At 37.2% G+C, this 57,715-nt stretch overlaps 2 protein-coding genes and 3 pseudogenes across 6 annotated transcripts; all 5 read left to right on the top strand.

Annotated features, from left to right (window-relative positions):
* The first annotated feature begins 733 nt into the window (after positions 1–733).
* Positions 734–3,864, top strand: LOC137729673 (F-box/LRR-repeat protein 10-like; annotated as a pseudogene). Its single transcript, XR_015952776.1, has 4 exons — positions 734–1,017; positions 1,124–1,323; positions 1,463–1,556; positions 2,263–3,864. The product of XR_015952776.1 is annotated as an F-box/LRR-repeat protein 10-like (transcript).
* A 10,271-nt stretch (positions 3,865–14,135) lies between these two features.
* On the top strand, positions 14,136–21,457 carry LOC137730102 (serine/threonine-protein kinase STY46-like). Of its 2 annotated transcripts, XM_088678753.1 has the most exons (16): positions 14,136–14,474; positions 14,869–14,983; positions 15,730–15,806; positions 15,967–16,086; positions 16,535–16,592; positions 17,645–17,755; positions 17,966–18,016; positions 18,226–18,401; positions 18,520–18,627; positions 19,020–19,093; positions 19,193–19,368; positions 19,498–19,593; positions 20,391–20,471; positions 20,553–20,606; positions 20,838–20,972; positions 21,060–21,457. In XM_088678753.1, the coding sequence occupies exons 1-16, from the start codon at positions 14,269–14,271 to the stop codon at positions 21,129–21,131; spliced, it is 1,710 nt and encodes a 569-aa protein (XP_088534879.1). In that variant the 5' UTR covers positions 14,136–14,268; the 3' UTR covers positions 21,132–21,457. The 2 variants fall into 2 exon arrangements, with proteins under 2 accessions (XP_088534879.1, XP_088534880.1); XM_088678754.1 differs by lacking the exon at positions 17,966–18,016.
* A 1,119-nt stretch (positions 21,458–22,576) lies between these two features.
* On the top strand, positions 22,577–24,508 carry LOC137728261 (F-box/LRR-repeat protein 10 pseudogene; annotated as a pseudogene).
* Positions 24,509–34,117: 9,609 nt separating this feature from the next.
* LOC137730299 (serine/threonine-protein kinase STY46-like) lies at positions 34,118–41,596 on the top strand. 3 transcript variants are annotated; one of them, XM_088678612.1, is made up of 16 exons: positions 34,118–34,474; positions 34,869–34,983; positions 35,731–35,807; positions 35,968–36,087; positions 36,528–36,585; positions 37,440–37,550; positions 37,761–37,811; positions 38,015–38,190; positions 38,309–38,416; positions 38,809–38,882; positions 38,982–39,157; positions 39,287–39,382; positions 40,477–40,557; positions 40,639–40,692; positions 40,920–41,054; positions 41,142–41,596. In XM_088678612.1, the coding sequence occupies exons 1-16, from the start codon at positions 34,269–34,271 to the stop codon at positions 41,211–41,213; spliced, it is 1,710 nt and encodes a 569-aa protein (XP_088534738.1). In that variant the 5' UTR covers positions 34,118–34,268; the 3' UTR covers positions 41,214–41,596. The 3 variants fall into 3 exon arrangements, with proteins under 3 accessions (XP_088534738.1, XP_088534739.1, XP_088534740.1); XM_088678614.1 differs by having other exon boundaries at positions 34,277–34,474; positions 35,747–35,807; XM_088678613.1 differs by lacking the exon at positions 37,761–37,811 and having other exon boundaries at positions 34,122–34,474.
* A 1,693-nt stretch (positions 41,597–43,289) lies between these two features.
* On the top strand, positions 43,290–44,382 carry LOC137728260 (F-box/LRR-repeat protein 10 pseudogene; annotated as a pseudogene).
* Positions 44,383–57,715: the final 13,333 nt, after the last annotated feature.

The raw sequence follows: 57,715 nt of genomic DNA, 5'->3' as shown, positions 1-57,715 counted from the left end.
CTTCCAAATACATCAAAATTCACCATATTAGTAGCTAAGAGCATTTTCAATCTTGCTCTCTATTTTTAAGTCAAATTTTAACTAAAAATAATAAAAAAATTATTTTAAAAGCTCCCCAAAAAATTCAAGTCCAATCACACTCTCAAAATTAGGGAGTCGTGTAATTGTGACCAATAGAAAGAATTTTTTTATTTAATATTGTATTAAAATTATAATAATTAATATTAGGAGCTTGTTTCTCGTCCTCTAAATTCCGGTGCTCCTACAGGTTTGTTATCCTAGCAGCATAATTGGAATGTAATTGGAGATGAATTTTTCCAATTTCTCCTTATATTTTGGTTAGGAGCTAATTTAGAGAGATCGTCACCGATTCTTTAACGCTTGATAAAGGTTGCATATTAGCCATATCTAAATTGACTACATGAGTGAGTTCCCTTTCTTGCATCCATGTTCGAACTTCTTTGCCTGCAATTTAAATTAATTTAAGTAGAATATCGTGTATCAAAACTCTTATAAAAGAAAGAGTTTTGTAGCTCAATTAGTTAATACATTTTCTTTTGCGGCTGATATCGTGAGTTCAAATCTCTCATCCTCTGATATCGCTTGTATAATTAACAAATAATTAACACTCCATTAAGGGCTTGGACTTTGGGCTTTGTATTTATTTTGGGGCAAGTAAAAACCAAAACCCAAATTCCAAATTACCTCGTGATTTGATCTAAAGTAATAATAGCGCCGGTCGATTGGCATCAAAATGCAGACTTTGCAGTTGCGGTGTCGTCAAACGGTAAACAACCAAAACAGTGATCTCATAAAATTGACGAAGAAGAAGACTCGGAAGAAGCAAAAATGGCGGGGGAGACGAGCAGCTCAATCGGGAGCCTACCCTCGGCCCTACTGGCCACCATCATGACAAAGCTCGACGTCACCTCTTTCTGCTCCGTCGCATCCACCTCCACGGCCTTCAAAGCCTGCGCCTCCCACATCCTCTCCTTCATCCCCTCCTTTCACATCCTCGTAATTCCTCCAACTTTTCACTTCTGGGTTTCCTCAAAATTTGAAATTTGGTAACTTTTTGCAATTTTTTCTAAAATTTTTGGTACTTTTTTATTTGGGTTTTCAGGAAATCGCGCCTTCCATGGAGTTGCTGAGGCCCCTGCTACTCCCGAACCCGTGGCTGAAGAGCGTGAAGGTCAACTGCGGCCGGCTTGATACCATTCAGGTTCTGCTTCGACCGTCGCTAGAGGAGCTCTGTATGCTCAATTGCACGGATTTTAGCGGCAAATTGCTCTCGGAAATTGGAGGTCGGTGCAAGGATCTGAGGTTGGTTTGTTTTCGACTTCTGTTAAGATGTGCTGCTTATTAACTCAAAAGTATTGATTGCTGGTGATTTTTTGAATTATGGAATGTGAAAAGGGTGTTGTTGTTATTGGATTTTGGGGATTATGAAATTTCCCTTCAGGTCTCTGTGCTTGGGGTCAGTTGCCGAAAGGAGAGGGCGGGCTATTCATATTTCCGATTTAGAAGAGTTGCTCACTGGTTGCACTCACTTAGAAGTAAGACGCAATTAAATGATGATTACATAACAAGCAAATGTTTAATGAGAAGTATTTGAGGAAAGATGTTGCCTTTTGAATCTACAAAAGACGCCAACTTTATAACTGATGGGTTATCGAAAAGGGTAATGCTAGGGAGATTAAATTTTTTTAACCAAATGATGTGGTTGTAGATGATTGGATGATTAATTAAGTGTCGATTAATGTGCTTGTTTATTATTGGTGACACATCATTTGGTTTAAAAAATTTGGTCTCCCTAGCATTATCCTATCAAAATGTTGAGTTTGTTAATCGGTTAGGTTCCTCCTCAGCCATCTGGCTGAATAATTAAATGTTCAGTAGCAGTCTTGTTTGCATCTTGACTCTTGACATTAGATGCTTAATATTTATGTTTACTTAATAAGAAAATGTTTAACAACAAGGATTTGAGTAAACATTTTGCCATTTGAATCTCTGTGGAAGATGCTAACTTCATAACTGATTGGTTGTTCCGAATGGCGAGTTTGTTAGTACGGATAGATTCCTCTTCAGTCATCTGACTGATGATTAACTGGTTGGTAGCAGTCTTGTTTGCATTTTGACATTAGATGCTTTAGTTCCATTAATTGCAATGTACCGATAAAGCACATTTGTGTTATTGCCGTACTGGTACATCATAATTGTTTAGGTTTATTTGTCTAATCTCTGTTTGATTATATTTGGTAGGCACTGATCTTGATGCTTGATGTATCATCAATCTATCTCTGTCGTAACTTCACTCAAGTTTGGGCTTTGGTGTCGGATAACTCACATCTCTCAAGATTGGCTACATTTCATCATTAATGGTGACTGAACTACTTTGCCCAAATTTTGAATCCCATCAGTCATCAAACCGTATTCAGCCTTAAATATTGCCAAACATTCACAAATTGTACCTTTCAGTTGACTATATAACTGATGCTATGTTTGGAACGATTTCTAAAGGTCTCCTGTCCCTCACCCATTTGGATCTTAGAGATGCACCCCTCATAGAACCAAGAGTTTCATTTGACCTTACAAACTCTGCCCTTCAACAGATTAATCAGCATGGGAAGTTGAAGCATCTCTCATTGGTTAGGAGGCAGGAGTATGTAATTACCTATTTTAGAAGAGTAGATGATCTTGGGCTCCTCTTATTGGTCGACAAGTGTAAAAACATGGAAAGCATATTTCTCAGTGGCTTCTGTCGTGTTACAGACACAGGTTTCAAAACGATCCTGCATTCTTGCTCCAAATTATATAAGCTTAGGGTGTCTCATGGGACTCAGTTAACCGATTTGGTTTTTCGTGACATTTCTGCAACTTCCCTTTCTTTAACGCATGTTAGCTTGAGGCGATGCACTCTTTTAACCAACTATGCAGCGACTAGTTCGGCGTCTAACAAGGATCTGGAAGTTTTGGATTTGAGAGATTGCAGAAACCTCGGGGATGAATCCCTCTGAGCCATAAGCACTCTTCCAAAAGTAAAGACATTGTTGCTAGATGGCTCTGATATTAGTGATGTGGGATTATCATATTTGAGACCAGTGGTTATAAGTTCACTAATTTCATTGTCTGTTAGAGGATGCAAGAAACTTACGGATAAATGTATCTCTGCTCTATTTGATGGCTCTTCCAAGTTGGAGTTGCAAGAATTAGACTTGTCCAATCTTCCTTATCTCCGATAATGCAGTTTTATTACCGGCAAAGAGTAGGATTCCGCTACTTGAACTGCGCATGCGGCAATGTCCACTCATAGGTGACACTTCAGTAATGGCATTAGCATCTATGCAAGTTGACCAGGAGAGGTGGCATGGTAACTGCTTAAGGTTGTTGGATCTGTTTAATTGTGGTGGGATTACCCCGCTTTCGTTTCAGTGGTTGAAGAAACCATATTTTCCAAGGCTGAGATGGTTGGGAGTTACGGGTAGTGTAATTAGAGATATGGTAGATGCTTTGGCTCCAAGTAGACCGTTCTTGCATGTATCGTGCCATGGTGAGGAGCTGGGAGTTGAGCAAGGGGATACTGCCGATGATGTTTACGTGCATGACTTTGATGAGATGGACGAGCTTGAACAGTGGCTTGCAGAAGATGATTATGTTGATGAAGATATGGTGAGCGCAGAGGCAGTGGAGTGATCGGACACTTAGTTCCATCATGTTATTGTTTATAATGGTAGTTCTGTTGAAACTATAGAATGTATCATCGTTTTTCATGACAAACGATTTAGTACTCTAAACTCAATTAAGGGGAGTGGTGAGGATTTGAACTTGAAACGCAGTGGGATGAAGAGGAATTCATCGGGACAATACACCATTTCCAAAATGTATCATGGTTTATTGATTAGTGTTTTACTAGGTGCTGTATGATCTACACCAAAGTTTAAACTTTAGAGCTTGTTTGATAATTATTTTTATTTTTGTTTTTACAATTGTGCTTTAGATATGAAGAAAGCATATGAAGGAAATGAGGGATGAAGAAAGATGGTTCGAGGGAGGGAGGGAAACAATAAAGAAGAATGAACGAAGACATAATCTTGAAAGTGAAATAATGTAAACTATTTATATTTTTCATTATTTGTACTGATACATTTCTTTTATACCTCTCCCACAATCCTTCTTGCACTCTTCTATATTCTTTCTCCCAGGTGTAGTTTTGTCTCTTAACACAAAATTTAAAACTAAAAGTAAAAATAAAATAGTTATCAAATGACCCGATAATTTTTGTGGCATATAAAACCAAGAAACATGTGTGTAACATGTTCTCCTACTATTAGTAAAGTAGCTTCTTTAATTTACGAAAAAAAGTGAGTGTACATTTTGTGTGGGAAAATGTTGTGTAAAAGGTACATCGGACAAGAGTTGTGCAGACATTTCAAACTTTTCGGATCCCTTTTCTTCCCTTCTCAGTAACAAGTCTCACTGCCTACAAATTCTTCTAACTGATTGTGTTTTGAGCTACATAAATGCATGGGAATAACACTTGTGAATCTTAGGGTTTTTCTTTGAGATACTTTGATCTTTTCCAGGGTTTTTTTTTTTCTTTTTTCCTACCATGAGCTTGTGCTAGTAGAGCCGAACTAGTTGCCACCGAGCTGGTGGATTTGAGAGCATGACAGGCCCAAGAATAAGAAAAGAATGCATCCAAGTCTTGAAATCATCCACAATCAAATACAGAGATCTGAGAATCTGAGATGACACTCTAAAGATGTAAGAACATCATTATTGATGAAAAATTCAAACATTTCTACACTAAGGGGGAGGAGGTGAGCCTAGCCTCATAATGAGCTTGCACTAATGTGATTCAAATTTGTTTTTGATGAGAATCGAACCTAATTAAGATCTTTCAATTACAAGTGAAGAGCAATACCATTAGACTGTAGTACCAAGTGGCAATATTTCTTGATTTAACACATAAGAAATTCTACACACAATAATTATATATAATAAACAGGACGACACTCTTTGATGCTTATTTTAGCATCAAATAAAATATATTACACATTTCCCTTAATAACATATCAAATCGTAGAACTAGGGGATAATTATATCCATTCATAACGTAGGTAGTCTAGCCTTAAGATTAGGGAACTTAAAAATAAAAATAAAATAAAAAAAATTAGGGAAAATTAAAAAGAATAATCTTCTATATATAAAGCCGGAGGCTCAATTTGGTGTTACCGACTTCGACAAAAATAATTGGATCAAGCTGCCCCTCATCCAAAAAAATTCCAAACCTGCCCAAAATAATATATCAAATCATGCAAGGTTAAGTTGGCAATTTGGTCATCATAAAATATAATATAAAGTGCTTTGACAAAAAAAATTGGATCAAACTGCCCCTTAGCCAAAAAAAAATAAAAACATGCCCAAAATAATATATCAAATCATGCAAGGGTAAGTTGGTAATTTGGTTATCATAAAATATAATATAAATATAAATGGGGAGAGAGAAAAGAATAAACAAATGACAAAGTTGATGGTGCCCGAAGAAAAATATAATAAAAAAAAGAAAAATCATGAATGTTCTATTCAAAACATCTTAAGAGGCGCATAGCACCAATGATAAAAAAGGAAAATAATGAAATAAAAAAAAATTAAGCAATTCATGCACATAAATACATTTAAAATGTCTAAGTGGCGCGTAGTACGCTGTGATTCAAAAAATGCCTTTTGCACTGGTTGTTTATTAAATATTATTTCTCAAATTTTAAACACTTAAGAGGTGCGTAGTGCCAGTTATAAGAGTCTCTCGCATGCTCATAATAATGTGATTCAATTAGTTGTCAAATGATCGTTTTTTTAATAAACGATGTTATGTACCCTAAGGGGACGAAATGGGTTTAGCCTCACAATGGGCTAGCAATCAGTTGTTTCTTAAATATTATTTTTTCTAATCTTAATGTAAATTCAATAAAATGTAGATGAAAATTGAAAGATCGTTTTTATTTATATGGATTTAGTTGCTTTGATTAGTTAAAAGACCGCTTTTATGGAATGTATTTATTATTCATTTCCATCTATATTAATAAATACATTTAAAATATTTAAATCGCGCATAGTACGTCGTGATTCAAAAAATGTTTTATGCATCCATGTGAGCGCGTACATGGAGGTTAGTAAGGATAAATCGATCATCACCGATGGAAGCGTTTGCTACCAAGAGGAAATATGTCCTCATTCAATGAACAATGAAAAAGTTGTCTAGGTTGATTGAACGTGCCAGCCCTTTTAATTTAGTTCTGTAACAATATAATAAGAATATTCACAGAATTATCTTTGAGTCTTTGTTATGTTTTATCTAGCTTCTCTTTTGTTTAATATAAATGTATTATCTTTGGGAGCTTACACAATTAAATATATCATGGAGTAAGTGGTGAATTGTTCTGATTCTTTTTCAACCTATTGCGTTTTGGGTTCAAACGCTTCATCATTTTCATGATTTAGTTCAGAATAGTAATAATAATTTTATTAATATACATATAGATAAATATAAGTACTTACCTTACTAGAATATTTGATGAGGAGTACTCTAAAACATCTGATGAAATACCATACCTAAAAATGGGACAGTTTAGATGGACATGTAAAGAGGAATAGAAATGCCGAAAATTGAAATCGAAACACAAATCAAATTGACCCACGCCGTACAGTTCAGTTTTTATAATTTTGAAAACGGTTTATGTTTGAAACTAAACTTCAACATGGAAAAACAGTTTGGTTTTAGTTTTGAATATCTAAAACAGTACCAAAACGAATTGCAGAGCAAAAATTAAATTAATATATAATTTAATACCAATATTAGGTAATTTATATTTGAGGCTTTATGACACATCCCGACCAAAATCAAAGTGTGCTGGCCAACACGCCTCGATCTAAGTTGGGGTGTGACAGTTTTTTTTTTTTTTTTTTTTGGTAGGCTTTTTAAATTTTATAACAACTAATGTAATTTTTATTGTTTATGTATTCTTATTCTGTAGAGTTAGGCCAATTTGAATTTAAGTATGGCTTCTCTTACTCTTAATCCACAACCATAACATCAAGCTCCAAGGCAACCTCAGGCTTCTAGTTCACAAGGTTCAATAGCTTCTAGTCCACCGGTTAGGTCCAAGGTCTTTCCAAGTATCACCTTCTCAAGCTAGTCACAAGCTTGAAGGCCTCCTCAACCTTTGAAGAGTAAGCATCCAAAAGAAAAGGGATAGATAAAGGACTGAACGCTGCAAAGTAGTAACTTGAAGCACCAAAACTTTTTTGTTGAATCAGGTGAACAATTTTTTTTTTTTTTCCGATTGTACTACTAGTGCCATAAGGCATTTGATGTTGATGTTTGTATGAACTTTAGTTTTAGTATGGTAGACTTAGTTTTTCCAATTGGTTTGTACTAAACTAATACCATAAGGCACTTTGATGTTAAACTCTATTTCATGTTGAATGACGGCATTGTGATAATGAATTTTTTTTATTGTGTTGTATAAATGGCATAAAACATTTAGTTTGCAAATGGAAAACTAAAACCAAAACCGTTTGAAACCGAACCGAACCACAACCAAATAGTTTGGTTCCATTTCGGTCAAAGCTTCAAAACCATGAGAGCCTTTTTGGTGTGATTGGAACATGAGGTTGTACACCACGTGTCACTATACAAATGGTGGGATATGTGTGTTAAAATGTTAATAACTTAAAAAATACAATTTTCCACTACTTGTATAAAAACACGTGGTATACCACCCGTATTCCAGTCACAAGTAAAAATCTCTCCAAAACCTATCGAACCGCACCGTAAAAAAAATCGGTTTCAGTTTTGGTTTCATTCAAAATCGAACAAAACCAAATCGTGCCTATCCCTACCTGATAAACGATAGATTTGAATGTACTATCTGAATTCTCATGGATACCAATTTTAGTGTGCATACTAGAAAAACCCTAGAAATGCACTCATACTTTGAATACGAGTCAAGATGTCTCAGTGAGGTACAATGGTTGTTTTGATCATATCTTTTAACTCGTTAGCTAGGTTAACTCTGGACAGCTCCTTCAAGGACATTTTTGGAACCACCAACCAACCCCTTTTTATTTTTTTGTTCCTGATTTATTCAACCCTTTTGTATGGAGAAAACACTCCGCCAAGAAAAAGAGAGAAATGGTTACAGAGAAATAGTAACTTTTGGTTGTTGTTGGAGTAACAATAATATTATTAATGAGAGAAAAGTGGTAAAATGCAAAAACTGTGTATCATTGACACCGCATTTTATCACTTTATTTTCTTATTATGACACTATTGTTACTCTAGCAATAGCAGTCAAGAGTTACTATGTTTTTGTGATTATTGCTCGCTTTTCCTGTAGTGCTCTCTTAGTTACTCGCTCAACACTTTAATGGTTTCCTTCGATGCTCGACTCCAGTAAAAATTCGAATGTCGGATAGCACGGGTGCTTGGATTGTTAATGTATATGTTGATGTACAAAATTGGGTTGATATTGGACCAACATAAATCTGACCATAAATCACACAAACGCACAAGAACATGAAGATATATCGTGGTTCATCTTAAGTTGGGGCTACGTCCACACTGGTATTGATTCGGTTTCACTATGTCAATGAAGGTTACAATGTACATGGAGGCTATAGAGGCTAGGGTTTGCTCTCTTGCCATATTTGTCATCCTTTGCCCCCTTTAAAGTAAGGGTGAATGATCCCTTTTATAGAATAAGAGTTTTCCTCCTATATACATCATGGGTTAGGTCGTGAGCCTCAAATACTAAGACCCAATATATAGGACAACAGTATGTACCGTGAAGTAGTGGTTTATCGCACTCGAGGTTTTGTATTTAATGTGGTAATGTGGGTGCTTCGAGTGGTAATGTTACTAATGTACTCGTTTGGAAACAAAACTTTGTATTCTGTGGGCTCAATATTCTAAGCTAGTTGGACGATGTGAAACACTAGATTTGAAGAATAACCATCGCTTGATTAGGGAATATCCTCTTTACATAGTAATGTGTCTTATTAATGAGTTTAGTTTATAAATTATATTAACATCGGTAGTGCATAATTGCGTTACACTATCATAGTCATTGATAGACACTAGGGAAATATTCTGAAGATATAGAAGTATATGCCTTTTTCCTTTGAATGTTGTTGCTTGCTCATTGATGAGTCTAGTTAGTTTATAAGCTAGACTATCAGTCGTGATCATTTTACCTATTCTATTATATTTGTTTTTTAATTTTTTGTCGAAGCCTAAGGTACCCTATCTATTATATTCTACCACATTTTCACCAGGTCGTTTACCGTGATTTATTATAACCGTTGATATACATGTGACCTGATCAATATAATCTTATTCTTAACAGTTTATAGTTCATCCATGACTGACACTAAATGTGACCTGATCAATATAATCTTATTTTTTTAACAGTTTATAGTTCATCCTTGACCGACACTATATGTAATTTGGTCAATAAAATCTTATTCTTAATAGTTTGTAGCTCATTCACAACCGACACTAGCAGTAATTTATTATTATTTGAAACAAAGAAAGCACATTTACATTTCGTTTCCCATTCTGCCCTCCACATCAAACCTTCCAAATCAACCAAAATATTATAGACAACCACCAAACTTGCAAAAAAAAAAAAAAAAAAAAAAAAAAAGCTGAAAATCTGGATAAGATTTTATATATATTTATCCTATAAAACATGGCTTGGAGTGTTGGACTTTGGACTCGGAGAAGTCTCGCACCGTTACTTGTTCCCAGTTCCCACCTTCTATTCCCTCGCCGACCGCTTGCTGCTTCGCTGGCACTCCACTCGATCCTCATCCAAAATTTCCCTCCTTTTTGCCCTTTCGTTGCACTCAAGGGCCACTTTTCCACTTTGCCCAACTCTCCCTCCACGTGGCTCCACATTGTTAGTACACTTCACATTCCACGCTGTTGGATCTACCAAATCCGAACTCTCGAGGGCAGTTTATTCCCATGGAGGATGCGAATCCTCTGTCTGGTCGTGCAGGTCAACAACTTGTACGTGTCTTTCCCAGACGCCACCTGGTTGTACGATGCCTGTTTTCCTCATCCAACGTGATTGTTTAATCTTGAACTAATCCTACTTAGGCTGGATAATATTTTTAATTTTTCAGTATTATCTTGATTTAAAAACGTAATTATTTTTTTATTCTAATCATCAAGTCATGTTACATGTATTTCCATGCAACAGCTACTGACAACACTGAAATTATCAACATGTTGGTGCCATAATATCATGATATATAGCAAACAATTACATTATTTTCCTTGTCATTTGATTGAATTAATATTCTATTTCAACTCTAATTAATCCACGATTTGCATGCTTATCAACTTGGATTGTTAAAATAACCACCCTTAACTTGATCAACGTGCTCCTAAACCAAAGACTTGTACTACACACGGTGTTTTTGTCTTTTACAGACAATAGTAGCCCAACCTCCATGTACTTCACAAATATTTCATTTCACGGTTTAAATTTTATTCTACACGTTCGACGCACACATGTATTACACTGTCATAAAATATGTACGCAAAATTCATTACAAATGGTGGATCAAACATTATATATTAATATATAATGCAAGCTGTTGAGCACTATATAGTTATGTACATAATCGATGATAGGGGAATTTACTCGCCGAAGATAAATGAGTAATGGTAAATAAATTACATTCTTTCTCTTCACCAAACTTTCTTCCTTACTATGTAAAAAATACAATCGATGGTGGCATCATGTTGTCTAGTCGATGGGAAAAAAAAAAAAAAAAAAAACCTTGGCTAGTAATCATGTACACGTCAACAAGTTGAACTTTAGATTTTAATTCCGAACTTTGGGCTAGCCTACTTGTTGCAAAATTATCATGAAAACTCATTGTTGGTTGGTATGCATCGTCTAGCTTTGCAAATCACAATTTGTCACCCGATCAGTCGTGTGTCTAGACATTTATACTAAGAAGGCGATAAATTATATATATCGAAGGGAACAGAAAGACGGACATGGTGTCAAATCGTTGATCAAGCGGCCCATCTTAAGCCCAGTGGCAATGATCCCAAAAAAAAAAACCGTTGATGATGGTGACTTAGATTCTTGGTATAAAGTAAGAGATGGAGTCACCTCTGCGGCTATGCCCCTCACGTTCTTCTTATGAATTCTTTAAGTTTAAACCCAACTGCTTTCTAATTTTCAACGCGAAATTACACTTATAACCCTCAGTGCATGTCTTGTGGTCCACCCTTGCTCCAAACAATTTGGAGACAATACTTAGGCCGTCTCTCTTCTTGATGGGCCATGTTTATTGTACAGAAGGGACCAATATGAAAAACTAAAAAGTGAATGAGGGGTAGAATTGTCTTTGTGCCACAAGCTTATCAAAGTCAGTGGGCGCCTCCGAATATGCTACTTTGTGTCTTCCTTTTGGACCTTTGGTAATTGTGAGAAAATGTGAGTGGAGAGGGAGGGAATTTGGAGACGTCTCATTGGCTAAGGAGAAGGTGGCTTTGGCGTCACGGATACATAGAATTAATTAGGGGGAGAAATGCTAAGCAACTCTCACAAAAGTGGGGCTCTCCATTTACTATCTGTCAACTTATGTTTTTTACAATAATGTTGACACATAATTAACGTCAAATTGTGAGGTGCCGGGTAATTCATGGAGACTCTCACTTTGAGAGAGTCTCCTTAGCATTTTTCTATTATATATGGAGTTTGATGAACTTTGTTTGGTTTTAAATTCAAGTGTATTCAATATAGATCTTTAAGAAGTTAACAAAAGTCACCATGCATTGAATGAAGACTTTTAAGAAGTTAACAAAAGTCAATTATGACTTTTTGAGAGTCTACACAAGTCGTATAATGCAATGACTATCATTAACACCACTTCCACCAGCATGTCTTCACCACCACCTTACCGTGACTCTTCTTCATCCCCACCGACACCACCACAACCACCATTGTTGTCATGGGCATTATCACCAACCCTACTCGATCTAACCACCACCACCACCAACACAACCATCACCATGACCGCCACCTTTATCACCATCATTACCACCCCATCCTTAGTTCTCCACCACCCGAACATCACCCCGCTATCACAATCACCACCCCTGCTATTATCACAACACCAGAAACACCAACTTTACTACCATTATCTCAACAATCACCACGTGAAACTTTCACCACTATTGTTGCCACAACCAACTTACTTTGTCATGGTTATGATTACCAGTTCAATAATGAAAAGTAAAAAATTAATAATGCTTATTAATAGATTGGTAATTAAAAATCCATGACAAATCCACATAATTATAAAATATTCCATCATTGAACTCTTTAGAATTCTGCAAAAGTCATTTAACACCCTTCTTTTCCACAAAATTATATAATTAAAAGTCTACGGAATTTTATGAAAACTCATCCATAAAAATAGAAGTCTACTAAATCCATACAAGTATCACTTTAAAAACTCAATAGGGTCCATGTACAAATCTTAAACATTGCAACCCATAAATTTAGACATGCCCCACAGTTAATCAACACTGGTAGTCAAGATAGAAATCGTAGTAACAATTTCTTTCCATACCTGATATGTTATCAAATTGTGAATCACAATCGTTTATTCAAATATACTATTATACCATAAGGCTAGTGTCTTTACCGTAAAAAATTCAAATTTGGAGCGTATATAGCTTAAAAGAGAAGTGCCAATTTGCTACCCTAATGTATACGAAATTAGTTTTTTGTGAGATTGGTACTTTTATTTTTGGAAAGCACAATATACAAAATTACATGTTCAAGCAATTACAATATGCAAAAACACAGAGTACTTCATTCCAATGGAAAGAAACGTCAAAATAAAATACAAACAAGACACGAGTATGTATGGGTAAAACCTTCACCAGTTACTAGTCTCATCGTCACTTTCGTATTGTAACGAATCCAAACCATAATCTAATCTAATCCGTTATGAACTTATGCTGGTTGAAGGCACACTGCAATTGATGGAGTGACATCTCATGAAATCTTTTCTCATGTTAATTAATCAATGGAAATTTTTTTTACGCCACAAGTACTTATACACTTTTTACAATTTATCATATGAACTAAAATATTAAGCGTTTTGTCATAACAATTTTTCGAAATAATTAATTAATTTATCATGTCACTCTAGCTCCGTTATGTTTTCCATTCAAAATAAGTCATGACTTTGTTTAGGGTTGTTTTGGGCATTTCAACACCTCAATATCCGTTAATATGTCATATCACCCTAACTCTGTTAAGTTTTCATTGAAAACTGTAAAATTTGAAGGAAATCAATTGTAAATGTTGTGAACTGAAAGTAATATTTTCTCATTTCTTATATAGTGCTTTGATTTTGAACATGATTAGACAATGGACTAATATTTTTGATATGTAGCAATGAAATGAAAGGGATGGCCATGATTAATAACCACGTTTGGACATGATTGACCATGTTGATTTCTCAAAGCTTGCAACTAACAAATCATGTTTTTTAACTAACCAAAATTTAAATATTTGTACAAAAGAGAAATGAAGAACTTATGAAAAGGAGGTCAAAAGTTTGAAATAACCCAGAGCTCAAGTCATGTGTGAGACGCATGACTTATTTTGGATGAAAAACTTAACGGTGTTAGTATGAGATGACGAATTAATAATTTTAAAAAGTTGATATGACAAAATTGCTTAAAATTTTCAATGATATGACAAATTGAAAAAAAAAAAAAAGTGTGTAACTTCACGTGACATTTCAAGATTAATCTTGTTAATTAATCAATTTCACACGCCAACGGTGCGCAGTGCGCCGTACAAAAAATTATTTTTAATTTCATTGTTGTTGTAATTCATTTATGAGGTTTTTTGAAATGGGTCCAAAGTAACTAAAAATTGGACTTATTTCAAAAGTTAAAAGTCACTAAAAATTGGACCTATTTCAAAAGGTAGTCTATAAAATTGGACCTATTTCAAAATTTTCCTTTATTTTTATTTATTTATATTATTATTTAAGTTTTCAGTTTGGACCCTCACTTTGAAATCCTCCGCATATAAACCCAGCTGTTCGTCGTTTCACGTAAAAAGAAAAAAACCAACCGACGATCCTCCCTCTCACTTTCTCTCTCCGCCATTTTTTTCTTCCTCCGTTTACTCATTTCCGTCGCGCTCGCCGCCAATGGTGATGGAGGACAACAGCAAGAGCTGCAGGAGTAGAGCGCTGAACAACTCGTCATCTTCTCCGGCTCAGTCTCGCCAGCAGAGGCAGAAGCTCGGGGTTTACAATGAGGTCCTCCGCCGCCTCAAGGACTCCAAAAACGGCGAAGCTATTTGCCCTGGCTTCGACGACGAGCTTTGGGCTCACTTCAATCGCCTCCCCACTCGGTACCTTTTACTCCCAATATTTGTCTTGATTTGTTTCTTGAATTATTTATTTGTATATATTATATATGCATGTATATATATTACTCTTACTAGCATTAATTTCTTATCATTATTTTTATTAAGATTTTTTTGCTGATTTGGAATCTGCTTTTTGAAAATTTGTTTCTGAATCTTGCATATGGAAATTTGTATCTGGAATTTTCCTTTCATTTTCTGCTACGTTATTACGTATTTTTCTATTGATCCAAACAGTACAAAATAAAGCAGATTTAGCAATCCTCAAACACATTATTCTACTGGTAATCGCTTCACTACTCGCGGTTTACTATTTTGTAGAATCACAAACAGCTTTTTGATGAGTTGAGGCATTTGATTGTACTCGCGTATTTTATAGGTATGCGTTGGATGTGAATGTGGAGAGGGCAGAAGATGTGCTTATGCACAAAAGATTACTGCATTTGGCTCATGATCCTGCTCATAGACCAGCGATCGAAGTCCGCCTTGTACAGGTTAGATGATCGACTACATATCTGACCTACTGCTGCGTCGATTGTAAAAGATTTTGTTGCCATTGATGCTTGAGTGCTAGCCTGTTTATCTTGTCATTTCTGTGGCCGGTGCATCGTTAATGTCACCGCAGATTTTGTGAGATCTTTTCTTGATTAAGCTTAGAAATCGGATTTGGACCAGGCCCCACTTGTGACTACACTACCTAACTCATGGAATGTTCATCATGTCACATTCGAAGTTGTTAGTGTTGTGCTAAGGAGTGCTCGTTTAACGACCTTAATTCCTTAAGAATGATTTCTCCTTGAAGGGTTCTATTTGGAATTGGTTTCTCCGTGCAGCTTAGTTTCTTAGTGGCTATCCTTGAGTAAGATTAGATCTGTTGATCTTACTAGCTTAGGGTCTCATTAATTGTTGGTCGTGTTGTGAGAGTCTAGTAGCTTTCCGTTAAAACTAGGTTATTTATCTCATAGCTACATGCTTTCTTTACGTGGTGGGGGGAGGGGGAATTTGGCACCCCTAGAAGCATAAAATTTTAAGAATACAAATGATTAAATGAACAGTTGAAAAATCCAAATTCAAACAAAGTCTTAAGTTTCATCTCCTGATGGAACTTCCCTAATAATTTCTTCCTTTTTTCTTCTAGTTCTTTATATAAATTAGTTGTACAGACATTTATGCCCATTCATCATCTTCCTAAACTTTGCTGCATGACCTCATACATTCTGGGAATCACAATATCGTGTAGGTTCATTCTATCGCAGATATGAATACAGATCCGGGTAAAGATGCTGCCCAAAGTTCAAACATATATAACAGACAAAGGTAATTTTATTTAGTTTCCTAAAAGTGTATCCAAATTTTTAATGTAGCTTCAATATTTAACGCATATAGTCTGTGAATAAAAGGTGTTTACCTTCTTTTCTGTCATCCTACTGCACTGTCAAACATTACTGACAACTCCAGCTGGTTTTTCAAATATCAGTATACATCCCCCTCCAGCGTTTGGCTCATCTCCTAACCTCGAAGCCCTTGCACTTGAGGCAAATAAATCTGAAGATCATGATGCTGAACATGCTGTACATGCCAGAACTCAGTTTACTTGGTAAATAGCTATTTGTCTCGAGTAAATATGTTTTTACTGCATCTCTCTTTCTGAAAGACTTTAGTTTGGCTCATGAGTTTTGACTACAATATTTTCACTTTCCCATTTAAACTTGGTTTATGAAAGGGTCTGGGAATTATTTCCTTTAAATTGGTTGGCCAGTTTGATCTTAGCCATGGACTTATTTGCTATTGGGTTCTGTTAATGGAGTTTTTTGCATGCTTGATGCGCTGCATGTTACCAGTGACCCATGCTAGCTATATTAACTGTACTTATCGATGCTTAAATTTTTATTTTCATTTTTCATAACTGAAACTTTAAGTGAACCTGACCATTGGTAAATCAACTATATTTTATGCTCATGCTTTCTAATTACACTAGTGAAGCAAAGTGACTGCACTTGCAGATGAATATTAATGTGTTTTATTCATGATGGACAATGATGTAGGCCCATAACGCATGAAATCACTTTCTCAACAGACGATAAGCCAAAACTACTCAGTCAGGTATTTGACAATTTCTTAGTTGACATTAAAACCAAGTCATCATCATAAGATTTTTTGAACCTCTACGTGTGTGTGTGGACTTATGTGAGCTAAGCTTATGGCGACAAGCACACTTTGAGCTTGGAAATGTCGCAAATTACTAATGTAAAAACCGATATTTTAAAAGGCTAAGGCGTAGGCGAGGAGTTTCATGAATAGCTCCACCTAGGCGAAAGCCTTGAGGCTTGAGGCAAAGCCTCACATGACCAAAGTTTTTAATATTATAAAAATATAATACTTTGATAAACAAATTAATCAACAATCAAACAAGCAATCAAAGACCAAATTGAGATTAGAATACCAAAAAACTCACTTGAATTTTGAACAAATTTTGGTGGTGTGGAGAATTTTGAAACAAATTGAATTATGAGATTGGGGTAAAATTGAAATATGGGATTGGGATTGATAATTTAGGGTTCGAGGAATTGGGGAATTGGTGAATTGGGGATTGGGGATTGGGTGAACTGTGAATATGGTTATGGGAGAATCGGGCATTGGGATGGGGAAGAAGGGGGATCTGTTGGGGGTTATAGACCTAGCCAAAATGGTGCCAAGTCATTAAAAAAGAAAAACTCTTCTTCTTTGTGAAGATGGCGCCGCCTCACCTCTTTTACAGAGGCAATGGGCAAAGCCCAATCTTCGACTTAGAGGGGTCCCCAGGAAATTTCAAGCAAGATTTTTAACTGTTGAAGGGTCCTGGGAACACCCAATCAAGCACCTCGGCCACCTAGGCTTGCCTCCAACACGTCTAGGTAAGTTCAAGCCTACTCCTGCTGGCAGAGGCATTTTCATCCCCGCTCTGCCTCCAAAGCCACCTAGGCACGCCTCAAGGCTCTTTTTTTTTTTTTTTTTCAAACACTGGTAAAAACATAAATTCACATATTTTCAACTTGATTTTGCCTCTATATGAGGGTCACGCACATGAAATACATAGTTTTTCTTTGAATATTATATCTTCACACACCAGTACCTCTTATACTTCCTGGTCATCACTCTCATGATAAATTTGGCAGTTAACTTCCTTGCTTGCGGAGGTTGGGCTGAACATCCAAGAAGCACATGCTTTTTCCACATTAGATGGTTACTCCTTGGATGTCTTTGTTGTTGATGGATGGCGTTACGAGGTACATACACATAATTTTAGACAATTCAATTCAATTGCTTGGTTTTTAATAAAGCATTTGTTTGCCTAAGACGGTAAACATGATTTTGATTCAATAGTGTTTTACCGAAGAAGTATTACAACTTCAGGCTTTTCCAAACAGTCTGCAAGCAGCAGTTTTTTATTTTATTTACAATAAGAAACTACGTTGGCCAACTTGTTCTTGAAACAGGAAACAGAGAAGCTTAAGATTGCAATACAAAAGGAAGTTTTAAAGATTGAGGTGATTCTATTCTACTAGTTAATTTCTTTTTCGATTGAGTAGGGAGGATTACAACGAGTGATGTCCCATCTGTATAATGTTTCTTTCATTTTATTTTAATTGAGGTGCATCCGTATCTTTTCCTTATACTGTAACCTTTACCTTCCCATGATCTACGTGCAATTTCATGAGGAATGCATCACTCATTTGAACTTTGTATTTATGTGCAGAGGCTGTGGCCGCGAACTCATCGATCATCATCTTTTGGCAGCGAGCACAATCAAGTAGTGATCAAAACTGAACCTGATCATCTGGAAATACCTAATGATGGGACTGATGTATGGGAACTTGATCCTAGACAGTTGAAGTTTGGGAATAAAGTTGCATCTGGGTCCTGTGGAGATTTGTAAGTTTTGAATTATAAGATAATTGTACTGTTTGAATCGGTTTTTTCCTTTTTTTTTTGTTCCCTCCCAGCCAAGCATGCACTTTTGAGTGGCGGTTGACTTTGGATCTTTTATCAGATATAAAGGTACATATTGTACTCAAGAAGTTGCCATTAAAGTCCTCAAGCCCGAGTGTGTAAATCCAGATATGCTGAAAGATTTTGCCCAGGAAGTCTACATTATGAGGTATATCAATTTATATTAACCTACTTGTGCACCATTTACATTGAACTTGACTTTGCCCTGAATCAATAGCCATGCGAGCTATATATAGCGCTTTGAATCCCGGAGAGATACTAGGCTGGTATGTTTTAGGGACATGAATAGGTGTGGTCTCTACAACTGTTGGGAATCATAAGAAATGCATGCTCACTTGATCTTCTAAATATTTTTAATTTGATTTGTATCCTTTTAAATGTTTGTGTTTGTCATGTAACATTCTTTTAAATGTTGGTTGTCCTCTTAACAGTTTTCTTTTCTTGTTTAAGGAAACGAGGAAGTGGTTGAAATCTACTATAATTTCTTTCCACAATATGTTTTTCTCTTTTAATTTGACAAAAGATTTCTGAAACTTGTAGGAAAGTTCGACACAAGAATGTTGTACAATTCATTGGTGCGTGTACCAAGCATCCAAGTTTGTGCATTGTAACAGGTAAGTTACAATGACTCTGTAACTTTGATGACTTGATATTTTCAAATAATGGTAGTTATTAGTTCCCTTTTTTTAAGATTTATTCTCGTCGTATGGCAGAATATATGTCCGGTGGAAGTGTGTATGACTACTTGCATAAGCAAAAGGGAGTTTTTAAGCTTCCATCCTTGCTCAAGGTCGCAATTGATGTTTCCAAAGGAATGACCTATTTGCATCAAAATAACATAATCCACAGGGATTTAAAAGCCGCCAATCTCTTGATGGATGAAAATGAAGTAAGAGACCCTCATGATACTTTAATTAAAGTTAGAAAAGTAATTCTTTGTCTAGTTTAGCTGCTAATACTTTAATGATCATTAACCTACCATTTCTAAAGCTTTTTTGATATATGCATCACTTTACAGGTTGTTAAGGTTGCTGATTTCGGGGTTGCTAGAGTAAAATCTCAATCTGGAGTAATGACAGCAGAAACTGGGACTTATAGGTGGATGGCTCCAGAGGTCTGTACTTCCACTTGAAAGTTCTGGAATTGTTTTCGTTCATTTCATCATTTAAGTTTTATATCTGTGTGTGAATATATATACAGACTAGCACAAATGCACGAAGAGAAGGATGGTGTTAGGGTTTAGGGTATACATATATTATAGGGAGCTGTTATGTTGACCAATCAGAAATCAAGTTTAAATTTTTGGTCCTAATTGATAGTCTAACAATAGAGAGAGAGAGAGAGAGAGAGAGAGAGAGAGAGAGAGAGAGAGAGAGAGAGAGAGAGAGAGAGAGAGAGAGAGAGAGATTATTAGGCTACATAGTTTCAATTTTCCCTAATATTAAATAGAAATAAAGTACTCCATCAGCATTTAGTGTATACATATACATATCTTATAGGCGCTGTTGTGTTCGCCAATTAGAAATCAAGTTTGAAATTCTGGAATTGGTGCCCCATCGGCATCTGTGCGGGTAAACCTTAATGATGAGCAATTGGCAACCTTTATCATCAATTAAGTAGTCAGCATGGAGTATTAGACTAATCTGGGTTGTACCCTAGGGTTTCTCATGCGCACAGCTCTCTTTCTAACTTCGGATGTCCTTCCTACGTATCACATTTTATTATATCATAACATTATTATTATTATTATCATTTTTTTAAGTTTCTATTGAAGAATGCGCTTGAAAATGAAAGCAAAGTTTAAGAACACATTTTATTAGTCACTCAAATTTCCGCCATGAGTCTGTCTGTGTTTTCCTATTACATGAATTCTAGTTGGCATTTCCTTACAACAGTTGTTTTCCATTGAAGGTTATAGAACACAAGGCATATGATCACAAGGCGGATATTTTTAGCTTTGGAGTTGTGTTATGGGAGTTACTGACTGGAAAGGTATTGCTTGTCGATAGCATTTATTTTATCATTTCTTTTACTATTGCTCTTGTTTATGATTTCTTCTGTTTAAATCGGCAGCTTCCATATGAATACTTGACCCCGTTACAAGCAGCCGTCGGAGTTTCCCAAAAGGTACACTATCATTCTACAATTTTGTTTAGTTAGTGACCAGAGACATATTCTTCTACCCCTGTTGAGCTACGATTAGTTTTCTTGATCACTAATTAATCGTTGGGAGTTGAAACCACTTGTGTAACTAACTGGCTTAGTGCCCGCTCAGGGAGAAAAATGATAAACCCTTTGAGTGGTACATCTTTTATTCAAACGATGGACTGTGTATAAGTTTCCCTACCGTCTTTCCAGGGCTTACGGCCGACCATCCCAAAGAATACTCCTCCCAAGCTTGCCGAGCTGCTCGAAAAATGCTGGCAGCAAGATCCAGCATCAAGACCTGATTTCTTAGAAATCATAGAGATTCTGCAGGCATTAGCCGAACAGGTATACATCCTGGTTGCAGTTACTTGGCAAAACATGTATTAAAATAATATGAGCATAGGTGACTACTAAACCAAGTTTATTGAACAGGTTGGTGATGGAGTGGAACGACACAAATTATCGGGAGGATTTCTGTCCGTCCTGAGACGGGGTCATCACTAACCAAGGCAAGCAGATGTGTATTACTCTACTTATCAAAAGGAATTACTGCAGTGCGGGGAATTCCCCAACCATTTCACATACCATGTACAGTGCTACGTCCAACCATTAAAATGTTAGAGCCATTCTGCCTTTTTATTTATTTATTTATTTTGCGTTTTCATATCGTAGCAGCAGTTCCGAATATAATGGTAATGGGTTGGATGAACATGTTGTTGTGATGTGTAACGACAACAATGTTGTCGTGAGTTTCTTTCGATGCAAAAGTGGACAATAATGACAATATCTATGACTTCATTACTTTAATACGATTTAGATTTTCACTTGTACTTAATACGATTTAGAATCTATTTGGGAATATTTAACTAAAAGCTCTTTTGGCATAAACTGTTAACTTAAAGCTCTTTTGGCAGGAAAATTTAGTACTTTTTAGTTAGAAGTGCTTTTTAGAATATATTTATAATTGTATGTACTATGATTTAAATTTTCACTCGTATGTAATGTGATTTAGTATCTATTTGGGACTGCGTCTCAAACAATCAACAACTAAAAGCTTGTTGGAGTGGAAAAATTCAGATCCTCCAATTTTCCAACAAGTAAATCCTGTAACCGTGATGAGAAGTCCATGATACCATCTTTGCTCGCCATCAATGAGAGAGGAGGGGACCTACAAAAAAACACTCCGACGCTCAAGTTAGTCTTTATTCAAAATAATTGCAAGACATTGTAAATCTATCTGATACTTCCTTTTTTAACTTCGCTGTTCTCATGGGATTCTAGTTGCTTTAAAGACATAAAATACTTGGGCTCCAAGTTCCACTTTCCCCTTATTTCTCCATGTTCCATATTCCATGGAAGTGTTTGATCATGCTCTTTTATTCTTGCTACACTCCCAAATTAATATAGTGGCTCATTGCTTAAGCCTTAATATTTGCACCCACAAATGCCCCTTTTTTTTCTCTACAAACACATATCATCTGAATCTGTACAGGAAAAATATTTCTTTTGCAAAAATTCATGTGACATCGTTGGTATGATACAACCAAACATGTAAGATTTTATGTGGATGATCTTCGAACATGAGTTTAGCCCTTGGCTACGATTGTAGTTTAGTCTTTGGCTACTATCACACACACTAGTACAAAAAACAGTTTGCACGACGTAGGTACCTTCATCGCGCAAAGTAAAAAAACATTGCATGAAAATTAGCCCAACGAAACTTTTGTCGTGCAAAGGCAATGAAAGCAGGGTTTACGCGATGAAGGGACAACCTGCGTCGCGCAAAAGATCTTTGCACGACGACAACACCTGCATGGTGCAAAATGTCTTTGCATGACCACCTCACCTTCGCGCGACGATAAAACATGCGTCGCACAAAGAAACACTTGTAGTAAAAGTGCTTAATAGCAATCCAAACGGACCTTTTAAGGTTTAATACAGACTGTAAAATGGACCCGGGTGCCAAAGGCAACCCAATTTACAGCTCAATCTCCCCCTATGTAAGACTAAATTAGTTCGAAATGGGAGCATCACGGTTAGGGGCTAGTATTGGGTTAAGCCTCCAAAGTGTTAATTTCTGATACTAACGACATCCATTTTTCTTTTTCTCTTAACAAACAATATTATTTACATTAAGGGAGAAGGGAGCAGACTTAGTCTCATAATAGACTTCCAATAATGTGGTTCAAATTCGCCTTTGGAGAGAATCATACCTAAAACTTCTCATTTTGAAGTGAAGAGGAATACCACTAGACCGTGATACTAAGTGGTGAACAAATGATATTATCTACACTAAGGGGTGTGAGAGTGAGATAAGCCTCGCAATGGGCTAATACTAATGTTCAAATTCATCTTTGGCGAGAACCGAACCTAAGGTCTCTCACTTATAAATGAAGAAAAATATCACTAAACTCTAGAATTCGGTGGCCAACAAAATTCTATTTTAAACTAATGTAAGTTATAAAATGAGTATCGAACTCTCGTGCATAAAGAAAGTACACCGGCATAGTAACACATAATTTAGGAAGTAAAAAAAGATGATGCTAGGCATAGTAACCTATAATTCTTTTCTGGCGTTCAACAGATTAATCAGCATGGGAAGTTGAAGCATCTCTCGTTGGTTAGGAGCCAGGAGCATGTCATTACCCATTTTAGAAGAGTAAATGATCCTGGCTCCTCTTATTGGCTGACAAGTGCAAAAACATGGAAATCATATTTCTAAGTCGCTTCTGTTGTGTTACAGACAGGTTTCAAAACGATCCTGCGTTCTTGCTCCAAGTTATATAAACTTAGGGTCTCTCATGGGACTCAGTTAATCGATTTGGTTTTTCATGACATTTCTGCAACTTCCCTTTCTTTAACACATGTTAGCTTGAGACGGTGCACTCTTTTAACCAGCCATGCAGTGACTAGGTTGGTGTCTAACAAGGATCTGGAAGTTTTGGATTTGAGAGATTGCAGAAACCTCGGGGATGAATCCCTCCGAGCCACAAGCACTCTTCCAAAAGTAAAGACATTGTTGCTAGATTGCTCTGATATTAGTGATGTGGGATTATTGTATTTGAGACCAGTGGTTATAAGTTCACTAATTTCATTGTCTGTTAGAGGATGCAAGAAACTTACGGTTAAATGTATCACTGCTCTATTTGATGGCTCTTCCAAGTTGGAGTTGCAAAAATTAGACTTATCCAATCTTCCTAATCTCTCCGATAATGCAGTTTTATTACTGGCAAAGAGTAGGATTCCGCTACTTGAACTGCGCATGCGGCAATGCCCACTCATAGGTGACACTGCAGTAATGGCATTAGCATCTATGCAAGTTGACGAGGAGAGGTGGCATGGTAACTGCTTAAGGTTGTTGGATCTGTTTAATTGTGGGGGGATTACCCCGCTTTCGTTTCGGTGGTTGAAGAAACCATATTTTCCAAGGCTGAGATGGTTGGGAGTTACGGGTAGTGTAAATAGAGATATGGTAGATGCTTTGGCTCCAAGTAGACCGTTCTTGCATGTATCGTGCCATGGTGAGGACCTGGGAGTTGAGCAAGGTGATACTCCCGATGATGTTTACATGCACGATTTTGATGAGATGGACGAGCTTGAACAGTGGCTTGCAGAAGATGACTATGCTGATGAAGGTATGGTGAACGCAGAGGCAGTGGAGTGATCGGACACTTAGTTCCATCATGTTATTGTTTATAATGGTATTTCTGTTGAAACTATAGAATGTATCATGGTTTTTCATGGCGAACGATATAAGTACTCTAAACTCGATTAAGAGGAGTGGTGAGGATTTGAACCTGAAACGCAGTGGGATGAAGAGGAATTCATCGGGACAATACACCATTTCCAAAATGTATCATGGTTTATTGATTAGTGTTTTACTTGGTGTTGTATGATCTACACCAAGGTTTAAACTTTAGAGCTTGTTTGATAATTATTTTTATTTTTGTTTTTACAATTGTGCTTTAGATATGAAGAAAGCATATGAAGGAAATGAGGGATGAAGAAAGGTGGTTTGAGTGAGGGAGAGAAACAATAAAGAAGAATGAACGAAGACAAAATCTTGAAAGTGAAATAACATAAACTATTTGTAGTTATCATTATTTGTACTGATACATTTATTTTATACCTCTCCCACAATCCTTCTTGCACTCTTCTATATTCTTATTCTTTCCCAGGTGTAGTTTTGTCTCTTTAACACAAACATTAAAACTAAAAGTAAAAATAAAATAGATATCAAATGACCCGTTAATTTTTGTGGCATATAAAACCAAAAAAATTGAGTGGCATATAAAACCAAGAAACATGAGTGTAACATGTTCTTCTACTAGTAGTAAAGTAGCTTCTTTAATAAAAAAGTGAGTGTAGATTTTGTGTGGGAAAATGTTGTGTAAAAGGTACATTGGACAAGAGTTGTGTAGATATTTCAAACTTTTCGGATCCCTTTTCTTCCCTTCTCGGTAACAAGTCTCACTACCTACAAATTCTTCTAACTGATTGTGTTTTGAGCTACATAAATGCATGGGAATAACACTTGTGAATCTTAGGGTTTTTCTTTGAGATACTTTGATCTTTTCCAGGGGTTTTTTTTTTTTTTTTCTTTTTATTCCTACCATGAGCTTGTGCTAGTAGAGCCAAACTAGTTGCCACGCAGCTGGTAGATTTGAGAGCATGATAGGCCCAAGAATAAGCAAAAGAATGCGTCCAAGTCTTGAAATCATCTACAATCAAACACAAAGATATGAGAATCTGAGATGGCACTTCAAAGCTGTAAGAATACCATTACTGATGAAAAATTCAAACATTTCTACACTAAGGGGCGTAGCACGCTGTGATTCAAAAAATGCCTTTTGCACCGTTTGTTTATTAAATATTATTTCTAAATTTTTAAACACTTAAGAGGTGCATAGTGCCAGTTATAAAAGTCTCTCGCATGCGCATAATAATGTGATTCAATTAGTTGTCAAATGATCATTTTTTTAACAAACGATGTTATCTACCCTAAGGGGACGAAGTGGGCTTAGCCTCACAATGGGCTAGCAATCAGTTGTTTATTAAATATTATTTTTTCTAATCTTAATGTAAATTCAATAAAATATAGATGAAAATTGAAAGATCGCTTTTATTAATATGGATTTAGCTGCTTTGATTAGTTAAAAGACCGCTTTTATTAAATGTATTTATTATTTATTTCCATCTATATTAATAAATGCATTTAAAACATGTAAATCGTGCGTAATACGCCATGATTCAAAAAATGTTTTATGCACCCATGTGAGTGCGTGCATTGAGGGTAGCAAGGATAAATTGATCATCATTGATGGAAGCGTTTGCTACCAAGAGTAAATATGTCCTCATTCAATGAAAAAGTTGTACATCACATGTTACGATACAAATGATGAGATATATGTGTTAAAATGTTAATAACTTAAAAAATACAATTTTCCACCACTTGTATAAAAACACGTGGTATACCATCCGTGTTCCAGTCACAAGTAAAAATCTCTCCAAAACCCATCGAACCGCACCGTAAAAAAAATTCGGTTTCATTCAAAATCGAACAAAACCAAATCGTGCCTATCCCTAGCTGATAAACAATAGATTTGAATATACTATTTGAATTCTCCCGAATACCAATTTTAGCGTGCATACTAGAAAAGCCCTAGAAATGCACTCATACTTTGAATACGAGTCAAGATGTCTCAGTGAGGTACAATGGTTGTTTTGATCATATCTTTTAACTCGTTAGCTAGGTTAACGCTGGACAGCTCCTTCAGGGACATTTTTGGAACCACCAACCAACCCCTTTTTATTTTTTTGTTCCTGATTTATTCAACCCTTTTGTATGGAGAAAACACTCTACCAAGAAAAAGAGAGAAATGGCTACAGAGAAATAGTAACTTTTGGTTGTTGTTGGAGTAACAATAATATTATTAACGAGAGAAAAGTGGTAAAATGCAAAAACTGTGTATCATTGACACCGCATTTTATCACTTTATTTTCTTATTATGACACTATTGTTACTCCAGCAATAGCAATCAAGAGTTACTAAGTTTTTGTGATTATTGCTCGCTTTTCCTGTAGTGCTCTCTTAGTTACTCACTCAACACTTTAATGGTTTCCTTCAATGCTCGACTCTAGTAAAAATTCGAATGTCAGATAGCATGGGTGCTTGGATTGTTAATGTATATGTTGATGTACAAAATTAGGTTGATTTTGGACCAACATAAATCTGACCATAAATCACATAAACGCACAAGAACACGAAGATACATTGTTGTTCACCTTAAGTTGGGACTACGTCCATACTGGTGTTGATCGGTTTCATTATGTCAATGAAGGTTACAATGTACATGAAGGCTATAGAGGCTAGGGTTTGCTCTCTTGCCATATTTGTCATCCTTTGCCCCCCATTAAATGAGGGTGAAGGATCCCCTTTATAAAATAAGAGTTTTCCTCCTCTATGTATCATGGGTTAGGTCATGAGCCTCAAATACTAAGATCCAATATATAGGACAACAATATGTACCGTGAAGTAGTAGTTTATTGCACTCGAGGTTTTGTATTTAATGTGGTAATGTGGGTGCTTCGAGTGGTAATGTTACTAATGTACTCGTTTGGAAACAAAACTTTGTATTTTGCTGGCTCAATATTCTAAGCTAGTTGGACGATGTGAAACACTAAATTTGAAGAATAACCATCACTTGATTAGGGAATATCCTCATTACATAGTAATGTGTCTTATTAATGAGTTTAGTTTATAAATTATATTAACATTGATAGTGCATAATTGCGTTACACTATCATAGTCATTGATAGACACTAGGGAAATATTCTCAAGATATAGAAGTATATGCCTTTTTCCTTTGAATGTTGTTGCTTTCTCATTGATGAGTCTAGTTAGTTTATAAGCTAGACGAGTATCAGTCGTGCATGATCGTTTTACCTACTCTATTATATTTGTTTTTTAATTTTTTTGTCGAAGCCTAAGGTACTCTATCTATTATATTCTACCACATTTTCACCAGGCCGTTTACCGTGATTTATTATAACCGTTGATATACATGTGACATGATCAATATAATCTTATTCTTAACAGTTTATAGTTCATCCATGACCGACACAATATGTGACCTGATCAATAAAATCTTATTCTTAATAGTTTGTAGCTCATTTACAACCGACTCTAGTAGTAATTTATTATTATTTGAAACAAAGAAAGCACATTTACATTTCGTTTCCCATTCTGCCCTCCACATCAAACCTTCCAAAACAACCAAAATATTATAGACAACCACCAAACTTGCAAAAAAAAAAAAAAAAAGGGCTGTAAATCTGGATAAGATTTTATATATATTTATCCTATAAAACATGGCTTGGAGTGTTGGACTTTGGACTCGGAGAAGTCTCGCACCGTTACTTGTTCCCAGTTCCCACCTTCTATTCCCTCGCCGACCGCTTGCCGCTTCGCTGGCACTCCACTCGATCCTCATCCAAAATTTCCCTCCTTTTTGCCCTTTCGTTGCACTGAAGGGCCACTTTTCCACTTTGCCCAACTCTCCCTCCACGTGGCTTCACGTCCTTAGTACACTTCACATTCCACGCTGCTGGATCTACCAAATCCGAACTTCCGAGGGCGCTTTATTTCCATGAAGGATGCAAATCTCCTGTCCGGTCCTGCAGGTTAGCAGCTTGTACGTGTCTTCCCCAGACGCCACCTGGTTGTACGATGCATGTTTTCCTCCTCCAACGTGATTGTTTAATCTCGGACTAATCCTACTTAGGCTAGATAATATTTTTAATTTTTCAATATTATCTTGATTTAAAAACGTAATTAATTTTTTATTCTAATCATCAAATCATGTTACATGTATTTCCATGCAACAGCTACTGAAAACACTGAAATTATAAACATGTTGGCGCCATAATATTATGATATATAGCAAACAATTACATCATTTTCCTTGTCATTTGATTGAATTAATATTCTATTTCAACTCTAATTAATCCACGATTTGCATGCTTATCAACTTGGATTATTAAAATAACCACCCTTAACTTGATCAACGTGCTCCTAAACCAAAGACTTGTACTACACACGGTGTTTTTGTCTTTTACAGACAATAATAGGCCAACCTCCATGTACTTCACAAATATTTCATTTCACGGTTAAAATTTTATTCTACACGTCCGACGCATACTGTATTAAACTGTCATAAAATATGTACATAAAATTCATTACAAATGGTGGATCAAACATTATATATTAATATATAATGCAAGCTGTTGAGCACTATATAGTTATGTACATAATCAATGATCGGGAAATTTACTCGCCAAACATAAATGAGTAATGGTAAATAAATTACATTCTTTCTCTTCACCAAACTTTATTTCCTTGCTATGTAAAAGATACAATCAGTGGTGACATCATGTTGTCTAGTCGATAGGAGAAAAAAAAAAAAAATCCTTGCCTAGTAATCATGTACACGTCAACAAGTTGAACTTTAGATTTTAATTCCGAACTTTGGGCTAACCTACTTGTTGCAAAATTATCATGAAAACTCATTGTTGGCTGTATGCATCGTCTTGCTTTGCAAATCACAATTTGTCACCCGATCAGTCGTGTGTCTAGACGTTTATACTAAGAAAGTGATAAATTATATATATCAAAGGGAACAGAAAGACGGACATGGTGTCAAATCGTTGATCAAGTGGCCCATCTTAAGCCCAGTGGCAATGATCCCAAAAGCAAACCGTTGATGATGGTGACTTAGATTCTTGGTATAAAGTAAGAGATGGAGTCACCTCTGCGGCTATGCCCCTCACGTTCTTCTTATGAATTCTTTAAGTTTAAACCCAAGGGATGTGATATCCACATATCTCTTTTTACTTCTCACACACCTTTCTAATTTTCAGTCGTCGGATCAGATGAATTGAAGATGATTAACGGACAAAAATTAACAAGGAACGTGTGAGAAGTAAAAAAAAGTGTGAATAGCACACCCCTAAGCCTAACTGCTTTCTAATTTTCAACATGAAATTACATTTATAACCCTCAGTGCATGTCTTGTGGTCCACCCTTCCTCCAAACAATTTGGAGACAATACTTAAGCCGTCTCTCTTCTTGATGGGGCATGTTTATTGTACAGGAGGGACCAATATGAAAAACTAAAAAGTGATTGAGGGGTAGAATTGTCTTTGTGCCACAAGCTTATCAAAATCAGTGGTCGCCTCCGAATATGCTACTTTGTGTCTTCCTTTTGGACCCTTGGTAATTGTGAGAAAATGTGAGTGGAGAGGGATGGAATTCGAAGACGTCTCATTGGCTAAGGAGAAGGTGGCTTTGGCGTCACGGATACATAGAACTAATCAGGGGGAGAAATGCTGAGCAACTTTCTCAAAAGTGGGGTTCTCCATTTACTATCTGTCAACTTATGTTTTTTACAATAATATTGACACATAATTAACGTTAAACTGTGAGGTGACAAATAGTTCATGGAGACTCCCACTTTGAGAGAGTCTCCTTAGCATTTCTCTATTGTATATGGAGTTTGATGAACTTTGTTTGGTTTTAAATTCAAGTGTATTCAATATAGATCTTTAAGAAGTTAACAAAAGTCACCATGCATTGAATGAAGACTTTTATGACTTATAGAAAGTCTATGAATATCTTGGTGTATGATCAATTATGACTTTTTGAGAACCTACACAAGTCGTATAATGCAATGACTATCATTAACACCACTTCCACCACCATGTCTTCACCACCACCTTACCGTGACTCTTCTTCATCCTTACCGACACCACCACAACCACAATTGTTGTCATGGGCATTATCACCAACCCTACTCGATCTAACCACCACCATCACCACCATCACCATGACCGCCACCTTTATCACCATCATTACCACCCCATCCTTAGTTCTCCACCACCCGAACATCACCCCGCTATCACAATCACCACCCCTGCTATTATCACAACACCAGAAACACCAACTTTACTACCATTATCTCGACAATCACCACGTGAAACTTTCACCACTATTGTTGCCACAACCACCTTACTTTGTCATGGTTATGATTACCAATTCAATAATGAGAAGTAAAAAAAATAATAATGCTCATTAATAGATTGGTAATTAAAAATCCATGACAAATCCACATAATTATAAAATATTTCGTCATTGAACTCTTTAGAATTCTGCAAAAGTCATTTAACACCCTTCTTTTCCACAAAATTATATAATTAAAAGTCTACGGAATTTTATGAAAACTCATCCATAAAAATAGAAGTCTACTAAATCCATAAAAGTATCACTTTAAAAACTCAATCGGGTCCATGTACAAATCTTAAAAATTACAACCCATAAATTTAGACATGCCCCACGGTTAATCAACATCGGTAGTCAAGATAGAAATCGTAGTAACAATTTCTTTCCTTACCTGATATGTTATCAAATTGTGAATCACAATCGTTTATTCAAATATACTATTATACCATAAGACTACCTCCAATGGTGACCTAAAACCTAAAAATATTTAGCCCAGAAAGTTTAGGTTTTAGCCCAGAAACAGTTTTTCTACTCCAACCATTTTGGCCATAAATTATCAAAGAATGAATTAAGGCTAATTTTTTTTAAATTAACTTTTTTTTTTTTAAAAAAAAAATTATGTAGACTATCTTAAATTAATTTTATGAACATTTTAACCTAAAAATATTTAAATTCCGATAAATTTTGAAAAATCACTGAATCAATCTTCCTCTCTGGAGTGTATTTGTCGAGGTCCTCCATTATCAAATTAGTTTCGTACCTTTCTTACTCCCTATCCCCTTCTTCCTTCATGACCAAAAACATTTGGGCCGATTCTTCTTGCCGACGGCACTGGTTTTTGTTCATTCTTGCCATTTCACTAGCAAATTGTGCACGTATCGGATCTTGGGACTTCCCTTTTCTCTTTGCTTCCTTTTGCTTATCTCTACCTGGGGGCCTTGGAAAAGAAGAAGTTGGGCTCATTTGGTCGACACCTTCATTGTCGGCAAAATTCACACCTTCATTGACATCATTTGGGGGTGGGGCTTCATTATGAAATAATCTTCCACATTGTTGATTTGCATCGGTTCCCCATCTCGGACAATCCTTGAGGATGTTCCAAGCATGATGCAACTTAAAAGCTTGATTTTTTGGTGTAGTTCTTGTCTTATAAATTGCCATTGCTTTGTCACCCTATGCAACAAATACATAAAAACAATTAGTTGCAAAATACTATTATGTACATGACAATGAAAATATCAACAAAGAAACTCACAATTTCTGAGGCGCCCCTTCCATTAGGCATGTCAACCATGGCTCTCTCCAAGCTTCCCTTCCACAAAGTGCACGCTTTGTTGATAATCTTCTATCGATCATAAACACCACCAACTTCCCTTCGACCGGCGTTGGAGTTTTCACGGAACTTATCAACAATTTTACCCCACAAAACCTTTCTATTTTGATTGGTGCCGACGGCACCATCTTCGCTAACAGAAATCCATGCCAAACATAAAGCAATATCTTCGTCAAAGGTCCAATTACGACCTCTAACATGCTCTTTTACCATCTCAAAATTTTTGGAAATGAGAAGAAATGGTAGAAAGAAAAATTGGAAGAATTGTAGGAGAAAAGTGAGTTTTGTGTGGATGTTTGAACAAATACATAGGTATTTATAGAGTTTTTGGTTCAATTTTAAGTTAAATTATTTTTTAAAATTATTTTAGCCGTTGGATTTAAATTTGGACCGTTAGATCTTTTTTTACCGTTAGATTTGATTATATTCGATCTAAGCCGTTGGATTCAATAAATATATAAATATAAAACTTAAAACAAATAATTTGAACCTAGACCGTTGGATTAACCAACGGCCCATTTAAATGGAGCCGTTGGATGAAGAAAAGTAGCCGTTGGACTACAGTAAAACTAATAGCAGATGGGACAATCTATGTGGGTGGGCTTTCAGCTGCACTGTTCATGCGCGTGAGGGAGATTGGGTTTTGGGGTGTGGGCTTCACAGGCCACTTTTCACTCTCATCCGTGGGTCCCACTTCAATTTGTGGGCTAAATTTGTGACTGGTATTTGGGTTCATTTTAAGTTTTAGGTTTTAGGTTTGGTTTAGGTTTTGGGTTGGAGTGGATTTTTTTTTTTGGGGGGGGGGGGGGAAGGGAAAATTTAGGTTATAAGCCACCATTGGAGATGGGCTAGTGTCTTTACCGTAAAAAATTCAAGTTTGGAGCGCATATAGCTTAAAAGAGAAGTGCCAATTCGCTACCCTAATGTATACGAAATTAGTTTTCTGTGAGATTGGTAATTTTATTTTTGGAATGCGCAATATACAAAATTACATGTTCAAGCAATTACAATATGCAAAAACACAGAGTACTTCATTCCAATGGAAAGAAACGTCAAAATAAAATACAAATAAGACACGAGTATGTATAGGTAAAACCTTCACCAGTTACTAGTCTCATCGTCACTTTCGTATTGTAACGAATCCAAACCATAATCTAATCTAATCCGTTATTAACTTATGCTGGTTGATGGCACACTACAATTGATGGAGTGACATCTCATGAAATCTTTTCTCATGTTAATAAATCATTGGGAAATTTTTTTATGCCACAAGTACTTATACACTTTTTACAATTTATCATATGAACTAAAATATCAAGCGTTTTGTCATAACAATTTTTCGAAATAATTAATTTATTTATCATGTCACTCTAGGTCCGTTATGTTTTCCATTCAAAATAAGTCATGACTTTGTTCAGGGTTGTTTTGGGCATTTCAACACCTCATTATCCGTTAATCTGTCATATCATCCTAACTCTGTTAAGTTTTCTCTGAAAACCATTAAATTTGAAGGAAATCAGTTGTAAATGTTGTGAACTGAAAGTAATATTTTCTCATTTCTTATGTAGTGCTTTGATTTTGAACATGATTAGACAATGGACTAATATTTTTGATATGTAGCAATGAAATGAAAGGGATGGCCATGATTAATAACCACGTTTGGACATGATTGACCATGTTGATTTCTCAAAGCTTACAACTACCACGCTATGTTTTTTAACTAACCAAAATTTAAAGATTTGTACAAAAGAGAAATGAAGAACTTGTGAAAAAAAGGTCAAAAGTCTGAAATAACCCAGAGCACAAGTAATGTGTGAGACACATGATTTATTTTGGATGAAAAACTTAACGATATTAGTGTAAGATAACGAATTAATAATTTTGAAAAGTTGATATAACAAAATGGCTTAAAATTTTCGATGATATGACAAACTGAAAGAAAAAAAGTGTGTAACTTCACATGACATTTCAAGATTAATTAAATTGTTAATTAATCAATTTCACACGCCAACGGTGCGCACTACGCCGTACAAAAATTTAATTTTAATTTCATTGTTGTTGTAATTTATTTATTTATATTATTATTTAAGTTTTCGGTTTCGACCCTCACTCTGAAATCCTCCGCATATAAACCCGGCTGTTCGTCGTTTCACGTAAAAAGAAAAAAACCAACCGACGATCCTCCCTCTCACTTTCTCTCTCCGCCATTTTTTCTTCCTCCGTTTTCTCAATTCCGTCGCGCTCGCCGCCAATGGTGATGGAGGACAACAGCGAGAGCTGCAGGAGTAGAGCTCTGAACAACGCGTCATCTTCTCCGGCTCAGTCTCGCCAGCAGAGGCAGAAGGTCGGGGTTTACAATGAGGTCCTCCGCCGCCTCAAGGACTCCAAAAACGACGAGGCTATTTGCCCGGGCTTCGACGACGAGCTTTGGGCTCACTTCAATCGCCTTCCCACTCGGTACCTTTTACTCCCAATATTTGTCTTGATTTTTTTCTTGAATTATTTATTTGTATATATTATCTATGCATGTATATATATTACTCTTACTAGCATTAATTTCTTATCATTATTTTTACTAAGATTTTTTTGCTGATTTCGAATCTGCTTTTTGAAAATTTGTTTCTGAATCTTGCATATGGAAATTTGTATCTGGAATTTTCCTTTCATTTTCTGCTACGTTATTACGTATTTTTCTATTGATCCAAACAGTACAAAATAAAGCAGATTTAGCAATCCTCAAACATATTATTCTACTGGTAATCGCTTCACTACTCGCGGTTTACTATTTTGTAGAATCACAAACAGCTTTTTGATGAGTTGAGGCATTTGATTGTACTCGCGTATTTTATAGGTATGCGTTGGATGTGAATGTGGAGAGGGCAGAAGATGTGCTTATGCACAAAAGATTACTGCATTTGGCTCATGATCCTGCTCATAGACCAGCGATCGAAGTCCGCCTTGTACAGGTTAGATGATCGACTACATATCTGACCTACTGCTGCGTCGATTGTAAAAGATTTTGTTGCCATTGATGCTTGAGTGCTAGCCTGTTTATCTTGTCATTTCTGTGGCCGGTGCATCGTTAATGTCACCGCAGATTTTGTGAGATCTTTTCTTGATTAAGCTTAGAAATCGGATTTGGACCAGGCCCCACTTGTGACTACACTACCTAACTCATGGAATGTTCATCATGTCACATTCGAAGTTGTTAGTGTTGTGCTAAGGAGTGCTCGTTTAACGACCTTAAATCCTTAAGAATGATTTCTCCTTGAACGGTTCCATTTGGAATTGGTTTCTCCGTGCAGCTTAGTTTCTTAGTGGCTATCCTTGTGTAAGATTAGATCTGTTGATCTTACTAGCTTAGGGTCTCTTTAATTGTTGGTCGTGTTGTGAGAGTCTAGTAGCTTTCCGTTAAAACTAGGTTATTTATCTCATAGCTACATGCTTTCTTTACGTGGTGGGGGGGGAGGGGGAATTTGGCACCCCTAGAAGCATAAAATTTTAAGAATACAAATGATTAAATGAACAGTTGAAAAATCCAATTTCAAACAAAGTCTTAAGTTTCATCTCCTGATGGAACTTCCCTAATAATTTCTTCTTTTTTCTTCTAGTTCTTTATATAAATTAGTTGTACAGACATTTATGCCCATTCATCATCTTCCTAAACTTTGCTGCATGACCTCATACCTTCTGGGAATCACAATATCGTGTAGGTTCATTCTATCGCAGATATGAATACAGATCCGGGTAAAGATGCTGCCCAAAGTTCAAACATATATAACAGACAAAGGTAATCTTATTTAGTTTCCTAAAAGTGTATCCAAATTTTTAATGTAGCTTCAAGATTTAACGCATATAGTCTGTGAATAAAAGGTGTTTACCTTCTTTTCTGTCATCCTACTGCACTGTCAAACATTACTAACAACTCCAGCTGGTTTTTCAAATATCAGTATACATCCCCCTCCAGCGTTTGGCTCATCTCCTAACCTCGAAGCCCCTGCACTTGAGGCAAATAAATCTGAAGATCATGATGCTGAACATGCTGTACATGCCAGAACTCAGTTTACTTGGTAAATAGCTATTTGTCTCGAGTAAATATGTTTTTACTGCATCTCTCTTTCTGAAAGACTTTATTTTGGCTCATGAGTTTTGACTACACTATTTTCACTTTCCCATTTAAACTTGGTTTATGAAAGGGTCTGGGAATTATTTCCTTTAAATTGGTTTGATCTTAGCCATGGACTTATTTGCTATTGGGTTCTGTTAATGGAGTTTTTTGCATGCTTATTGCGCTGCATGTTACCAGTGATCCATGCTAGCTATATTAACTGTACTTATCGATGCATAAACTTTTATTTTCATTTTTCATAACTGAAATTTTAAGTGAACCTGACCATTGGTAAATCAACTATATTTTATGCTCATGCTTTCTAATTACACTAGTGAAGCAAAGTGACTGCACTTGCAGATGAATATTAATGTGTTTTATTCATGATGGACAATGATGTAGGCCCATAGCGCATGAAATCGCTTTCTCAACAGACGATAAGCCAAAACTACTCAGTCAGGTATTTGACAATTTCTTAGTTGACATTAAAACTAAGTCATCATCATAAGATTTTTTGAACCTCTACGTGTGTGTGTGGACTTATGTGAGCTAAGCTTATGGCGACAAGCACACTTTGAGCTTGGAAATGTCGCAAATTACTAATGTAAAAACCAATGTTTTAAAAGGCTAAGGCGTAGGTGAGGAGTTTCATGAATAGCTCCACCTAGGCGAAAGCCTTGAGGCTTGAGGCAAAGCCTCACATGACCAAAGTTTTTAATATTATAAAAATATAATACTTTGATAAACAAATTAATCAACAATCAAACAAGCAATCAAAGACCAAATTGAGATTAGAATACCAAAAAACTCACTTGAATTTTGAACAAATTTTGGTGGTGTGGAGAATTTTGAAACAAATTGAATTATGAAAAACTCTTCTTCTTTGTGAAGACGCCGCCTCACCTCTTTTACAAAGGCAATGGGCAAAGCCCAATCTTCGACTTAGAGGGGTCCCCAGGAAATTTCAAGCAAGATTTTTAACTGTTGAAGGGTCCTGGGAACACCCAGTCAAGCACCTCAGCCACCTAGGCTTGCCTCAAACACGTCTAGGTAAGTTCAAGCCTACTCCTGCTGGCAGAGGCGTTTTCATCGCCGCCCTGCCTCCAAAGCCACCGTGGCACGCCTCAAGGCTCTTTTTTTTTTTTTCCTTTTTCAAACACTGGTAAAAACATAAATTCACATATTTTCAACTTGATTTTGCCTCTATATGAGGGTCACGCACATGAAATACATAGTTTTTCTTTGAATATTATATCTTCACACACCAGTACCTCTTATACTTCCTGGTCATCACTCTCATGATAAATTTGGCAGTTAACTTCCTTGCTTGCGGAGGTTGGGCTGAACATCCAAGAAGCTCATGCTTTTTCCACATTAGATGGTTACTCCTTGGATGTCTTTGTTGTTGATGGATGGCGTTACGAGGTACATACACATAATTTTAGACAATTCAATTCAATTGCTTGGTTTTTAATAAAGCATTTGTTTGCCTAAGAAGGTAAACATGATTTTGATTCAATAGTGTTTTACCGAAGAAGTATTACAACTTCAGGCTTTTCCAAACAGTCTGCAAGCAGCAGTTTTTTATTTTATTTACAATAAGAAACTACGTTGGCCAACTTGTTCTTGAAACAGGAAACAGAGAAGCTTAAGATCGCAATACAAAAGGAAGTTTTAAAGATTGAGGTGATTCTATTGTACTAGTTAATTTCTTTTTCGATTGAGTAGGGAGGATTACAACGAGTGATGTCCCATTTGTATAATGTTTCTTTCGTCTAATTTTAATTGAGGTGCATCCGTATCTTTTCCTTATACTGTAACCTTCCCATGATCTACGTGCAATTTCATGAGGAATGCATCATTCATTTGAACATTGTATTTATGTGCAGAGGCTGTGGCCGCCAACTCATCGATCATCATCTTTTGGCAGCGAGCACGATCAAGTAGTGATCAAAACTGAACCTGATCATCTGGAAATACCTAATGATGGGACTGATGTATGGGAACTTGATCCTAGACAGTTGAAGTTTGGGAATAAAGTTGCATCTGGGTCCTGTGGAGATTTGTAAGTTTTGAATTATAAGATAATTGTACTGTTTGAATCGGGTTTTTCCCTTTTTTTTTGTTCCCTCCCAGCCAAGCATGCACTTTTGAGTGGCGGTTGACTTTGGATCTTTTATCAGATATAAAGGTACATATTGTACTCAAGAAGTTGCCATTAAAGTCCTCAAGCCCGAGTGTGTAAATCCAGATATGCTGAAAGATTTTGCCCAGGAAGTCTACATTATGAGGTATATCAATTTATATTAACCTACTTGTGCACCATTTACATTGAACTTGACTTTGCCCTGAATCAATAGCCATGCGAGCTATATATAGCGCTTTGAATCCCGGAGAGATACTAGGCTGGTATGTTTTAGGGACATGAATAGGTGTGGTCTCTACAACTGTTGGGAATCATAACAAATGCATGCTCACTTGATCTTCTATATATTTTTAATTTGATTTGTATTCTTTTAAATGTTTGTGTTTGTCATGTAACATTCTTTTAAATGTTGGTTGTTCTCTTAACAGTTTTCTTTTCTTGTTTAAGGAAACGAGGAAGTGGTTGAAATCTACTATAATTTCTTTCCACAATACGTTTTTCTCTTCTAATTTGACAAAAGATTTCTGAAACTTATAGGAAAGTTCGACACAAGAATGTTGTACAATTCATTGGTGCGTGTACCAAGCATCCAAGTTTGTGCATTGTAACAGGTAAATTACAATGACTGTGTAACTTTGATGACTTGATATTTTCAAATAATGGTAGTTATTAGTTCCCCTTTTTTAAGATTTATTCTCGTCGTATGGCAGAATATATGTCCGGTGGAAGTGTGTATGACTACTTGCATAAGCAAAAGGGAGTTTTTAAGCTTCCATCCTTGCTCAAGGTCGCAATTGATGTTTCCAAAGGAATGACCTACTTGCATCAAAATAACATAATCCACAGGGATTTAAAAGCCGCCAATCTCTTGATGGATGAAAATGAAGTAAGAGACCCTCATGATACTTTAATTAAAGTTAGAAAAGTAATTCTTTGTCTAGTTTAGCTGCTAATACTTTAATGATCATTAACCTACCATTTCTAAAGCTTTTTTGATATATGCATCACTTTACAGGTTGTTAAGGTTGCTGATTTCGGGGTTGCTAGAGTAAAATCTCAATCTGGAGTAATGACAGCAGAAACTGGGACTTATAGGTGGATGGCTCCAGAGGTCTGTACTTCCACTTGAAAGTTCTGGAATTGTTTTCGTTCATTTCATCATTTAAGTTTTATATCTGTGTGTGAATATATATACAGACTAGCACAAATGCACGAAGAGAAGGATGGTGTTAGGGTTTAGGGTATACATATATTATAGGGAGCTGTTATGTTGACCAATCAGAAATCAAGTTTAAATTTTTGGTCCTAATTGATAGTCTAACAATAGAGAGAGAGAGAGAGAGAGAGAGAGAGAGAGAGTTGACCATTCAGAAATCAAGTTTAAATTTTTGGTCCTAATTGATAGTCTAACAATAGAGAGAGAGAGAGAGAGAGAGAGAGATTAATAGGCTACATAGTTTAAATTTTCCCTAATATTAAATAGAAATAAAGTACTCCATCAGCATTTAGTGTATACATATACATATCTTATAGGCGCCGTTATGTTCGCCAATTAGAAATCAAGTTTTAATTTCTGGTCCTAATTAATAGTCTAACAAGAGAGAGATAGATGGGTACTGTTAAGGAGAATAAATTTGTAGACAAAATTTGCAAACTAAATAATATTTCATCAATAGAAATAAACACATTTATCATCGTATAAATAATAATTCAATCATCAATTTCCATTTCATTTAGTTTTCAAAATTTTATTTACAAAATTTAGCCTTCCTATCATTATCTGAGATGATTATTAGACTACATAGTTTAATTTTCACAGAATTAAAATATATAAACTAAGTGCCCCATCGGCATCTGTGCGGGTAAACCTTAATGATGAGCAATTGGCAACCTTTGTCATCAATTAAGTAGTCAGCATGGAGTATTAGACTAATCTGGGTTGTACCCTAGGGTTTCTCATGCGCACAGCTCTCTTTCTAACTTCGGATGTCCTTCCTACGTATCACATTTTATTATGTCATAACATTATTATTATTATTATCATTTTTTTAAGTTTCTATTGAAGAATGCGCTTGAAAATGAAAGCAACGTTTAAGAAAATGGTTATTCGCAAGTCGCTCAAATTTCCGCCATGAGTCTGTCTGTGTTTTCCTATTACATGAATTCTAGTTGGCATTTCCTTACAACAGTTGTTTTCCATTGAAGGTTATAGAACACAAGGCATATGATCACAAGGCGGATATTTTTAGCTTTGGAGTTGTGTTATGGGAGTTACTGACTGGAAAGGTATTGCTTGTCGATAGCATTTATTTTATCATTTCTTTTACTATTGCTCTTGTTTATGATTTCTTCTGTTTAAATCGGCAGCTTCCATATGAATACTTGACCCCGTTACAAGCAGCCGTCGGAGTTTCCCAAAAGGTACACTATCATTCTACAATTTTGTTTAGTTAGTGACCAGAGACATATTCTTCTACCCTTGTTCAGCTACGATTAGTTTTCTTGATCACTAATTAATCGTTGGGAGTTGAAACCACTTGTGTAACTGGCTTAGTGCCCGCCCAGGGAGAAAAATGATAAACCCTTTGAGTGGTACATCTTTTATTCAAACGATGGACTGTGTATAAGTTTCCCTACCGTCTTTCCAGGGTTTACGGCCGACCATCCCAAAGAATACTCCTCCCAAGCTTGCCGAGCTGCTTGACAAATGCTGGCAGCAAGATTCAGCATCAAGACCTGATTTCTCAGAAATCATAGAGATTCTGCAGGCATTAGCCGAACAGGTATACATTCTGGTTGCAGTTACTTGGCAAAACATGTATTAAAATAATATGAGCAAAGGTGACTACTAAACCAAGTTTATTGAACAGATTGGTGATGGAGTGGAACGACACAAATCATCGGGAGGATTTCTGTCCGTCCTGAGACGGGGTCATCACTAACCAAGGCAAGCAGATGTTTATGACTCTACTTATCGAAAGGAATTAGTGCAGTGCGTAGTGCAGTGCGGGGAATTCCCCAACCATTTCACATACCATGTACAGTGCTACGTCCGACCATTAACTTGTTAGAGCCATTCTGCCTTTTTATTTATTTATTTTGCGTTTTCATATCGTAGCAGTAGTTCCGAATGTAATGGTAATGGGTTGGATGAACATGTTGTTGTGATGTTTAACAACGATAATGTTGTCGTGAGTTTCTTTCGATGCAAAAGGGGACAACAATGACAATATCTTATTAATGTGACTTCATTACTTTTCACTCGTATGTAATACGATTTAGAATCTATTTGGGAATATTTAAATAAAAGGTCTTTTGACAGAAACTGTTAACTTAAAGCTCTTTTGGCAGGAAAATTTAGAAGTAAGTTTTAGTTAGAAGTGCTTTTTAGAATATATTTATAATTGTATGTAATATGATTTAGATTTTCACTTGTATGTAATGTGATTTAGTATTTATTTGGGACTGCGTCTCAAACAATCAACAACTAAAAGCTTGTTGGAGTGGAAAAATTCAGATCCTCCAATCTTCCAACAAGTAAATCCTGTAACTGTGATGAGAAGTCCACGACACCATCTTCGCTCGCCATCAATGAGAGAGGAGGGGACCTACAAAAAAACACTCCGACGCTCAAGTTAGTCTTTGTTCAAAATAATTGCAAGACATTGTTAAGCTATCTGATACTTCCTTTTTTTCCTTCCCTGTTCTCATGGGATTCTAGTTCCTTTATAGACATAAAATACTTGGGCTCCAAGTTCCACTTTCTCCCTATTTCTCCATGTTCCATATTCCATGGAAGTGTTTGATCATGCTCCTTTATTCTTGCTACACTCTCCCAAATTTAGGTACTGGCTCATTGCTTAAGCCTTAATTTTTGCACCCACAGATGCCCCTTTTTTTTCTCTACAAACACATCATCTGAATTTGTACAGGAAGAATATTTCTTTTGCAAAAATTCATGTGACATCATTGGTATGATACAAACAAACATGTAAGATTTCATGTGGATGATCTTCGAACATGAGTTTAGCCCTCAGCTACGATTGTAGTTTAGTCTTTGGCTACTATCACACACACTAGTTCAAAAAACAGTTTACGCGACGTAGGTACCTTCGTCGCGCAAAGTAAAAAACCGTTGCATGAAAATTAGCCCAACGAAACCTTCGTCGTGCAAAGACAATGAAAGCAAGGTTTACGCAATGAAAGGACAACCTGCGTCGTGCAAAAGATCTTTGCACGACGACAACACTTACATGGTGCAAAATGTCTTTGCATGACGACCTCACCTTCGCGCGACGATAAAACATGCGTCGCACAGAGAAACACTTGTAGTAAAAGTGCTTATTAGCAATCCAAACGGACCTTTTAAGGTTTAATACAGATTGTGAAATGGACCCGGGTGCCAAAGTCAACCCAGTTTACAGCTCAATCTCCTCCTATGTAAGATTAAATTAGTTCGAAATGGGAGCATCACGGTTAGGGGCTAGAATTGGGTTAGGCCTCCAAAGTGTTAATTTCTGATACCAACGAAATCCTTTTTTTTTTTTTTTTTTCCTTAACAAACAATATTATTTACATTAAGGGAGAAGAGAGTAGGCTTAGTCTCATAATAAACTTCTAATAATGTGGTTCAAATTCGCCTTTGGCGAGAATCATACCTAAGACTTCTCACTTACAAATGAAGAGGAATACCACTAGACCGTGGTACTAAGTGGCGAACAAATGATATTATCTACACTAAGGGGTGTGGGATTGAGATAAGCCTCACAATGGGTTAACAATAATGTTGTTCAAATTGATCTTTGGTGAGAACCGAACCTAAGATCTCTCACTTACAATTGAAGAAAAATACCACTAAACTCTAGAATTAAGTGGCCAACAAAATTATATTTTAAACTAATGTAAGTTATAAAATGAGTATCGAACTCTCGTGCATAAAGAAAGTACACCGGCATAGTAACACATAATTTAGGAAGGAAAAAAAAGATGATGCTAGGCATAGTAACCTATAATTCTTTTCTGGCGTTCAACAGATTAATCAGCATGGGAAGTTGAAGCATCTCTCATTGGTTAGGAGCCAGGAGCATGTCATTACCCATTTTAGAAGAGTAAATGATCTTGGCTCCTCTTATTGGCTGACAAGTGCAAAAACATGGAAATCATATTTCTAAGTGGCTTCTGTCGTGTTACAGACAGGTTTCAAAACGATCCTGCGTTCTTGCTCCAATTATATAAGCTTAGGGTGTCTCATGGGACTCAGTTAATCGATTTGGTTTTTCATGACATTTCTGCAACTTCCCTTTCTTTAACACATGTTAGCTTGAGACGGTGCACTCTTTTAACCAACCATGCAGTGACTAGGTTGGCGTCTAACAAGGATCTGGAAGTTTTGGATTTGAGAGATTGCAGAAACCTCGGGGATGAATCCCTCCGAGCCACAAGCACTCTTCCAAAAGTAAAGACATTGTTGCTAGATTGCTCTGATATTAGTGATGTGGGATTATTGTATTTGAGACCAGTGGTTATAATTCACTAATTTCATTGTCTGTTAGAGGATGCAAGAAACTTACGGATAATTGTATCACTGCTCTATTTGATGGCCCTTCCAAGTTGGAGTTGCAATAATTAGACTTGTCCAATCTTCCTAATCTCTCCGATAATGCAGTTTTATTACTGGCAAAGAGTAGGATTCCGCTACTTGAACTGCGCATGCGGCAATGCCCACCCATAGGTGACACTGCAGTAATGGCATTAGCATCTATGCAAGTTGACGAGGAGAGGTGGCATGGTAACTGCTTAAGGTTGCTGGATCTGTTTAATTGTGGTGGGATTACCCTGCTTTCGTTTTGGTGGTTGAAGAAACCATATTTTCCAAGGCTGAGATGGTTGGGAGTTACGGGTAGTGTAAATAGAGATATGGTAGATGCTTTGGCTCCAAGTAGACCGTTCTTGCATGTTTCATGCCGTGGTGAGGAGCTGGGAGTTCAGCAAGGGGATACTGCCGATGATGTTTACATGCACGACTTTGATGAGATGGACGACCTTGAACAGTGGCTTGCAGAAGATGACTATGTTGATGACGATATGGTGAACGCAGGGGCAGTGGCGTGATCGGACACTTAGTTTCATCAATTTATTGTTTATAATGGTGGTTCTGTTGAAACTATAGAATGTATCATGGTTTTTCATGACGAACGATTTAGTGCTCTAAACTCGATTAAGGGGAGTGATGAGGATTTGAACCTGAAACGCAATGGGATGAAGAGGAATTCATCGAGACAATACACCATTTGCAAAATGTATCATGGTTTATTGATTAGTGTTTTACTAGGTGTTGTATGATCTACACCAAAGTTTAAACTTTAGAGCTTGTTTGATAATTATTTTTATTTTTGTTTTTACAATTGTGCATTAGATATGAAGTAAGCATATGAAGGAAATGAGGGATGAAAAAAGGTGGTTCACGGGTGGGAGGGAAACAATAAAGAAGAATGAACGAAGACAAAATCTTGAAAGTGAAATAATGTAAACTATTTATAGTTATCATTATTTGTATTGATACATTTCTTTTATACCTCTCCTACAATCCTTCTTGCACTCTTCTATATTCTTATTTTCTCCCAGGTGTAGTTTTGTCTCTTAACACAAAAATTAAAACTAAATGTAAAAATAAAATAGTTATCAAATGGCCAATTAATTTTTGTGGCATATAAAACCAAGAAACAAGAGTGTAACATGTTCTTCTACTAGTAGTAAAGTAGCTTCTTTAATTTACAAAAAAAAAAAAAAAAAAGTGTGTAGATTTTGTGTGGGAAAATGTTGTGTAAAAGGTACATTGGACAAGAGTTGTGTAGATATTTCAAACTTTTTGGATCCCTTTTCTTCCCTTCTGAGTAACAAGTCTCACTACCTACAAATTCTTCTAACTGATTGTGTTTTGAGCTTACATAAATGCATGGGAATAACACTTGTGAATCTTAGGGGTTTATCTTTGGGAGGTTACACAATTAAAGATTATATATCAAGGATCAAGTGGTGAATTGGTCTGATTCTTTTTCAACCTATTACATTTTGGGTTAAATTGCTTCATCGTTTTCATAGTACAGTTCAGAATAGTAAAATAATAATTTTATTAATATACATATAGATAAATATAAGTACGTACCTTACTAGAATATTTGACGAGGAGTACTCCTATAAACCATCCGATGAAATACCATACCTAAAAATGGGACAGTTGAGATGGACACGTAAAGGGGAATAGAAATGCCGAAAACTGAAATCGAAACACAAACCAAATTGACCCACGCCGAACAATTCAGTTTTTGTAGTTTGAAAACGGTTTATGTTTGAAACTGAACCTCAATATGGAACAGTAGTTTGGTTTTAGTTTTGAACATCTAAAACCGTACTGAAATGAACTGCAGAACAAAAATTAAATTAATATATAATTTATTACCAATAATAGGTAATTTATGTTGTAGGCTTTATTTGTCAATGTGATTTGTTATTTTTTGTAGGCTTAATTTTTATTGTTTATGTTGTGAAACCCCACCCCCAAATAAATTGTAATTTACATTTGCGATGGTTTGATCCTCACTTGAAGCCTTCAAACAAAGAAAGCACTTTTTCACTACTATATATACTAAAATTAGTTCATATCCATGCCTATATAATCGAATTTTGCTTACCAAAGTGGTCTTACTAAAAGTAAATAAGCAACCTGTTCCGTTCCATAGGGCCAGCTGCTTTCTTTATCTCGCTTGCCGTTAACAATTTATGAAATTACATTTGTACCCTTGAATTTCTACCTTATCCGGATCTACTTTCTGGATTCCCTTTCTAGTTCTCCTCCTCTTTTTGCCTGCCACGTGGCAGACCCTCCCTTATCTCTCATTCTCTCTCTCTTCTCCCCGATCACTCTCTCTCATCTCACTCACTCTCGCCCCCTCTATCGAACAAACTCTCTCACTCTCCCCAATTGACACTGTCACATCCCTACCCGGGCGGGATCACTTCCCAGGCCCGACTCCCCGATCACTTTCTCCCATCTCACTCACTTTCTCCCCCTCTCTCGGACAAACTCTCTCACTCTCCACAATCGACACTGTCACATCTCGACCCGGGCGGGACCACTTCCCAGGCCCGACTCCACCGTAGCACAATATTGTCCGCTTTGGGCCCCCAGCACACCCTCACGGTTTTGTTTTTGGGAACTCACGAGCAACTTCCCAGTGGGTCACCCATCATGGGATTGCTCTAGCCTCATTCTCGCTTAACTTTGGAGCTCCTACGGAACCCGAAGCTAGTGAGCTCCCAAAAGGCCTTGCGCTAGGTAGGGATGGGAATATACATTTAAGGATTACTCCCCTGGGCGATGTGGGATGTCACAGACACCCACACTAACCTTCGAACCAACACCCCACAGACACCAACCCTCAAACCCAGGACCTTCTTTCTTTCTCTCTCTCTCTCTCTCTCTCTCTCTCTCTTTTTTACTCTCCCTAGTCTTTGTCAAACACGGCGAAGCACAGAGAACCTCCGGTGAACCCTTGAGACTTCCAAGAAAGAATCCAGCCACCTCTGACCATTTCACAACGAATTGAAGGTACCAAACACTCTCTCTCATCTCTACCTTTATTTTGGTTGTTAGATTGTGAGTTACTTTGGCTGATCGATGTAGATCAGAGCTCGGAAGGCTCCGACCTTCATTCCGTCGAGGACCAGGTCAGAAGACCCACACCTGGAAACCCATGGCCCATTAAACCCAGGCCCTTTGGGCCGTGACCAACATCGAGCCATTGGCCCGCTAAAACCCTAAACCTAAACCCTTTTATTTAAACCCCCAAAACCCTTTTCCTTGGCCCAGGCTTTTAAGCCCAAGACCTGTTAAAACCCAACCCAAAACCCTTCGGACCCCAGGTCTTCGAGCCGTGCATAGCTTGGGCCCAATGAACCTAAGCCTAGGATCCCAAGATTAGGCCCAAACTCAATCCAAACCCTAAGCCCAGCTGCACGTAGACTGAGCGTGGGTGCCTGCTGATGCCGACGTGTGAAACACACGGGCCACCGTTCACGGCTACACCGGTAACTTTTCCGATGACTTTTCCCTACGTGCAGCGGTGGGTGGGGAGTACCCGAGGTCCCCCTTTATGTTTTTCAACTTTTCCCTACGCGTGGCGTTTGAGTATAGTTTATTAATTGGACCATTTACGTGCTTAGGTGAAATTATTAGCGGCGATTCCTTTTTTCCAATTTCGTACGGCTTTTCGACGACAAAGTATCTATGAGTGGACTTTTTCTAAAATGCATGTTTTAATAGTAGAAATGCACACATGAAAAGCATGATTTAATGATTATGTTTTATGAGTAAATTAGATTTACACTTTATGATTATCATGCTTTATTGAGAATATTTGGACTACCATACTTTATCGAATTTATGTTCTTTGTAGTATATATGATGGATGACTATATACTATTTATGAACATGATTTTACACCCTTTTTATAGTATATATGATGGATGACTATATACTATGAAGTGGTTTTGAGATATATGTACCTATGTTCGGAGAGACTATATTCAATATTTTTGTGTGCATCTAGTGGTCACTATTTTGCCTACGGGCAATGATACTCATATTGGCTTTGATCGGGTGTAGATTGGTGGCTTCAGCAGAGAGATACTTCTATTGGCTTCGGCCAGGCATAGGTTGTGGCTTTGGCCTGGAGATACATATATTGGCTTCGGTCGGGCGTAGGTTGGTGGCTTCGGCCATGAGATATTGATACATGATACCACTATTTAGCACACTATATGATATATGTTCTATGAAATGTTTTATGGCATGCTAGGGTTTTCGGAAAACCTATTACATATTATGCTATGAGTTTTCATAAAACTTTAGGGATTAGTATGTTGAATAACTGTTTCAGTACTATTTATATATCAACTTAGTCCACTCATGTTTGTTTTGGTCCCCCTTAGGACATAGGAACGAGGAATAAGATTTGAGCTACGAGGCATTCCTCTACTAGTGACATCCTGCCATCCTCTCTGCTTTGACTTCACTTGTAATAACACCTTCTGCTTGTATTCTGTTTTAGTACTATGCTCTGAACATGTCATGTACTATCATAAATTCATTGTTGGTAGTTAAATATTTTATATTTCAGAAAGTTTGTATTTTGAATAATACTTTGCGTAGTTACGCGTGAAATTTATATGCATGTTTTACATGTTCTCGGCATATGCATTCATTAAATGGCTTGCTTCAGCCTTGAGTGTCGACCAGCACGTTGCCATCCTGCTATCCTCCGAACATCAGGATCAGGGCGTGTTAGATTGGTATTAAAGCATACTTAGGACTTCATTTTTCCATTTGGTAATCATAATCTTTCTTGTGACCATAATATTTTGTCTTCTAAATCTTGTTTACCTTTTATCAGAATTATGGACCATCCTGGTGGGAATGTACCTCGTCAACCTCGTTTTGGTCTAATGGGAGGAATTCAGCAGTTGACCTCTGCTCTATGAAATGTTTTCCCTGGTAGTAGCAGACTGAGTTATACATATATGGAGATTGCTTGTAGCCACAACGTTATGGAACTTAGGGTAGTTAGAGGTTGTGATGAGGCTAAGGATTGGTTGGAAAAGATAGAGGATACCTCAGAGAGCATGAGATGCCCAACATCTGAATGGGCGAATACCGCTAGTGATTTCCTGCAAGGGGACGGGAGGTTTTGGTGGAAGTTAGCGACGGGCTCTCGTCCACGTAATTCATTGATAACTTGGGCTACATTCAGGAGACTCTTTAGCACATACTTTTTGAGCCCTGGTTATTAGCTGAGGAAGAAACAGAAGTTCCTAGATTTCGCCAGGGCGATTTAAGTATTACAGAGTTTGATAGCACTTTTTGGCGATTGTCGAGACATCATGAAGGAACCTATAAAAACCAACAGGAGATGATGATTCAGCTGCAAATTTCTTTGAACCCGAACTATCGCGAGCTTCTGGCTCTAAATAGTCATAGATCCTATGAGGATATGATTGAGGCGGCCTTGTAGATCGAACAGTCGAGATAGGACAATCAGAACCAGCCTCGAAACCAGAATCAAAATCAGCAAGGTCGTGGATTCTGATCCCAGAATATAAGGGAGCCTTCTACTTCTTCTAATTTCTTCGGCCCTAGTCATTTTCAGTCATTCAAGTGACAGGGCCAGGGTTCGATATCATCTAGTGAGGGCTCAGGTAGTGAGTCAGTGAGGCAATGTTTCAGCCATTTCAGTCTGACAATAGCAGCTTATGCGCATTGTGGATTTCGCCATCAGGGGAATTACGCTGTGGTTACAGTCACATGTCACAGAAGTGGTAGCACTGGGCACTATGTTCATGATTGCCCTTCAGCGCCACCTCCCGAGAGTTATGCTTCTAGTTTAGGTCACGATGGGGGAAGTAACCCAAATACTCAGAGTTATGGCAGTACCCAAAGTTATGGCGGCAGTAATAATCAGAATAACCAGTTCTTTGCTCAGCAACAACCATAGTATTCTGGAGCATCTTTGGGTAGTCATGCTAAGGGGAACCGAGCAGGCCGTAACAACCAAGGTGCTAAGACTCGTGGCGGCTGTAATAGTGGATCAGGATGTCAAGCTCATGGGCGTATCAATGCCATAACTCAACAGTAGGTGGAGCAGGACCCCAGAGTCATTACCGGTACATTGCTTGTTTGTGTTAATTGGGCGCGTGTACTGATTGATTCGAGTGTTACTTATTTTTTAAAATCTTCTGGAGTTCGATGTCATATTGGGAATGGATTGGCTAACTAGGCACTATACTTATGTTAGATGTAGGGAGAAATTTGTGATGTTCAATCAGCCCAGACGACCGTCTATCACATTTCAGGGTGAGCGACGAATCTTTCCAGATAACATTATTTCTGCGATCCAGACAACTAAGTTGTCACAGAAAGGTTGTGTGGGATTCTTAGCCCACGTAGTCACGTGCGATGAACCTTATCTATGTATTGAAGATGTGCCAGTGGTGCATGAATTCACCGATGTGTTTCCTGAGGATTTACCAGGGTTACCACTCATGAGGGAAATCGAATTCACCATTGATTTACTTCTAGGCACCAACCCTATTTCCTTGGCACCATACTGAATGACACCAACAGAGTTGAGGGAATTGAAGATTCAACTTCAAGAGCTCATGATAAAGGCTACATCCAACCCAGCATGTCTCTCCCTAGGGTGCTATTATTTTGTTTGTCAGGAAGAAAGACGGGTCGATGAGACTTTGCATCGACTATAGGCAATTGAATTAGGTAACAGTGAAGAACCGTTACCCTCTGCCTCGTATTGACGATCTATTTGACCAACTGAAAGGTGCTCAGGGGTTCTCAAAGATCAATCTTTGTTCGGGTTACCATCAGCCGCTGATCTGAAACAAAGATGTACCGAAAACTGCCTTTCGCACTAGGTATGGACACTATGAGTTCCGTGTCATGCCTTTTGGATTGACGAATGCCCCTCAGCTTTCATGGATTTAATGAATAGAGTTTTTAAACCGTATCTCGATCGGTTTGTAATTGTATTCATTGATGATATCTTGATATACTCCAAGAATAGTTTTGAGCACATGAAACATTTAAAGTTGGTGTTGGAGAGATTGAGGAAAAACCAATTGTATGCAAAGTTTAGCAAGTGTCTGTTTTGGCTAGACCAGATGAGTTTCCTCGGGCATGTGGTTTCCGCTGAGGGAATTAGTGTAGACCCTCAGAAGATTTCTGCAGTATCTACATAGGAACAGCCGAGGAATGTCATGGAAGTGCGAAGTTTTCTGGAACTGGCTGGCTATTACTGACGTTTTGTGCAGGATTTCTCAGCAATAACCCTGCCTCTTACTAAGTTGACCCGGAAAGGGGTCATATTCGAGTGGGATGAGCATTGTGAATGAAGCTTTCAGGAGCTTAAAAAACATCTTACTCATGTCCCCATCCTTGCTCTTCCAAACAATGGTGATGAGTTTGGGATCTATAGTGATGCATCCTTGTCGGGATTGGGTTGTGTTCTAATGTAGCATGGGAAAGTCATTGCCTATGCTTCCAAGAAGCTTAAAACTCACGAGAGGAACTACCCCACTCATGATTTGGAGCTTGGAGCATTGGTTTTTACTCTAAAAATCTGGCGACATTACTTGAATTTAAGGAGCTGAAACATGTCTTCATTCAAAAGGAGCTGAATTTAAGGGAGAGAAGGTAGATGGAACTCATTAATGATTACGACTGCACTATCAAGTATCATCCTGGACATGCCAATGTAGTAGCGAATGCACTTAGAATCTCATGGCCAGCTTACCTCCCTTCGAGCTATCCATGTTCCGTTACTGTTTTATCTTTGCTAAACTAACGTTGCAGTGACGCCAAATTCACAGGGAGCACTATCTGTACACTTTCAAGTTAGAATTGTTTTGGTATATTTGGTCCGGGAAGCCCAGAAGCTCAACCAATAGTGTGCAGACCAGAAGAAACAAGTACATAATTGTTCTAGGCGAGATTCGAAACTCCAAAGAGATGAAGCCTTGATGATGGGAAATAGGTTGTTTGTGCTTAAGACAATGAAGTGGTGAAGAAGGAAATACTTGATGAGGCTCACAACTCGGCGTATGCCATGCATCCAGGGAATACCAAATTGTATCACACCATCTGTCTGTTCTACTACTGGTATGGGATAAAGTGGAATGTGGCAAAGTATGTGAGAAGATGCATTATTTGCCAGCAAGTGAAGGTAGATAGACAAAGACTTGAATGGCTGATGCAGAATCTCCCTATACCAGCATGGAAGTGGGAAGACATCACAATGGATTTCGTGTATGGTTTGCCGAAGACGCAGTCGAGGTTTGATGGTATTTGGGTGATTGTAGATCGACTCACCAAAACTGCTCATTTTTTACCTATTCGACATACCTACACACTAGAGAAGTTAGCAAAGTTATTCATCGATAACATTGTTAAACTTCATGATGTACCCGTCACTATCTTTCCGGACAGAGATCCAAGATTCACCTCCCAATTTTGGAGAGCATTCAATGCTGCCATGGATACTCAGATGTTGTATAGCATTGCCTATCATCCACAGATCGATGGTTTATCTAAGAGGATGATTCAGACCTTGGAGGACATGTTGAGAATGTCTATTCTCTAATGGAAAGGTAGTTGGGATAACTATTTGCCTTTGATCGAGTTTGCTTACAACAATAACTATCACTCTAGTATAGGCATGGCACTGTTTAAAGCACTGCATAGAAAGCATGTTGGACGCCGTTATGTTGAACAAAGGTAGGTGAGCGGGTGTTAGTGGGGCTAGAAATTGTCAACACACTAATACTAACATCCAGCTGATAAAGAGAAATCTGAAGGCGGCTCAAGATCGGTAGAAGAGTATTACGAACCGACATTCCAAAGATCATGAGTACAAGGTTGGTGACTACGTATTCCTAAAGTTGTTGCCCTGGAAATGTATGGTTCGATTTGGTAAACGAAGGGAGTTGAACCCTTAATATGTTGGTCCCTAGCAGATCACGAAGAGAATTGGTGAAATTGCTTATAAGTTGGAGCTACCACCCGAGCTGTCGTAGATTCATAATGTGTTTCATGTTTCCATGCATTGAAAATATGTATCAGATCACTTTCACGTCATTCAGCCAGAACCATTAGAAGTGAACCAGGATTCAAGTTATGTTGAGGCACTAGTGGCGATCGTCGATCGGCAAGAGAAGACTATGAGGAATAAAGTCATCCCATTGGTAAAAGTGTTGTGGAGAAACTATATTGTCAAGGAAGCGACATGGGAAACGGAAGAACTGATGAGGAGTCAGTATCCGTACTTATTTATCTGAGATTGTAATTTTGGGAACAAAATTCTTTTAAATGGGGTAGATTGTGAAACCCCACCCCCAAATAAATTGTTATTTACATTTATTTACCAATTTATGAAATTACAATTGTACCCCTGAATTTCTACCCTATCCGGACTTACTTTCTGGATTCCCTTTCTAGTTCTCCTCCTCTCTCTGTACATGGTAGGCCATCATTTATCTCTCATTCTCTTTCTTTTCCCCGATCACCCTTTCTCAGCTCACTCAATCTCTCTCCCTCTCTCGGGCAAACTCTCTCACTCTCCCCAATCGACACCCACACCAACCTTCGAACCCATACCCCATAGACACCAACCCTCAAACCCAATACCTTATCTCTCTTTCTCTGTCTCTATCACTTTCCCTAGTCTCTGTGAAGCACAGAGAACCTCCGATGAACCCTTGAGACTTTCGAGCAAGAATTCGGCCACCTTCAACCATTTCCCGACGAATTGAATGTACCAAACGCTTTCTTTAGTCTCTACCTTTATTTTGTTTGTTAGATTGTGAGTTAATTTGGCCAATCGATGTTGATCGAAGCTTGGGAGGTTTCAGCCTTCGTTCTATCGAGAATCGAGTCAAAAGACCCACACCTAGAAACCCATGACCCACTAAACCCAGGCCCTTCAAGCCATGACCAACATCGGGCCTTTGGCCCACTAAAACCCCAAACCCCTTTTATTTAAACCCCCAAAAAATTTTTCCTTAGTTCGGGCTTTCAAGCTTAAGGCCTGTTAGAACCCAACCCAAAACCCTTCGGACCCCAAGCCTTCAGGCTGTGCATAGCTTGGGCTTTTGGCCTAAGGATCCTAAGCGCAAGGTCCCAAGCCTAGGCCCAAACCCTAAGCTCAGCCGCATGTGCGGTGCCGGCGCGTGGAGCACATGCGCCACCATCCACGGCGGAGTCAGTGACTTTTTTGGCCAACTTTTCGGCGACTTTTCCCTACGCGTGCAACAACGCGTGGCTGCTGGAGCTGCCACCTTGTGGCAGCGCATGGGGGAACTCGAGGTCCCTCTTTATGCTTTTCGACGTCCTGAATCCATTTATGATGTCTGTTTTCTAAAATTCAATTGTTTGGGTATAGTTTATTAATTGGACCCTTTATGTGCTTAGGGGAAATTATTAGCGGCGATTTCATCCTTCCTATTTCGTACGGCTCTTCGACAACAGAGTATCTATGAATGGACCCCTTATAAAATGCATGTTTTAATAGAAGAAATGCATACATGAAAAACATGATTTAATGATTACTTTTTATGAGTAAATTAGATTTACATTTTATGATTATCAGGCTTTACTGAGAATATTTTGGAATACCATACTTTATCGAATTTATGTTCTTTGTAGTATATATGATGGATGACTATATACTATGAAGTGGTTTTGAGATATATGTACCTATGTTTGGAGAGACTATATTTAATGTTTTTTTGCACATCTAGTAGTCATTATTCTGCCTACGGGCGATGATACTTATATTGGCTTCAACCAGGCAAAGGTTGGTGGCTTCGGCCAAGAGATACTTATATTGGCTTCGACCGGGCGTAGGTTGGTGGCTTCGGCCACGAGATACTGATACATGATACCACTATTTAGCACACTATACGATATATGTTCCATGAAAGGTTTTATGGCATGCTAGGGTTTTCAAAAAACCTATTACATATTATGCTATGAGTTTTCATAAAACTTTGGGGGTTAGTACGTTGAATAACTATTTTAGTACTATTTATATATCAACTTGATCCACTCATGTTTGTTTTGCACCCCCTCAGGACATAGGAACGAGGTATACGATTCGAGCTACAAGGCATTCCCCTACCATTGACATTGTGCCATCCTCTCTGCTTTGACTTCACTTGTAATAGCACATTCCGCTTGTATTCTGTTTTAGTAGTATGCTCTGAACATGTCATGCATTATCATAAATTCATTGTTGGCTATTAAATGTTTTATATTTCAGAAAGTTTGTATTTTGAATAATACTTTGCGTAGTTACGTGCGAAATTTATATGCATGTTTCACATGTTCTCGGCATATGCATTCATTAAATGGCTTGCGTCACCCTCGGGTGTCGGTCAGCACATAGCCATCCTGCTGTCCTCCAGACATCGGGATCAGGATGTGTCATATGTATTTGTATTGTGTAGAGTTATTAGGCCAATTTGAATTTAAGTATAGCCTATCTTACTCTTAATCCACAACCATAACAACAAGCTCCAAGGCAATCTCAGGCTTCTAGTTCACAAGGTTCAATAGCTTCTAATCCAACTATTTCACTAGGTCCAAGGTCTTCCCAAGTATCGCCTTCTCAAGCCAGTCACAAGCTCAGAGGCCTCCTCAATCTTCAAAGAGTAACCGTCCAAAAGGAAAGGGATAGAGAAATGATTGAACGATGCAAAGTAGTGACTTGAAGCACCAAAACTTTTTGGTTGAATTACGTGAACAATTTTTTTTCGATTGTACTACTAGTGTCATAAGGCATTTTGATGTTGATGTTTGTATGAACTTTAGTTTTAGTATGGTAGACTTAGCTTTTCCAATTGGGTTGTACTAAACTAATACCATAAGGCATTTTGATGTTAAACTCTATTTCAAGTTGAATTTTAGCGTTGTGGTCATGAATTTGTTTAATTGTGTTGTATTAATGGCATAAAACATTTAGTTTACAAATGGTTTAAAACCAAAACCAAAACTGTTTGAAACCAAATCAAACCGCAACCAAATAGTTTGGTTCCATTTCGGTCCAAGCTTCAAAACCATGCTGAACCGCACCACAAAAAAAAAAATGGTTTTAGTTTTGGTTTCATTCAAAATCGAACAAATCCAAATCATGCCTACCCCTGCCCGATAAACGATAGATTTGAATATACTATCTGAATTCTCTTGAATACCAATTTTAGTGTACGGTGCATACTAGAAAAACCCTAGAAATGCACTCATACTTGAATACGAGTCAAGATGTCTTAGTGAGGTACAATGGTTGTTTTGATCGTATCTTTAACTAGTTAGCTAGGTTAACGCTGGACAGCTCCTTCAGGGAAATTTTGGAACCACTAACCAACCCCTTTTTATTTTTTTGTTCCTGATTTGTTCAGCCCTTTTGTATGGAGAAAACACTCCACCAAGAAAAAAGAGAAATGGTTACAGAGAAATAGTAACTTTTGGTTGTTGTTGGAGTAACAATAATATTATAATTAACGAGAGAAAAGTGGAAAAATGTCAAAAACTGTGTCATTGACACCGCATTTTATCACTTTATTTTCTTATTAGTGACACTATAAAGAGTTACTATGTTACTCCAGCAATAGCGATCAAGAGTTACTATGTTTTGGTGATTATAGATCGCTTTTCATGTAGTGCTCTCTTAGTCACTCGCTCAACACTTTAATGGTTTCCTTCGATGCTCGACTTCAGTAAAAATACGAATGCTGGATAGCGTGGGTGCTTCGATTGTTAATGTATGTGTTGATGCACAAAATCAGGTCGATCTTATACTAATGTAAATCCGACTGTAAATCACACAAATGCACAAGAACACGAGGATACATCGTGGTTCACCTCAAGTTGGAGCTATATCCACACTGGTGTCGATTCGGTTTCACTATGTAAATAAAGGTTACAATGTACATGGAGGTTATAGAGGCTAGGGTTTGCACTCTTTATCATATTTGTCATCCTTTGCCACCCCCTCCTCCCCCTTAATGTGAGGGTAATGGATCCCTTTCATAGAATAAGGGTTTCCTTCACTTCTTATATACATCATGAACTAAGTCGTGAGCTCCACATACTAAGGGCTGGTTTGGTATTGCTGTGCTTTGAAAAAAAACTGCTTTTGCTGTGTTGCAAGAATAAGCCCATTTTTGCTATTTCACGTTTTCAGCTTTTTTTCACCCAAAATTGTGAAAATAAGCTATTTTTAAGTGTTTACCAAACACATTTTTTAACTCTGTTTTTTTTTTTTATATCCACTTTTTATAAAAACATCTTAGTACCAAACTAGTACTAAAACCCAATACATAGTACAACAGTATGTACCATGAAGTAGTAGTTTATCGCACTCAACGTTTTGTATTTGATGTGGTAGTGGGGTGCTCCGAGTGGTAATGTACTCGTTTGGAAACACAACTTTGTACTCTGCGGGCGGGCTCAATATTCTAAGCTAGTTGGACGATGTGAAACAGTAGATTTGAAGAATAACCATCACTTGATTAGGGAATATCCTATTACATAGAACTGTGTCTTATTCATGTGTTTAGTTTATAAATTATGTTAGCATCGGTAGTGCATAATTGCATTACACTATCATAGTCATTGATAGGCATTAGGGAAATATCCTCAAGATATGGAAGTATATACCTTTGCTTCGTATGTTGTTGCTTGCTCATTGATGAGTTTAGTTAGTTTATAAGCTAGACTAGCATCAGTTGTGCATGATCGTTTTACCTACTCTATTATATTTGTTTTTTATTTTTATCGAAGTTTGAGGTACCTTATTTTTTATATTCTACCACATTTTCACTA

The sequence above is a fragment of the Pyrus communis genome, chromosome 10 (genome assembly GCF_041283825.1).
Source record: "Pyrus communis isolate YQ-2024b chromosome 10, ASM4128382v1, whole genome shotgun sequence".
In the NCBI taxonomy this organism is placed as follows: domain Eukaryota; kingdom Viridiplantae; phylum Streptophyta; class Magnoliopsida; order Rosales; family Rosaceae; genus Pyrus; species Pyrus communis.
The sequence above is the reverse complement of the archived record's forward strand: the minus strand, read 5'-3'. Positions and strand labels throughout refer to the sequence as shown.

Excerpts from the sequence above, each read along its gene's own strand:
- LOC137730299 (XM_088678612.1), top strand. The coding sequence starts at position 34,269 with ATGGTGATGGAGGACAACAGCGAGAGCTGCAGGAGTAGAGCTCTGAAC. Across the intron at positions 34,984-35,730 it reads TCGAAGTCCGCCTTGTACAG|GTTCATTCTATCGCAGATAT; the intron begins GTTAGATGATCG and ends AATATCGTGTAG. Across the intron at positions 37,551-37,760 it reads TTGATGGATGGCGTTACGAG|GAAACAGAGAAGCTTAAGAT; the intron begins GTACATACACAT and ends TTCTTGAAACAG.
- LOC137730102 (XM_088678753.1), top strand. The coding sequence starts at position 14,269 with ATGGTGATGGAGGACAACAGCAAGAGCTGCAGGAGTAGAGCGCTGAAC. Across the intron at positions 19,369-19,497 it reads TCTTGATGGATGAAAATGAA|GTTGTTAAGGTTGCTGATTT; the intron begins GTAAGAGACCCT and ends ATCACTTTACAG. Across the intron at positions 19,594-20,390 it reads ATAGGTGGATGGCTCCAGAG|GTTATAGAACACAAGGCATA; the intron begins GTCTGTACTTCC and ends TTTCCATTGAAG.